This window comes from Pinus tabuliformis, chromosome 5_1 (genome assembly GCF_031772625.1).
Source record: "Pinus tabuliformis cultivar Carrire ecotype Pingquan chromosome 5_1, CPIR1, whole genome shotgun sequence".
In the NCBI taxonomy this organism is placed as follows: Eukaryota; Viridiplantae; Streptophyta; class Pinopsida; order Pinales; family Pinaceae; genus Pinus; species Pinus tabuliformis.
Window position 1 is genome coordinate 344,621,543 of NC_142305.1, and position 72,089 is coordinate 344,693,631.

Here is a 72,089-nt window from a genome sequence, read left to right on the forward strand (position 1 = left end):
CCCATGCAGTCTGGGACTCATGGGAAGTACCTCTCATCTGATCAATGAGCAGGGAAATGAAGTTAGGGACCATAGTAATAGCGATGGACGCATCATTGTATCTACCGTACTCCCTACGCTAGGATGTCCTCCATTGATCTGGGATCAATGATACTGGTCTGGGACTAGTGGTAGGAGTTGTACATACTATGACGCTGACTTCGGGTTGGCTGAGACTGGTCTGGGACCAATGGTACATACTCCGATACTGACTTCGTGTCAGTGCAGTACTGGTCTGGGACCAGTAAGAGCCGTACATACTATGACGCTGACTTCAGGTCGGTTGAGACTGGTCTGGGACCAGTGGTACACACTCTGAAGCTAACTTCGGGTTAGTGGAGAATGATATGACTCATTCTCGATCAATTCTTCTTCTTCATAGTTCAGCAGAGTAGAGCAGAGCAGAGCTAGCAGAGCCAGCAGAGCTAGTAGAGCCAGCAGAGCTGAGGAGAGCTAGCAGAGCTAGCAGAGCCAGCAGAGCTGAGCAGAGCCAACAGAGCTGAGCAGAGCCAACAAAGATGAGCAGAGCAGTGCAGGGCACTGATGGCAGAGATAGTACAGTCGGACATATGGATCAGCAGATGGAGTTCCCCCTAGTTGAGAGGGAGTGTTAAATTGGCAACTAGGGCAAAACTCCATGTGGGTCAGCTTATTTATGGCAGCTGATAATTTTATTGGATCCCTCTCGTCGAGAGGTGTAGGATTGATCCAAAGATCATCCGATTCCGATAAGTATTTATGGAGATATGAATTTATTTTGTTTATGTAATTATTATCAAGCCGACCAGCTCTTATGTAGGCTCTAGAAGCCCAGCCGACGTGTCTATTCAACCTCTACGTTTTAGTATAAATAGAAGAGGACTTGAAGTCATTTGTGACACTCTTCATGCGATCTCTCTTCTCCACTTGTTTGGGTTTTGTGGATAGAGAGATCTAGAGGAGATTACGTTTTCCTAAGGGTTGAACTAGCCACACCCTAACTGCAGGTCAATCAGCAACCATCATCTACGCAAGTCAAGAAGGCTTCCTGAATGCATCTACAACACAAGCTTGAGACAGGGAGCCATCCTAACAGGTAGTTATGAAGAAGCTCATATACGCTCAAAGATGGAGGCTCAAGTGATGCTGTAATCCTAACGCTATGAAACCCTAGCCGCAGTAAGGAATGGAATTCATAACGCAGTCATGAATCCACTAGCAATACATGAAGGGTAGCAGCAGTGGATTCAATGCTGTAATGAAGGTCGTCGGCAAATGAATATACGCTGGGCATAAATATGTTATAATGTAAGCGCGATATATATGAGCTACAGTTCATTACATATACAGTGGCTAACAATGAGGATAATACGCTGTCCAAGAGGCCCTTATACACTGTCAAAGAGGAGCCTTAATACGATGCCTGTAGAAGCCTAAACACAGTCCTTTCACGCAGTCAAGGAGACATGTTTACACAGAGAAATAGAAGTCGCATTTTCTTTGAGCTGCAAATGGATGCGAGGTGTAGGCAGGAGATCTCGCTTGGGTATAAGATCTCAGAAGGCCTCGTTAGATGCGGTTATGATCACAACAAGGAAGGATGATAATCCCCTCCTCCTCGGTGGTGTACCTCCTAACAGAAAGCATGATCTTTGTCTCTTGGCGAGATCTCTGGAACCCTACAGGAGCAAGAACAATCTCGGCAACTCAGAGCCTCGAGTCATAGTGCTATTCCTCGTCGAGTATAACAGGATCCACACAATTATGATCTCGGTGCTCCGTCCCTATGTTACTTTGTTTCAAGGTCAACAATCTCAGTCATGTTATATTGTAGTTGTAACATGTTCTCGTCATAATTGTGATGACATCGCAAATCCTACAGGAGTACGGAGAGTACTGTAACACAGTCTCGACATAACCACAATTGACCTCGATGTAATAAGATATTAGTTACAGTCTCAGTTAAAGATCAGATGCTGCCCTAATTTCTTATCAAAGGATATCAATGATTATCACAGTCTCAGATTGATGAGAAGGAATAGTATCACAACCTCTGCATACTTCCTAAACTCTGCCACAGTCTCAGCATACTAATGGTGAAGAAGATCCACGTGATATCTTTGTATTAGTCTTTGTATTAGTCTTGGCAATAAATGATGATCTCTGAGGTGCTGCAAGGATGATGATCCAAATAGCATGATGATGGGCATGTTGATAAGGAAGCAACAGTGAGGGTCTCAATGATGATGAGATAATGGTGCAGCAATAAGGACAACCTCAGTCTCAGCGCTGGAAGTCTGGGCATAATTACATTCATAGCAAGGTCAAGATCTCAATGAAGCTGTGATGAATGATGATGAAAAATGCGACACTGTGGGCGAAGTAATCATGAGCAGCATGATGAAGATCATGGGGAGCACAGTGATGTATGAGAGCATGAGCAGCATGATGAAGATCATGGGCAGCACAGTGATGTATGAGAGCATGAGCAGCATGATGATCATGGGCAGAATGATGGTGCTACACATTAAGGTGTAGTAAATGGACGAGATGCAGCACGATGATAGGTGAAGGAGTCACCTTGAAAATCAGTTGACGCAGAATGTCTTCAACTGATTTCATCATGATATGAAATGATCTATGCTAGATCTAGATAAGTCAAAGTATTGACTTCTGTTGTAAATGTACTCTCTCTCTCTCTCCTTCTCTGCTGAACTTTGAAGATAAAAGAAGATTTGATCAAAGGGTTTCCCCACACATTGTGGGGTTTGTCCTTGGCTCGCGCCATATCTTGTGTCCTCTTACATTGGCTTGTCTTCTGCGTTTTATATTTATGTTCTATCTGCAGTTTATCGTAATGCTGATGTGATTGCTAACTATGAAAATTTTATAAATTGCTCTAGCATAGAACATACCTAATCTTAACATGGTATCAGAGCTGAGGTGAAGACAATGCCCAAGCAAGAGTGAAAGAGTAATCACCGAAGTCAGTTGGGACAAAACAGAAGGATCAATGGGTCCCTCATAATAAACCGAGGGTGAATTCAAAGCAAAGAATGTTATTAGAATGGCGTAGCGGAAGATTTTGATGGTCCATCTTAAGATCACTTCATTGGGAAGTTCGGATCTAAGGGTGGAAGGAAAGGCGGATGCCTTGTTGAAATAAGTTCGGACGTTATGCGAAGGAGTATCCGAATGGCAGAGACACATCTCTTGATGAAGATAACAATCATCCCTAGGACATCTTCAATGATCAAAAGAATGACTGGTAATGCAGGTCATCAAGGAAATGGTCGACTCTTCCACGAAAGCAAGGAACCCCTTTTATGTATCTGATTGAACTTGATGTCCATCTCGGAAATGGAAGTCAAAGGTTGCAGGGTGGCACTTATCGATGGAAAGGTACGTGTTTGAAAATAGATTTTTTAAAGATGTTTTTGAGTTCAGGGTTGTATCAAGTTGCAGGAAGTCCACTGGGGACCATGACCATTGACTCAGCACCAGAGGTCTGTGAGTCAGATGGTGACTAGGATGCCTGAATTCAAAAAGAAGCATGAAGGTACATGTCTGAAATGTACTGAAGGAAAATATAATAAGGGGACCATTCCGCTCATGCAGCAGATTCACAAGTTTGGAACAACCCGAGGAGTTTGAGAATCATGATCAAGGAATCTCATGTATACAGGTGGAAGAAAGCCCTCTATGGCTTGAAGAAAAACACATCGGGCATAGTATGAGAGGATTGATAGCTGTCTAATGCTGCTGAGATTCACTAGGAGTGAAATCGATCCAAAGTATTACTCGAAGGTTGTGGATGATAAACCTCTCGTACCGGCACCTATGTCTGACAGGTGCAGACCCTCTCATTTATAGGAGACAGAGGGAGTTGGATTCTGAATGTGGGAAGATAAGATGCAAGCTTGTGACTGCCTCGAGAATCTGAACTTTCAGAAGTTATATGGTAATGATGTCGGACCAGATTTGGGAGATGCCTCTGAGTTTCCTAAACTCATTCCCGTTGATGTTCTTGGAGAACCTCCGTCCGGACATCTGTGTTGCAATTAGCATGGTGAGCTCATATTTGGTTGAGCCTCACTAGATTGGTCCAAGAATCTTCAGGGCACAATCTCTCATGAATTGAGATACTGCCGGAAATATGAAACCACATGATTATTCGAATGATGAGTGGGCAGGTAGTATGGAGGATCACTAGAGCACTTCTCAGTGTTGTTTCTCTTTGGAATCTGCCTCGATATCCTGGATGAGCAGGAAGTAGAAGTCGGTGACTCTGAGCACCACAAGGCAGAATACATTGCTAATAGTATGGCCTTCTATGAGGCAGTCTGGTTGCATAAGCTCTTCAGTGAGTTGTTTGTACACATGATGAATACCACTGTGATTCTCTATGGAAACTAGAGGTGGGATTTGATTATTGAGGAATCTCGTATTTGACAATTGCTCCAACAGATAGACATCAATTACTGCCTTATCTGGTATATGGTAAGTAGATATGATTTACAGGACAGAGCCCTGAGGAAAGATCAAATTTGTGATTTTCCCGAACGACTTGGAGTCGTCGAGAGACCTTTGTAAAAGGGTCCTGCATGCTACATACATTGAGGTCTAGGAGCTTTGGGGGGCTTGCAGTTCTATTGGAGCAACATATGACCACAGGGTGACTCACCCTCCCCTGGCAGTGCACAATGAAACAAGATGATTCGCTCTCTTATGAAACAAGATGATTCACTCTCTTGTGGGACAAGATGATTCGCTCTCTTGTAGGACAAGATGATTCGCTCTCTTGTGTAGCAGGATGATTAGTTCTCCTGTGAGGCCTGGATTGATGTGTTCTCCATGGCGATTGTAGCAGGATTGATGTGTTCTCCTGTGAGGCCTGGATTGATGTGTTCTCCATGGCGATTGTAGCAGGATTGATGTGTTCTCCTGTGAGGCCTGGATTTATGTGTTCTCCATGGCAGCCTAGATTGATGTGTTCTCCATGGCGATTGTAGCAGGATTGATGTGTTCTCCTATGAGGACAGGATTGATTAAGTTCTCCTGTCGAGGCTTCCTACCCATGCAGTCTGGGACTCATGGGAAGTACCTCTCATCTGATCAATGAGCAGGGAAATGAAGTTAGGGACCATAGTAATACCGATGGATGCATCATTGTATCTACCGTACTCCTTACGCTAGGATGTCCTCCATTGATCTGGGATCAATGATACTGGTCTGGGACCAGTGGTATGAGTTGTACATACTATGACGCTGACTTCGGGTCGGCTGAGACTGGTCAAGGACTAGTGGTACATACTCCGAGACTGACTTCGTGTTAGCGCAGTACTGGTCTAGGACCAGTAAGAGTCGTACATACTATGACGCTGACTTCGAGTCGGTTGAGACTGGTCTGGGACCAGTGGTATGCACTCTGAAACTAACTTCAGGTTAGTGGAGAATGATATGAATCATTCTCGATCAATTCTTCTTCTTCATAGTTCAGCAGAGTAGAGCAGAGCAGAGCTAGCAGAGCCAGCAGAGTGAGCAGAGCTGAGCAGAGCCAGCAGAGCTGAGTAGAGCCAACAAAGATGAGCAGAGCAGTGCAGGGCACTGATGGCAGAGATAATACAGTCGGACATATGGATCAACAGATGGAGTTCCCCCTAGTTGAGAGGGAGTGTTAAATTGGCAACTAGTGCAAAAATCCATGTGGGTCAGCTTATTTATGGCAGCTGATAATTTTATTGGATCCCTCTCGTCGAGAGGTGTAGGATTGATCCAAAGATCATCCGATTCCGATAAATATTTATGGAGATATGAATTTATTTTGTTTATGTAATTATTATCAAGCCGACCAGCTCTTATGTAGGCTCTAGAAGCCCAGCCGACGTGTCTATTCAACCTCTACGTTTTAGTATAAATAGAAGAGGACTTGAAGTCATTTGTGACACTTTTCATGCGATCTCTCTTCTCCACTTGTTTGGGTTTTGTGGACAGATAGATCTAGAGGAGATTATGCTGTCCTAAGGGTTGATCTAGCCACAACCTAACTACAAGTCAATCAGCAACCGTCATCTATGCAAGTCAAGAAGGCTTCCTGAACGCATCTACAACACAAGCTTGAGACAGGGACCCATCCTAACACGTAGTCATGAAGAAGCTCATATACGTTCAAAGATGGAGGCTCAAATGATGCTGTAATCCTAACGCTGTGAAACCCTAGCCGCAGTAAGGAATGGAATTCATAACGCAGTCATGAATCCACTAGCAATACATGAAGGGTAGCCGCAGTGGATTTAACGCTGTAATGAAGGTCGCCGGCAAATGAATATACGATGGGCATAAATATGTAATAATGTAAAAACGATATATATGAGCTACAGTTCATTACATATACAGTGGCTAACAATGAGGATAATACGTTGTCCAAGAGGCCCTTATATGCTGTCAAAGAGGAGCCTTAATACGATGCCTGTAGAAGCCTAAACACAGTCCTTTCACGCAGTCAAGGAGACATGATTACACAGAGAAATAGAACTCACATTTTCTTTGAGCTGCAAATGGATGCGAGGTGCAGGCAGGAGATCTCGGTTGGGTATAAGATCTCAGAAGGCCTCGTTAGATGCGGTTATGATCACAGCAAGGAAGGATGATAATCCCCTCCTCCTCGGTGGTGTACCTCCTAACAGAAAGCATGATCATTGTCTCTTGGCGAGATCTCTGGAACCCTACAGGAGCAAGAACAATCTCAGCAACTCAGAGCCTCGAGTCATAGCGCTATTCCTCGACGAGTATAACAGGATCCATGCAATTATGATCTCGGTGCTCCGTCGCTATGTTACTTTGTTTCAAGGTCAACAATCTCAGTCACGTTATATTGCAGTTGTAACATGTTCTTGTCATAATTGTGATGACATCGCAAATCCTATAGGAGTACGGAGAGTACCGTAACATAGTCTCGACATAACCACAATTGTCCTCGGTGCAATAAAATATTAGTTACAGTCTCAGTTAAAGATCAGATGTTGCCCTAATTTCTTATCAAGGGATATCAATGATTATCACAGTCTCAGATTGATGAGAAGGAATAGTATCACAACCTCTGCATACTTCCTAAACTCTGCCACAGTCTCAGCATACTAATGGTGAAGAAGATCCACGTGATATCTTTGTATTAGTCTTGGCAATAAATGATGATCTCTGAGGTGCTGCAAGGATGATGATCCCAACAACATGATGATGGGCATGTTGATAAGGAAGCAACAGTGAGGGTCTCAATGATGATGAAATAATGGTGCAGCAATAAGGACAACCTCAGTTTCAGCACTGGAAGTCTGGGCATAATTACATTCATAGCAAGGTCAAGATCTCAATGAAGTTGTGATGAATGATGATGAAAAATGTGACACTATGGGTGAAGTAATCATGAGCAGCATGATGAAGATCATGGGCAGCACAGTGATGTATGAGAGCATGAGCAGCATGATGAAGATCATGGGCAGTACAGTGATGTATGAGAGCATGAGCAGCATGATGATCATGGGAAGCATGATGGTGCTACACAGTAAGGTGTAGCAAATGGACGAGATGCAGCACGATGATAGGTGAAGGAGTCGCCTTGAGAATCAGTTGAAGCAGAATGTCTTCAACTGATTTCATCATGATATGAAATGATCTATGCTAGATCTGGATAAGTCAAAGTATTGACTTCTGTTGTAAATGTACTCTCTCTCTCCCCTTCTCTGCTGAACTTTGAAGATAAAAGAATATTTGATCAAAGGGTTTCCCCACACATTGTGGGGTTTGTCCCTGGCTCGCGCCATATCTTGTGTCCTCTTGCATTGGCTTGTCTTCTGCATTTTATATTTATGTTCTATCTGCAGTTTATCGTAATGCTGATGTGATTGCTGACTATGAAAATTTTATAAATTTCTCTAGCATAGAACATACCTAATCTTAACAAATATGTAGGTTTTATCCCTGTACAGAAATTACTTGCATACGAATTATGAAACATAGAAAATAAACAATGCAAGAGCATAACACATAAAACACCTATACATAGAGATTTTCCCTTGGATCCCAAAACTGGGACTGCCAGCTTTATTTTTCATTATTTTCCTTTCAATGTTACAATACATATTTATACATGCCGAAGCATCCAATACCATGGATGGAAAACCATCACGTCCAGAAAACATGTGTGAAAATCATGCACAAAACCATAGGTGGGTCTGCCCAACCTAACATAGGGTCCAAAACCAAAATTTTCTAGGCTACTGCCTCGGACCCCATAAAGTGGGGTTACAGGTGCCCTTCAAACCCCTTGTGACCTATGTGGAAAGAATATGACACAACCCAACATTCTCCCACTTGTTGTTTTCTTTCCACAGGGGGCCACAAGAGAGCTTAGTCATTTTCCCAGCCCTGAAATGCCCATTGTCTCTCTACACCAAGAGAACTTCTTAGAGCTCACATATTTTGTCAATGCATCTACATTATTCTTTAAAGTGTCCACCTTTACCAACAACACCTTTTTGTCTTCTATAATATCATTCACAAAGTGATACTAAACATCATTGTGCTTCGTCTTTGAATGATATGCATGGTTCTTTGCTAAGAAAATTTCACTTTGGCTGTCACGGTCTATCCTTATAGCTTCCTATACTAACGCCATACTTGAACACAATCTCTACAACCAGACTAATTCCTTACTTGCATGAGTGGCTGCCATGTATTCTGCCTCTGTAGTTGATAGTGCCACTACAGATTGTTTCTTACTCATCCAACTGACTGCACCTCCAAATAGGTTAAACATATACCCACTTGTAGATCTTCTTTGATCCAGATCCCCATGAAGAAATGTTGTCTTCACATCCATTTGTTCTACCTCAAAATCAAAAGTAGCAGCAACAGATAAAAGTAATATAATAGAAGTTACCTTGGCAACAGGAGAAAAAATATCACCAAAATCAATTCCCGGCACATGGGAATAACATTTTGCTACCAACCGAGCTTTGTATTTCTCCACTTTTCCTTATGCATTTATCTTGTTTTTGAACACCCATTTGCTACCAATGGGTTTCCTTCCAGCTGGAAACTCCACCAAATCCCAAGCCTCATTTTTGTGCAAAGATGCCATTTCATCAACCATGGCCTCCTTACAAAGTTTTCCATCCTCTGAATCTACTGCTTCCTTCACAGTTCTAGGATCATCATTAGTAATAGATAAAACACAATTTGAATAGAAATCAGATGACTATACCTTTCAGGCTAACTTCTTTCTCAAACTGGTCTTCTCATAGCCGGAGTTTGTGGCTCTTCATCTTCTGATTCCTCCTTTGCTGTAGAGTCTAATTCTTCCTCCTTTAGCTCAAACTCTATCTTCTCAGGTTCGTTTCGTTGGACTTCATGTTTAATAACATCTTTCACCTCTCTGAAAACCATGTCTCAGTTGTACACAACCTTCCATGTGACTGGGTTCCAAAGCTTATAACCCTTTAAACCATCCTTATACACAATAAAGATGAACTTTTTAGATTTACAATCCAACTTGGTTCATTTCTCCTTTGGAACATGTACATATGCATCACATCCAAATACCCTCAAATGTGAAAGAGAGGGTTTCTTAGCAGTCCACACCTCTTGTGGAGTCTTATCCTTCAATGCTAATAAAGGTGACTTGTTGACTAGGTAACATGCAGTATCCACCACCTCTGACCAGAATTCCTGTCCTAACCTGGCACCACTGAACATGATTCTTGCCCTTTCCATCAACTTGTTATTCATTCTTTTTGCAACTCCATTTTGCTGAGGTGTATATGGAGTAGTATTCTGCCGTGCTATACCACACTTCTTACAGAATTCTTCAAATTCCTTACTGCAAAACTCTCAACTGTTATTTGTCCTCAGCACCTTTATCTTCTTATTTGTCTAGTTTTCCACCAGAGCTTTAAATTCTTTAAACCTGTCAAAGACTTCAGATTTCTTCTAAAGGAAATATATCCATGTATTCCTTGAGAAGTCATCTATAAATGATACATAGTACACAAAATTACCCAGTGATGGAACCTTCACAGGTCGAAACACATCACTGTGCATAAGTTCTAATATCTGTTTCGTCCTCTTACTACTAGAGGGGAAAATCATCTGATTCTGCTTCCCATATACACAATTTTCACAGAAATAAAAATCTAGAGAGCTATTACTCATATCTTCTAATATACCTTTACCATGAAGTATCCGAAGGCCCTTTTCTCCAATATGTCCAAGCCTTTGATGCCACGACATGGGCTTCTCTCTAGAAACCACTAGATTTTCTGCTCCACTTTCAAGAACCACAGAACTATTGCACCCATCAATAATAGTGCTACCTTTCAGCTTGTACAGAGTTCCAATCCGAACTCCCCACATCAATACCAGTGCTCCCCAAACCGTCTTGCAAGTATCCTTCTCAAATAATGTTTTTACACTTGCATCATCCAGCTTGCTAACAGAAATCAGATTTCTGGCTAATGCAAGAATATGTAGAACACCTGGATGCATTCTAACCCTTCCACCTCGCAACTTCATCTTTACTTTTCCATGACCAATGATTCTAGCCTTCCTGTCATCCCCCAAGAAGACATCACCACCATCATATTTCTCATACTCGCGGAACCACTCTCTATGGGGAATGAAGTGAAAGGATGAACCTAAGTCAATCAGCCATGCCTCATGATCTACATGTGTAGTTGAAGAAGCCAAGTACACATCCCCACCTTCATCTAAGGTGGTTTTCGCCTCTGCATAAGGAGCCTCATCAGATCCCTTTCCTTTGTCAAGAGCTTTAGATTTACAGTCCCTTTTGTAGTGCCCTTCCTTTCCACATTTGTAGCACACCACCTTTATAGGTTTTCCTGGAGATTTATATCTCCCTCTAGATTTAGATCTCCCGCTTGATGACTTATTTTTGTTTCTGTTATGGGTCCGCCCTCGTATAGACAAGGGATCACCATTTTGGTTCTCCATATTTTTCCATCTCATCTCCTCCATCAGCAAGGATGAGACTATTTCATCAAAATGCAAGGCAGTTGCATTGCTACCTATTGCAATAACCAGACTATCCCACGAATCTGGTAGAGAGCACAATAAACTGATGCACTTATCTTCATCTGAAATTCTAATATCAACAGATGCTAATTGACTTACCATAGTATTAAATGCATTCAAATGCTCTATCATCGAGTCTCCATCCTTCATCCTCAGGTTATACAGCTTTTTCCGCGGGAACAGTTTATTCACCAGAGACTTAGATTGGTACAAAGTCCCTAACCTGTCCCACAAAGCCATCACCGTAGCTTCCCCTGATACATTCAGCAATATTGAATCTGAGACACACAATCGTATTGTGCTCTTTGCCTTCCGATCCAACTTCTTCCATTCTTCATCAGACACTCCTGTTGGTTTAGTACTTGGATCTACCACGATCCACTGGTTTTTATCCATCAACAAATCCTCCATCTTGAGTTTCCACAACTCAAAACTCTGACCAATAAATTTCTCGATCTCTATCTTTCCATTGCTCACCATCTTCTTTCACCACCAGAATCAATCTTGCACATCTCCCACTGAACAGGGTCTACCACAGGCCCGAGTGAAAGCCCTTAGCAACAAAGGCGTCCCCTTGAAGCCAAAATAGCTCTGATACCAAATGTAGGTTTTAACCCCGTACAAAAATTACCTGCATATGAATTCTAAAACACAGAAAATAAACAATGCGAGAGCATAACACATAAAACACCTATACACAGAGATTTTCCCCTGGATACCAAAACCGTGACTACCAGCTTGATTTTTCATTATTTTACTTTCAATGTTACAATACATATTTATACATTCCGAAGCATCCAATACCATGGACCGAAAACCGTCGCGTCCAAAAAACATGTGCGAAAATCATGCACAAAACCATAGGTGGGTCCGCCCAACCTAACATAGGGTCCAAAACAAAAAGTTTCCAGGGCGTTTCCCTGGACCCCATAAAGTTGGGTTACGAGTGCTCTTCAAACCACCTGTGACCTATGTTGAAAGAATATAACACAACCCAACACATTAGATCAACCAATTCTAATTCACATTGATGAAATTTATTTGTTATCATAATGGTACTTTGATATTGTGAACTTTCTTAAAGAATTTGAATGTCCACCTGAATTCAACAAAAATCAATGTAAAACACTGAAGTTGAAGGCTGTAAAGTATTATATTGTAAATGAAAATATATATTGGGAGGATCCTCTTAACATCCATTTACTTTGCCTAATAGAAAATGAGACAGAAGTGATCATTGATGAATTTCATGCAGGAATTTGTGGAGAGCACTATTCTTGGAAGAATACAACATACGAGATCCTAAGGGTAGGGTTTTATTGGCCTACTCTATTTGCATACGTGGGAGAAATGGTTAGGAGTTGTACACAATTTCAAATGTTTGATGGAAAGCAGAGATTAACAACTCTTCCATTGGTTCCAGTCTTAGTCCAAGCACCATTCCTTCAATGGGGATTGGATTTCATTGGTGAAATTCATCCTCCATGAAGTAATCAGCATAGATGGATATTGACTGCTACAGATTACTTTACCAAATGGGTAGAAGCCATTTGAGTCATAAATGCCACTGATAGTGTTGTTATCTGGTTTATTGAAGAATATATATTGTCCAGATTTGGATGCCCCAGGAAAATAGTGATTGCATAAAATGGACAAGTATTCAACAGTTTTAAGATGATTGAGTTCTGTCATAAATATCAGATCTTTTCACATCATTCTGCTCCATAATATCCATAGGGAAATGGACTGGTAGAGTCCTCAAATAAAATTTTGGTTAAGGTTATAAAGAAAACATTGGAGGATCATAAAAGGAGTTGGAACAATCATCTCATTTATGCACATTGTGCCAACAAGATTTCACCCAAAAGATCAACAGGTAAATCCCCTTTTTAGCTTGTTTATTGAAAAGAAACTATATTTCCTACACATTTAGCTTTTCATATTATGAAATTTTTGTAAAAGTCAAATGAAGAGCCTGATGACTTCTCTTGAAGAATGAATCAAATCATCGAGATGAAGTACATTACAAACTTAAGAAATATTAGAGTAAAATGAAAATATTTTTTGATAGGAAAGTTAGGGAAAGAGATTTCATGATAGGTGATTTGGTACTAAGTTGGGATGCTAGAAGAGAAGACAAAGGGAAACATGGAAATTTTGACAACCTTCGGTTGGGATCTTTGAGAATTGTTGAGGTCAAGGGTAATAACACTTTCATTCTACATAATTTGGAGGGAGAGTATTCCTCATTCGCTGTCAATGGGAATTACTTGAAGCACTACATTTAGGATTGAGAGGTTTCCATTCACTCATCATTGTATCATACCAGAGAGTTTTATTTTACATGCAGTGTGTATTTGTTTCAACAGAGACCCCATTAGCTCGAGGAGAAGGCACATGGATATGCAAGTTCTCTGCTACCTGCAAGAGAAAGCAGTCCCTAGTTGGAGTTGATGTTGTAACATGCTTTATTTTTGATAAGTTAGTTTTTATTTTATAAAAGAGGGTATGAAAAAAAAGACAAAATCAAAATATGAAAAAATAGAAAATAAAAAAAAGAGATGAAATAAAACCCCATCAAAAGAAAATAAAAAATTTGTATAATTGTGCTTGTTTAAATGCCACTTGAAATAAACTACATTTGTAAATAAATAAAGGTTTTGTGTGCAGCTTGTTTTAATAAAACAACCTTTCCTTTTGATTTGGATCAAATTGTTTAATCTTGATCAAATCATTTAAATTTATGTTTTAGATTAGTGAATAATTTCACCAAAATGTTTAAACTTGGTTGAACATTAGAATATATGATAGAATAGGATAAATAAATGGCCTAATATGGTCAAAATTTGGCCAAGTTGTATTAGATTAGGATTAATTAGTGAAATAGTTAAATAAGGATTACTAGTCTAAATGCACCCAGTGCTAGTCTAAATTAGCACTTAATTACCTTTAAAATGATGATTAATCGTTTGTAAATAAACATTTTACGTTTTTTTTCAAAGTCATATACGACAAAAGGTTATTTTTCAGCAAGTGATAAAGTTCATATAAAAGCCAATGACAATCTGCCTCCCTGCCCAGATCAACGGCAGGGAAGCCACTTTGCACCCCCTCGCCATGATATAGGATAACGGCAGGGGGGTGTGAAAATTTGTTTTTCCCACATGGGTCCCTGCTAACATGTAATCACCTATGCGATTCACAACCCCTCACTCCTTACTGCTTACCGCGACCCCCCCTGAAATCAGCCTATTTATCTTCTTGCTCTTCTCAATACCGTGCCAATGGTAACATCTCCCACGCCTTCTGCCTCCAACCGCTCCATGCCACATGCCCATTGGCACCTATCCATTGCCACCAATTGGTTGCTTCTCGTTTTTGACCTCCCTCCATTAAATTCCTAATTAGCCAATCAGTAACAACTTTCTAGTAAAGGTAGCCTTATCCTAATGATAAATATCCCTTCACCCCGTACACCTACTTTCTTCAATTTCTCTTTCACGGTTTTCTTCATTGTTCCAATTTTCATAGATTCATGCCATTGCCGAGGCTACAAATAGTACACGTAATCTAAAGATATCTCTGGAACTTTCTTTTGTTATCCTATATTACAGTTCTATTATTGTGGCTCCTAAGAAGAAAGATAAGCCATCTTCCAGTTCTTCTATAGTGCAGGAAACCCCAAAGGTATTTGATGTCTTAGACTTGTACCACATCATGTTAGCTGACCAATATTTTAAGATTCCAGACACAGAATGTGAATTCGACATGTTCAAATTTCATAATTGGCTTAAACATACCTACATTGACTTTGAAGATGAAATAAACATACGGGAATCCCTTATGCTTTTGTATATGTTTGCTCAGACCTATTCCTTTCCCGATCCAGTCATGTGGTGCCAAGCTAAGTATAAACCCTTGCAAAGAAACGTGGTATCTTAGAATGGAGAGATTTGGATATATATCACCCCAGAAATCATCAACAAAATTCTTCTGATCCTTAAAAACAATTTTGTTAGCTTTTTCTCCACTACATTATGATTGGAACTATATCATAATCACACCTTCCCTCAAAGATCTCTAATTTTTGAGATCTTTATCCCTGAAGATGATGATATCCCTAAAAATAATCCTCCTTATCCAAAATCCATGTTCCTGGAGAGAGCGAAACACATAATTTCCCTAATTTCTTGCTTGCTAGGCTACCAATCAGTTCATATGGGTAGATGAAGCTATCTTAGGTTATCTATCAATTTTTTCTAAAGAAAACAAGCCTACCTTCATGTATAATTACAGTTAATTCTTGGCTGAAGCTAGGCATGAGAAATTGATGAATATAACTACTGAAGGAGTGTTTAAATACTCCTCTGTGCTAGTACATATTTTTATTTTTCAATAGGGAGATAGGTTACCTATTTTTCTACCAAGTAGGATGATCAGCAAGGGAATCAAGTAGTCACACAGTGGACCTTATTGATTAGGAAGAACTCAACTAAGTTCATATTTTCATACTTAATTGATTGTTTCATTCACCGAGTTACATAGCTTCCTAGCAGTCATAATGAACCAAGGATCATTACAAAAATCAAAAGGATCCTGCATCTCAGTGATCAAGTTAGAACAAGAGTATGGTATCTTTATCAGAACTACATGTAGATAAAAGTATATGGTTGTGAATTGGATCCACATAAATTGCCCAAATATGTTCAACTGAGAATTTTCTCTCTCGAATATATTAGGAAAATGATGAAAATGGATGAGCTTCAGTTTATTTAAGGGAAGAGGAGATCTCAATTCAAGATAAAGGCACAGGTAGGATCATTCATTTGTAATACTATATCAACAGGTTTAGAAGTAGATGCCATACTAAAATAGATGGGTTTTCAAGCAAGCTTCACCTGGTCTTCTGATCCATTCAGTATTATCTCAGACTTAAAGGTGGAACTCAAAACCACACCTTACAATGACACACCAAGACTAGAGATTGAGAAGTTCAGGAATCAAGAATAGTGGGAAGAGAATACACTTCAAGAAATAGAAGAACATGTTTTACCTCATTCTACTCTTCAGACTCCTACTTCTAAAACCAAGCATAACAAGAGGCCCAGAGAAGGATCTTCATCATTAGCAACTGGAGAAAAGGAATTCATTCACTATCAGAAGAAATTAAGGATTGGCTTTAAAGGTGCTACTACTACTCAAGGTTATAAGGAGGCTATAATCATTAATTTGGATGATTCATAGGTTTCCATAGAGATAGAAGAACCTGTAATCACTACTCCATATTCTTCTTCTTCTTCACATAATTTGTTAGAGATCACTCAAGATGTAGGAGCAAGTGAAACAGAGGATCCAAATGTATTCACTAATTTCTTTGAAATTAAGCAGATGAATGAAGCTTTAAACGAAAATGTCTATGCACATTTTTGGAAGCAGACTTCTACTTCACATCACAGGTTGTTGAAAATTTTTGAAAACGAATGGGGTAGAATGAAAATGGCTTTTCTATAGGCCCAAGTGCCTTTTCCCAAGGATTCTTCTGATTACAAGAAGATTGTATTTTCTTTTGATGCTAATTAGATACACCCAATTGATCAAATTGACATGCATAGGTAGTCTGGTGAGATTCTTTTCTCTACCATGACCAATACTGCTATGGCATTGTCAAAAATCAAAATTTCTCTATCAGATGTGTAGTCACAATTGAAGATTGAAAATATATCATATTTAGCAAAGGATAATAGGGTGAAGTCATTAGAAGACTTAGTGAATAAAATTAGATATGAACCTTCTAATGTTAAAGCTGTAGAAGATATTATCAAAAAGAAAAGTACAGATGTTATAGACATATTTGGGCACCTCAACCCCAAAACTTATATGTCGATAAAGTAGGGATAATCAACCCCTAAGGGAGTTGTTTCATACCCTGAAAGAGCTTAGTTATCTGATTACATCATTCCCCAAACGTTCCACCTAAGAAACCATCTAGAAATGGCCTAAACTGAACCATACTGACTGCTACATTGGGCAGGTGCGATTCATAGTGAGTGGTACACTACTCAAGTGTGATGCATACTGATTAGGTCTTTTGTAGGGTGCGATGGGCAAGGATGGACAAATGTCCGAGACAATTTGCTAAGTGGATGCTCATGGAATCTTCTAGAAACTTCTCCTATGACACTTGCCTCTCTGAATTCACCAAGGGATGAGTAAGAGATCCAAGAAATCTCCAAGTGGAACCAATTGTAACAAGTGGATTGACACTAATAAAAAACCTAGAGATGACTCACACCCTTGCGCACATCTATAAATGGATCCCTCATCTAAGAGATCCAAAGTCTGGAATGTTGTGAATTGCAAGGAAGTGCTGATAGTTTGTAATTGAGGAAAGAGCATTGTATTGTTGGTGTGATCTTGCTATTTCATGAGGTGAAAAGGCTTGATACTGGTAGGATGATGCTGGATCGGACAACTGGGTTGTAATTCTCCCTTCTATTTAATAAAGTTCTTCAAGTTTTCTTCCATATGATTGTGCAATTGTGAATGTTATCATTTGTGAATGCTATTATATGTTCATTATATATCTGATTTTATAATGTGTATGTTGTAATAGATCAAGATGCTTTGACGGTTCTTTGTTACTATGTTTCTACAGGTACTCTCCAAGTGGGATAAGTATGGGGAGGAGTTGCAAGCTCTTTCAAGGGGGAGAGAGATCAAGCAAAGGATTAAGCGAAAGTTCCAGGTTGATCCCATTATCTTTCTCTTATCCATTACACAATGGAAGAAATCGTTGAATTGCTTTAAACTGTTGTTTCTACGGTAGCTGCCAAACCTAGAGGGTTAGTCACTCAAAAAGACACTAGTTTTCCCAGAAACAAATTGGTGACTCCACTAGGGATCGATTAGATGTTTTTTTGTTGTTATTTTTTGTTTTATAAACTATAGACAGAGCCTAAAGTCATCCAGGTAGCCTTCGAACGGCTCTTGCTCTGCAATTTCATAATAGATGAATGTTGTTTCAGTCAATCTCTGGTTTATTTTATGAATTACACATTTGACTTACAAGCATTCTAGATGCCCTTTTGGTAGCTCAATAATCTCTGAAGACATTCCTCTATACTTTGCTCTTTACTGTCCATCATAGCTTAGCTTAACTCACTGAAAACAGCTGCACATTTGAGCCAAAACCCACTTCAGTTGCGCTCCCTAGCCCATCGCACCTCCCGTGTGTATAAAGTGTGATGCATCCCTATTTCTGTGAAGCCCAGGTGCGATGCTTGACTAAACCTCTTTCCATTCTAGAAATTGGGGGTTTTTGAACTTGTTTTCAGTTTTGTTTAGTTGTTTTGCTGCTTATGAATAGTGCCTCCTTACTGAAGCCTGCTTGCATCACATAGATTAGCTTCCATTGATTAGGATTAGTGAATGGTTTTGTATTTGTTCATCATTTACAATCCTTTGTCGAATTTTTTTTTAAATCTATTTCTCGCTTTGATGCAAAAAGTGTCATAACTGTCATTTGTGTAGAAAAGAGGAGTGTCGTGGATTCTTCCTTCCCTGAAAAGTCGATTGAACTTTTCGTCATGTATTTGGTTTGATTTGTTGATATTCAAAGTTTTGAAAGCATTGTTTTTATTCAAGATTGAAAAATGTTGTTTAGTCTTCCTTTCTCTTTTGAAGAAGAAATTGTCAAAATGTCGCTTTGAAAGAAATATTTTAGATCTTTGCTGCAATTAGTTTTCATTTTTTGCATTTTTCACATTAATAAGAACGAAAATGAATACATGCATTTGCATTTGCATTTAGTTGTTGTGCGAAAAATGATTTAGGAAAATGCACTAGTGTGTGCTCTTTGCTCTTTGTTTGAAATAATTGTAATCTTCTTTCCCTAGTAGCTAGGATTTTCATTGCTCAAAATAAACAAAGATTGTTTATCACTGTAGATTGCATTTTATGAATTTCAAATCATCATCATGCGGTGAACCATTGAAAGCCAAACTTTAAACAAGATCAACTTCAAAATAAATTTCAATGAACTTAACAACGCTTTGGAACTTAACGCAACATATCTAGAGGTCTAAGCTAGAGACGTGTTCCAGCATCATAAAAACTAGTAACTATCATTTTGATTGAAGGTTGGGTGATTCCTCCTCCTTGATACAACAAGTGCTAGCATGGACTTGTGCTCCACGTACCGTCATGTATATATTGGGAGACCACAATAGACTTAAGTCCTTTATCCATAGGAAGCTGAGTCTGCCACCTTATTGGTTGCAATGCACTGAACACAGCATTGAGGAAGATTGACTGCCATACATAAGTCCTTGGTAATTTCTCTTTAATTTATCACCAAGGTGTATATTGCAGTTTTGTGATTGGTTTGGTAATCCATCTATCTAGATTTCCAGAGTAGTCACTTTCGTTCCTTTTTGACTCTTTAAAAGAAAAGGTCCATCTGAGCACTTGTCACTTTAGGCTCATTAAAAATAGAAGGGGACTAGAGTCATCTTTAGCTTTTTCTTAACTCTTAAAAACTAAAAAAGAAAAGTTGTGTCAAAGCATATTTAAAATTAATTGAATTCGGAATAACATCCCTGTTCCTTAGTTGATCTTAGGTTGAGATATATGGATTCCACCAATCAAGGAATCACTTTTGAAGGGAATCCCAGTACTTTTACTTCTTGGGGAAATATTGGTGCTCCTCATATGGCCACATTGTCCCTCCAAGGAATTACCATTGGCCTGCGAGTATGGCTGTTCTCAATCTCTGTGGTTCAAAATGCCACGATTCCTCCGCGATTGAATCAACCTCCTGCTGATACTAAAGTTGACCCTTCGCCTTCTTCTTCATTTGTTTCTCCCTACCCTTCCTCCTCTTCTCTTGGTGAAAGTAGTGATGCTAGTAACCAGGTGGCCGAGAAGAAGAAGAAAGGGAAGGAGAAGAAGAAGAAACTTATTCAGTAAGGGGGCAACCAAGCAACCATTGCTTTAAATACATCACCTGGTGGAAATCCACAAATTAAAGATCCTAAACCCAAATTTCCTTACATAATTTGTAGAGGAGACCATTTTCATCGAGATTGTCCCTCCTTTCCACGGATCTTGAGAGAATGGTCTCCCCGTTCACATCATCCAGTGTCATCAACCTCTGGTGATCATGTTGGTAACACTCCTTCAATTAGTGATAGCAAAGTTCATGGATAGAAGGGGAAGGTCAAATTTCCATGTAGGTTCTGTGAAGGTAATCATTCCCTTCACCGTTGTCCTTTTCTGGATGAAGCCAAAAGAGTGTTGGATAACCATCCTGCTTCACCGCAAAGACTTCCATCTGGTTACCAGAAAATCTCCCCAAGTCCTTTACTAGTTGAAAAACTGACTGACTTAAATCACCCGTCGGTCGAAACCACTCTCTCTGAAAGTGAATCTTCTGAGTCTATACCCGACCAAAGTCAACAGGTCAGGGTGACAGTTAACCTAGTTTTACCTTCAGAAATTCGTACCCTTCTCAAAGAGAGTGAGAACAATACCTTTCAAATTCTTTTTGTTACTTCAGAGTCCGATGAACTTGGGGCCAATCCATCTGTTCCTTCACAACAGGAGGAAAATCCTCCAGTTATCGTAACTCAAGAGTTGAATTCACCCATTTATTTGGCACCCCCTCCAAGTAGTCTAGTCGCTTCCTTTGATTGGAATCGACTAGCAAGATCCCATATTCCTTATCATGTACCTTTCTTGATCATAGTACAAGTTCATAAAATGATCATGTCTGGCACTATTCTAGATGAATGGGCATCAGTGAGTATCCTTTCCTCAACTGCTTGGAAAGTTCTTGGTTGGCCATTTCTTATGCCTGTTACACAACATCTGTTAGGCTTAACAAAGGAACCAGTCAACTGTTAGGGATCCTTCCTATGTTACCGATCACTTTGGGAAGGAAAACTGTTCATCTGAATGTGATGGTAGTCCCAGGACCATTAGATTACAATCTACTCCTTGGACATGAATATGTTTATAACATGGAGGCTATTGTTTCAACACTCTTCTGAGTGATGTGTTTCCCGCATGAAGGAAAAGTTGTCACCATTGACTAGCTTTCATTTCCTGGTTCAAGCATAGCTCCAAGTCAATCATCATTCCTAAATGGTCCTTTTACATCAGTTGTATCTCTTGAACCTTCATTCCATCCATCTGTCTGCAAAGAGTAGTCTGGTGAATGTAACGAAGCTTAGGGGGCATGCGCCCTTGTCTATTTTGCAGATGAACCTAGTTGAAAATATAAGTTTCCCTGTAGGTTATGTGATTGTTATAGCACACCATTCACCTTTGTCTATTGTGCGGATGAAGCCAAGGAAGTGTTTTTTCTTTTGGACGAAACCATCCTGCTAACCTTAGTAGTTTCCATATGGTTATTAGAGACTCTCCTTTTCATCATGCTGGGGTCATGCACCCTTGTCTATTCTGTGGACAAACCTAGTTGAAAAGATAAGTTTCCCTATAGGTTATGTGATTGGTCTGACACACCATTCACCTTTGTCTATTCTGCGGATGAAGCCAAGGAAGTGTTTCATCTTCTGGATGAAACCATCCTGCCTAACCTCAGTAGTTCCCATATGGTTGCTGGAGACTCTCCTTTTCATCATGCCGGGGATATGCAAACCTTTTTCTATTTCCATTTTCTAGCTTTTTATCTTTGTCATTTCTAGCTTTTTAGTTTTTTCGTTTCTATCTTTTTAGTTTTGTTGTTTCTAGCTTTTAGTTTTGTCATTTCTAGCTTGTGTAAAAATGAAACTAAAAAAAAAAAAATCCGAGCATAGTTCCCCCATGGTTCAAGCTCGTCAAAAAATGAACCCACCTTTGGGTAATTAACCTTTTGTGATTGCCATTATATTAGCCTTTTGAGCCTTGGTTGTGTACCTTTCATCACCTCCATTATTTTGGCCGATCATACGCTTCCACTTGGTTGTTTACCCTTTTTGAGAAAAAATTGTGATGAGTGGTCTTGTTAGCCAACCTCTTCACAGAAATCACCATGTTTTGATAAGTTCCAAGCTTACCCGGAACTAGTTGTTGTTATCACTCAGGTTGTCCTTAAGCTCTTGAAAGGATACAACCGAGGTAACCACAAACCAATCTTTGGATTGCAGGTTCTAGCCCACCTGCAATTAGAGAGGGCTCTTTCTTTCTGATTTAGCTTTGTTGATGATGATTTTAGGCTAGATATTGGGTTCAGGGGTTTGTTTAGGTTTGGTGGGAAGGATGATGCTTTCAAGTGGAGAGGCAATGCATAGCATAACAAGTTTCAAACCATTGGGCATGGAGTCATGGAGTAAGACTGCTGGTGCGTTTTCTTGGTCACAGGAAGAAGGAGGAGCAAGGTAGCTGCTCATGAACAACATTTAAGCTTGAAAGGATGGAATGAATGCTAAGGAAAGAGAGGCAACAAAGAATCTCTCAAACAAGTTAGCAGAAGGAAGATGTATGAACTCTATCTGGGAGCAGCTAAGAATTCCTAGATAACAGTCATTCATATATGAAATAGATCAAACATGAGCCATAACAGAATTCATATTTATGTCTAGATCAAGAGGAAAACATAAAGAAACCACAGAACCTGGGCATAGAGTGCAGCTAAGAAAATTCTAAACCAATCCTTTGTTCTGTGATTTGAGCATATATGAAATTGAAATAACAGAGGTAAGGAAAACTTATTGATTCATATAGCAGCACAAGAATTCCACATTCAATTCTTCAGACCATTAGACACAGAGCAGACAGTCATTTCTCCAAGCCTGTAAGCAGTCTTTGATTATAGAAAAAGTATCAGACATACAGTGCGAGTCTCTCTTGAAAAACATTAGCCGACCAACCCTTTTAACAATGCAGAGGGTGGTATATATACAAAAATTGGATACAAAAATATCTAGATGAGAAGTTAATAGCTCATAACTTCTTTACCAACTCCTAAGGAGCGGTTGATGAGAAAGTAAATGCTGAAATAAAGACAAATGTAACAGCTGCCCTTTCTGTCAGTGAATATTGACTTTTGAGTACAATTGAGTCGGCTGGGGCTGTGCTTTCAAAAATCCACGCTCTTAGGCCTGCCATCTCAGCGCTTTGCTTTGTAACTGATCCAACCTATCCTGCGCATTCCTTAATTGCTCTGTCCGGTGCTCTCGTGCCTTATCTTGCGTTTGCTGCTGACCGGTAGCTGACCGAGATTTTGAAATAACCAAAAAGGGGCGAAAACTGAAATTACCTGGGCAAAACGGCCAGCATTGCCTGCCACCAATCCTCGGGAGGTAACTGATGCTTTTGTATTTTGACAAGTGTCTCATCAGCCTCTGTGTACTTGTAATAGTTGGGCGGCATTTCAAACAGGTGATTAATTTCATGCTCCATGTAAAATAAGCTTTCCAGCCTGTCATAGAGAGTTTGTCCTGAAGGCGGCCCTGCCTCTGCTGTAGAACTTGATGCGGCAGTAAGCTGATTTGTGACATAATTATTAAGCTTGGATGCATATTGGTCACGTGTCAATAACTTTCTAGCGCTGGTCAATAGGCTGGGCAGTCCTCTAGTCTACAGTGCTGCAAGTTTTATTTCAAAATTATCCACATCCTTTTGTATTTCTCGACACCTTGCTTCCAGAGTTTGCACCAAGCTTCTCAATGTGGGCACTCTCTTTACTGTCAATATAGCATCTGTTCTATTCATGATATGCAGTGCTGCCAGTTCTTCCTTAGTCTGATGATTCAGAAAATTGATCATTCTGTTGGCCTGCTCAGGCATGTTTCCCAATGCTGCTTTGGCTCTCTGAACTTCAAACTGAGAAAGGCCAATTAATTCTACCTGTTCATACATTGCTTGAATTGACCTCCATTGGCCCATGATTGACTGGTTAATTTTGGCCCACATAATTCTTTTTATTTCAGCCAGGGTCTTGTCCAAAGACAACTCTTTTTCCAAAGTTTTAACTTTGTCCTTCAGGGCCTTAATTTCCCTTGTCTGCTCAGCCACTGTCATTTTGGACTTATCATATCTTTCTTCCAGTTTGGCTAGCTTTTATTTGGCCTCTTTTATTTCTGTTGCCTGACGTTTTAGCTCATTGACAGCTCTTGCCAATTCATCCATGTTCATGCTTGTTTCAGGTGCTGCTGTTGTTGCCGTTGTAGCATCTGTAGCTATTGTGGTTGCCAGAATAATGGGAGGGGTCACCGTTGCTTGTGCAGGTGGAATAGCAGCAACAGTTGGGACTATTTGAGGTAGCTGGGAGGTCGACTCTCCCTGCTTTCCTTGTAGTGCTCTCTCCAACTCCCCTTCCAAATCAATTACTCTTTGGTTCAATTTCATCATCAAATCCAATTGATCCTCAGCTTCTTTCTCTTTCTGCAGTTCTCCTGTTTGAGGGTGCTCAGTAGGAAGCAATCTCAATCTCTTTTTCAATGCAGCAATATCATCATCCTTCTTCTTCATAAGGGCCCTCACACCCTTAGGATCCTTAGGATCATGTCCTAAGTCCACAATAATGTCCTCCAATGTTTTGATTCTGTTGTCTTTGGCTGTGGAGGACAGTCTTTCGAAATCCAGCTGAGTGTTGGTATTCTTCAGTGATTCTTTCAACTCATGGGCCAATGTGGCCTTCTCTGCAAGGGAAGCATAGACCATTACCCCTGTTTGCTTATGTAGCTCTATTTGATCCATGGGGTGAATGTCCTTGGCTAGGACCTCTAACCTTGTCTTAACAAAATCTACAGCTGACTGCGGCTGCTGAACCTTGGGCTTGAAGTGGCTGAGAATCATCTTTTCTTGTTTGATGTCAAATGCTGCCATCAATCTTTCCTGCTTGGCAGGTGTTGCTTTAAGAAATTGATCATATAGTTGCACTCTAAGTAGCTCATTTTGAGCTTTGATTTCTTTGAAGCTGGCTTTGACGCTAGCTGGTCTCTTGCTTTGTTGTGTGGAGGAAGACACCTCCATGCCGTGCTGTCTGTCTTGCTCTTGCTGTAAAGAGCTTGTAGGTGTATGCTGGCTTACTTCCCTTCTCGGGCTTTCTATGACCTCTTCACTGACCTCCTCCTCGATTGGAGGTTCAACTCTTTGCCTCTTAGATTCAGGCTGCTGTGTAGACCCACTAGCAGGTGTGGAGTCTTCTCGGTCTCGCTTTCTGCCTCTTTCTTCATTTACAGGAGTTTGCAGAGGTGGCACTTGTAGTTTTTCTATTTGTTGAGGAGGGGCTTGCCCTTGAGTTTCTTCCATTGAAGTGACAGGCTGTTCTGTGACCATTTCTTGCTCTGTCTCCATTGGCTCTTTTCCTTTAGCTGTACCTGTTGCTAATGTAGATGCTCCTTGGGCAGCTTGTGCAGCTGCAGCTGTGGATGTGCCCTCTTCAACTTGGTATGGCAGTTTGAGAGTTACCTGGCCAGCAGAATCCAAGTCAAGATTTTTTTCAAGATATTTAGCAGTTTGCTCCAAAATTTCCTCGTGAGTGAATTCTTCAACTAAAGTGCCTTGTGCCCATGCATCTTGATTAGAATATTTTTCGATGTGTGGGTTTTTGCAGTGGTCATAGGGTGTCAATCTGTATTTGACCCTTCTGGCATTAATAAAGCCTAGCGGGTCATAAGGGACCCACCAGAAAGTTCTTTTCAACTTGAGTTGATCTTTGAGTATCAGGTCAGCATCTTGCCAACCTTCCTTCTTGTTCATGATGAAGGGCCCTAGGTGGTCTTTGAACTTCAGTTGAGCCTTCTTCTTGGTGCTGTGAAAATGAGTCAAATCTGAATTTATAAGCTGCCTGTAATATTCCAAGGCAAAGAGCCTCATTGGCACATATCTTGGGAGCCTGTAAGGACAAAGCTCACAGCCATAGATTCTAATCACAGTGTGGTTCTGATATAGGTACCAATCACCTACTTTGTAGCTCTTAGATAGCTGCAATAACTTCTGCATCTCATAAGTTAGTCTGGGAGGGGGAGCTTTCATTAAGAGGTAGGAGACTGGATACACGAACTGGTCAATGAACTCACAGTACGAGTAAGGAGAATACTGGACTTGGTGGAATATTGATGACCAGAAAACTACATATCTCCTTTCTCCCTTTGAATCCAGTTTCTTGATGGGACACTGGAAAATTTCAGACTGATAATACATGAGCAGATGATAGATGTATGAGGAATATTTGAAAACTCCTTGCCTATCTAGCTTAATGAGCTGGTCATGGATTTTATTTGCTATGAACTTGGCATAATTATATTTGACAGCAGGAGGCTATCCTTGGCTAAATGAAGACAACAGAACCAATACTGTCTCATCCACATGCTCACTGGTCGTGAAACCCAACACATAAGACATCATGTCTATAAGTAACTTGCCCACCTCATTGAAATGGTCGTATAGGAATGGAGGTGGCTCCTTAGGTTGGCAATCTGCCCTCATAAATATCTTAGCAATTTTCTCAATCTTGGGGCCAGGGAGCCAGGAGGCCTCTTCCAGCAAGTTGTTCATGGAGAAGGGCAACAATATCTGAGTTTGTTTGAAATTCAACATCTGGTTGATGGAGTCAGGTGTGATATGAAAAAGTATGCTCCCAGATGGAGACTTAACAGCCCTCTGACTTGGCTCATAATTTGCAGCACACAGGTGAATAATCTCAGGAAAAATATTGACAGAAGGGAGGAAATAATGTGGCAGATTGGACTCCCATATGCCATACATGTCAGATTTGTTTATGAAACTGTTTCTCAGCTGGCAGTAGGTCTGTAAATGATTTCTGTTTCCAACTAGGTCTTGAATAAGATAGTCTGTATCAGCCAAGGCCATTGACTCAAGTTCTTTGCTTGGTGGATTTATGGGAGTGATGTTCAGAGCTGATGGAGTGGCCATTATGCAACTTTTGAATGCTTGAGCTGAAAAGAAAATCAGGGCAACAGCTGGCTAAACAAACTTATCTGTGAGGACTAGCAGAGGAACCCGGGACTGAACTCAAAATGTAATAAAAGCTTGATTGCTTGGCACTTATCTTATGAGAGACCAACTTTGCGGAGTTCTGGGTCAACTTCGCTTCCCTTAGTGAATTCTCTGGAGTTAAAGACTGTGAGGAACAATGCAAAGGGGCAGAGGACAATTACAGTTTCAGTGGACTGATTTAAGCAGTGGAATAAGGTAAAACAAGGCGATGCTGAGGTACTGCGAGATTTTTCCTGGGGGCCGAGTTCTAAACGGAACTTGCCAGTGCAATTATAAATGGGCACAAGGTTTATGAGGCTTTTCCTGAAGTAAAGAGTTTCCAGTGGGTTTTAATGGAGTTTTATGCGCGGCAGAGCTGCCAATTGGGGAAATTTGCAGGTTTGCAGTATGTGCAGTGGATGAAATGAAGAACAGGAGCGAAAAAGGGGAAGATATGACAAATACCTGGTTCAACAGTGCCGAGAGTGGACAAGTTGGTGCGAAGGTAGGCTATGAAGCCGAATTTGCAGGCCGCGGCAGCTCAGTTGCTCGATTTCAGGCTATTGGGAATGAGGAAATGAATAGAACAACGAACCGGAGCCTCCAAATGAACCAATAGAAATGAACTACAACGATCGTTTGCGCGCTCTTTCTAAGCAAAAATTGACATTTGGGTGCTTTTGGTGCTTTTTCAGGATGACGTCAGCGTGACGTCATTGGTGGGTCCCAGGTACAGATGGATGACAGGGCGGTGACATGGCAATGACACGGTGGCAGGGCGTGGGCAGCAAAAGGATGAGGTGCCGGCAACGTGGCACAGCAGCGGAGGCAAGGAGGGTGATGCGTGGTGGAACGTGGCGCTGATGTCATGCAGGCGAGGGCGGTAAGCAGTTTCATGACGCACCGCTTTAGTACCTGGGTGGTTTGGGAGGAGGGGGCTCCACCACACCCGGGAGGATGACGCATGGCGGGAGTACGATGGGAAAACCATCGAACTCCCGGACGCTAACCCTCGGCGTTTTGGCATGTGAAAAGACCCGCCCACCGTAGATCTTGGGCGGGCTAGATCTAACGACCGACGGGATGGGTAAGTCGGTGGAAGGTTAGGGCGGGAACCCGCCCACTATTTTATTTAATTATTCATGTGGCGAGGGGGGGGGAATTTAATAAAGACAGGTTTTTATGGGTTATACGCCAGTGGCAAAAACTTCGGAAACATGAGTTTTTTGGGTTAGGCTTAAGCGGGGGAATGAGAGTTTAATGTTTTTTTTTTCCAAAGAAAAAAACGGTAACCTTTTATTTGAAAAAATGAAAAGTTACACTAGCAGATGCATTTAAGCATTCCATAAGATGCCCATATGGGCTCGAGTGCATTAGCACCCCATGCAACGTTAACAGAACTAACGTGCATAAAAAGAATAAGAAAAGAGAAGAGAAAGAAGAGAGAGAAAAAGGCAGACAAAAACTGAATTCCGGCAGTGAGTAAAAACTCACGCTTCAAGTTTTTCTCCCCTTTTTCTTTTCGACCTTACGCCACTCTCCTTGAGTGGGTTCGATCGTAGCTATGACTAACTGTGTTTCTGCATTTGGTGGTACTGTATCCTTGTCTGAATCTGAAGTATCTGAGTGGTGATGCCGTTTGATCCCTCCCATGTTTTGATCCTTGTTTGCCTGATTTTGATGGAGCTTTGTGGTCTTGTTTTCTATTGCAGTTTCCTTCTGTGTCTCCATTTCTTGGGCTACCCCTACATTCTCTGTGTGGGTGTCATCCTCTTCTGCTTCTGATTCTTCATCATCTGAGTCAGGGGGAGGAAATTGCCATCCTTTCCTCTATTTCCCTTTCTGCTTCTTTTTGCTGTTTGCTTTTTTTGCTTCTGGGCATGTGCTTTGCAGGTGTCCTGTCTGTCTGCAGAGCCTACATCTGAAGGTAGTATTTTCATAGTCTAGTGCTTGCAGCCAGTTTTGTTGTTTATAGATCAGCCTTATGTTGTCTGGCAGCCCTTTGCTTAAATCTGCTTCTACACAAATGCGTGCAAAAGTGTAAATCCTTTCATCAGTCCTCTCCAGATGTGTTTTGATGTAAATGAGAGTTTAATGTTTAATGAAGCATTTTAAACATTAATTTTGGGAAATGACTGCGAAGGGGAATAAATGGCTATCAGTTCAACCAGGGGTTAACTGATCCCAAGGGACAAACGAGGAAAGGTTAAATATAAGTCCCAGATGGACTTAATATTTCCCCAGTTTTTAGAACACATGGCTATAGTGCCAAGGGAAGGGGATATTACTATTTTTGGGATTTTTCTATAATTTTGATAGTAAATGGGGATGGGGAACAGTTACGGAGCTATATAGTAGAATCATGAGTTAATATGATCTGGTAGAGTGGAAATGAAAGGGACCAATGATAAGTCTATGAAGTGGTGTTAGACATAGAGATTGTGTAGAAGATGAAAGCATGACTTTTACACAAGAAATATGGCTTCTTTTCATGAAGAAAGTCAAAACTTTGACTTAATGTTTCACAAAAATGAAATGGATTCAGGACTTGTTGGGTAGATCCCAAGGTCCTTTAGGGGTGTTAGTAAGAAACTTTGAGGGGGAGTGAGGGGAAATTAGACATGCTTCTAGAACTCTGGCATTAAAACACTGTGTTGGTACCTCTGCCACTGATGAGATGAGCTTTCTTTGCCAAGGCCAACACTGAAGATGATCTTGCTTCTGCAACCCCAAGCTACCTACCCAACCTAATACACCTAGCATCTTTTGTTACTTCAGGAAAGGTGCACTTAGACTTGCAAACCCTGATTGCTTTTTTCTTTTTTAACTGCTCTCCTATCTAAAAACTACCCTTATTGCTTCCAAGGACCCAGATTAAACAGTTGGGCTCCTTTATTCTCTACCTAGCTACTAACCTGCCAAGCTTAAACTATTTGGATAGATTTTCTTTCTCTATCTTCTAAGACAAGCAATTTAAACCTAAGGAAGCCAAGCTTAGGTTGTTTGGCTTTCCTTTAGCTAAGAAATTTTTCAAAAATGGAACTTTTGCAGCAGGAAAAGATGAACATTTTTGGCACTTCCACTGTCAATCATGAAATATGAAACCTGTTGCAACAGGAGGCTAACCGTTGCTACCCTAAACACCACTCGTTCCTCAAAATCAAGTCTCCTTTAAACCCTTTTCAGACTTGTTAAATATGAAAACATTGTTGATCAATTGACCTTTCCAGCTTGTTAAAGTGATTGGAAGTGTCATCCCTCTTGTATATTTTAATCTTTTTCGGACCTGAGGGATTATCTCATGAAGAAGTTCGAGTGCTTGTCTTTTTCAGCTCGTTAAAGTGATTGGAAAATTCATCCCTTTTGTATTATTTTAATCTTTTTTGGAGCTAAGGGATTATTCTATGAAAAATAAATTCTGCAGTTTCCTTTTCGTCCCTTTTCAAACTCTCTAAACATGAAAAAGACTGAGCTATCCTTGTCATTAAACTTGTTAAAACAATAGCGACAAACTTGTCCATTCTAGACGAGACTGAGTTTCAATGTCGCTTGACTCGTTAAAACATAGCGATAGGTTTGCTCGAAGTTAAAATTATAGAACAAGCATATGTTATCTTCCTCAAGCTTGACAAAAATAAAGAGGTACTGGTCAGCAATGACTGGGGAAAAAGGGAAGAAAACTTGAAGAATTTATTGTAGCAGGTCGCTTTTGAACATGACACTTTCACTTCATCACCATGATTGAGTTGGGTTGGGTTATTCCGTTCACCGGTCATCTCACCATTGGTCTTCCTTACCATCCATCTTTTGGGGTTAACGCTACCAATTCATCTCAGTGTCACCGACATGTTCAAGAGAAGTCATTCAGTCAAGAAACCACCACCCAGTTAATGTCTCATCCATTGCAATACCTTCAACCTTCATTTTTTATGACAGCCATTCCTAAAACTTGCGTCATCAGATCGTTTTCACCTCCAAAAAATCATTTGCTTAATTTTGTGTCATAGATGTGGGATACATCAAGGCCGTCCTATGAAGAGTCACTTCTTGTTGACATCAGCTCATTATCCAAGAAGTTGACTTAGAAACAACCCTTTCAGTGCTTTGAAGCTTGCATGCCTCAATGGAAAGTTTCTCACTTCCGGTGACATGTTGGCATCAATGGCCTTCGACTGAAATATTTTTTGTGGTGTTCGACATTAGATAATATATTCACACCACATGAATTGTGCTATAGTACCTTGAGGGTCATTATCACTATCGATGATTCCTCTCACGTCTGTTAACAACTCACATTGTTGGCTGGTAATCAGGTGATGTCTTTCCATGTTCGACTTCAGAACATCTCTTCACATGGATTGGCTTGTACATTGGGTGAAGATTGAACGAGTTTGAAGACCCCAGATCTAGTTTCATCCATTTGGGTTGTGATATATTTAGGGATATATAAACATCAAATGTACAAAGATGCTACACAGATAGTCATCCGAACCAATGATGATGACTCTACATTTGAAGAATCACCAGTCTGCATCTATCGATGACTATCTGATCTATGTACATGAAATGAATTTATAAGGTTGAGCATGGGAATGCCCACCTCAGCTAGATCATGAAAAATTATATGATAATGCATTGTATTGTAACTTATGAAGGTCACCTTCCAGTTTCAAAACCTCAGATCCTCATGATAAAGAATTTCACCCGACATCAAGATTTATGACTTCATGCTTTAGGAGGCAACTGTTATAGAAATATTTGGGAACCTCAACCCCAAAGCTTATATGTCAATAAACTAGGGCTCATCACCCCCTAAAAGAGTTGTTTCATACCCTAAAAGAGCTTAGTCATCTGATTACATCATTCCCCAAAAGTTCCACCTGAAAAACAATCCAGAAATGGCCTAAACTGAACCATAATGACTGCTACACTGACCAAGTGTGATGCATACTGAGTGGTACACTGCTCAGGTGCAATGCATACTGATTAGGCCTTCTATAGGGTGCAATGGGCGAGGATGGATAAATGTCCGAGATAGTTTGCTAAGTGGATGTTCATGGAATCTTCTAGAAACTTCTCCTATGACACTTGCCTCTCTGAATTTGCCCAGGGATGAGTAAGAGATCCAAGAAATCTCCAAGTGGAACCAATTGTAACAAGTGGAATGACACTAATCAAAACCCCAAAGATGACTCACACCCTTGCACAAATCTATAAATGGATCCCTCATCTAAGAGATCCAAAGGCTGGAATGTTGTGAATTGCAAGGAAATGTTGATAGTTTGTAATTGGGGAAAGAATATTGTATTTCTAGTGTTATCTTGCTATTTCATGAGGTGAAAAGGGCTTGATACTGGGAGGATGATGCTGGATCAGACAACTAGGTTGTAATTCTTCGTTCTATTTAATAAAGTTCTTCAAGGTTTCTTCCATATGATTATGCAATTGTGAATGTTATCATTTGTGAATGATATTATATGTTCATTATATATTTGATTCTATAATGTGTATGTTGTAATAGATCAAGATGATTTGACGGTTCTTTGTTACTGTGTTTCTAGAGGTACTCTCCAAGCGGGATAAGTACAGGGAGGAGTTTCAAGCTCTGTCAATGGGGAGAGAGATCAAGAAAAGGATTAAGCAGATGTTCCAGGTTGGTCCCATTATCTTTCTCTTATCCATTATACATAGAAGAAATATTTGAATTGCTTTAAACTATTGTTTCTAGGGTAGCTGCCAAACCTAGAGGGCTAGTCGCTCGAAAAGACACTAGTTTTCCCAGAAACAATAGATATTGCAACATTGAGGAAGCAGCTTAAAATTCCTTCTACAGAGGGCCGTCAAACCAAGGAGATAGCAAAAAGTGAACGACACAATGAAGAAATGCTCAAAGACAATCATTGAGTAGAATGTGCAGATAAAGACTATGGAGGAACAAATTTAGAAATTTCTTAAGGAAAGAGAGAAATTTACTCAATTAGCTATAGCTCCCATCATAGCTATTCCTATTATAGTTCCTAGAACAATAGGGAAATATATATCAACCACAGTAGAATCTACATCAACTTTAGGGGATTTTACCAATCTCTTACAGGAGCTGACTCACAAGAAACAAGAAAATGAAAGGATCCATAAGAAATTTAACAATCTGGAAGCTCAAAAGGTAAAGAATGACACTTTGTATGTTGAAGAATTGCAAAAAAAACACAGGTTGAATAGAAGAATAGAAGAGTTCCAGAGTGAGTCATTAATGGCTCAAACCTTGGCCCAAGCCAAGGAAATCATTTGGGAATATATTAGTCAGGCCATAACCGATGTATGGCCCTCCATTCAGATCATTTTTAGCAAGAGGAACTTATAAATAAATGTTCGGTAGATATTCATGAGGTGAAGAAACTTCATAAAGACAAACCAAGTGAGGCTACAAACATGATCAAAGTTCTTAATTCAAAAACCAAGGCTGAATTGGAGCAGATTGAGATTCTAGATAGAACATAAATTATTTTGGAGATCAAGAATGTTTTTCAGAAAAAGAACCTTATGACTCAATTAGAGACTAAGTGTCAAACCTTGAATATTTCTATCCAAAGGTTTTATTTTAAGTTTAATTTACTCAATCAGAGAGGACTGCTAGGATTAGTGGCCCCAAATGACATGTTGATCAGTTTGGAAGAATATTGCCAAAATGTTTATACCTTAACAACTGATAAAGCAAGTTTTGTAGACATAAAGGGTCATATTACAGGAAAACAAATGCTAGAAGCTTTAGATTTTGACTTGACTATTAAGCATGATATTAAACACATTTTTTTAGATAAGCCCACTTTTGAGAAGTAACCGAGGTTGATGAGGTTTACAGGAAATTGGTAAATCTTGCTATACCAAGTGAAGACAGATGGGATCACTTGTGTGAGGTTATTGGGTAAATTTCATCGACAACTGATAGAAAGCTGGGCAATACTTTTTGAGGACCACATCATCAACAAATTCCTAAACAATAGTGCCAGAACTTAGCAATTTTTAAATTCCTATAGTTTTATACTATTTTTGTATTTCTGTTTTGAAAATATCTAGAACAAATTTTGTATAAATAACTCCTCCTTCGAGTTATTAAGGGTTGAACCCTTGGATGAGCTTCGAGAACATAATTGTAACCAAGATGGATATTTTCCAAGTTAGTGAATGCATTTTGAATTTTCCATCTATAGTTTGTCTCCTAGTAAGTTTTTCATATGTGTTTATTTCATTATGTCTTTCTTCATATATTTAAGTACTTATGCATAGATTTGGGTAAGATCATACAGAGTACCAGTCAGTCTTAAATCCCCTGTGAGGTTATCAACAATAACTAGGGACTAGTTTATAAGACTATCTATTATTATAAGCTCCTCTATATCAATTATTTTTCACACAAATCTGAATTCATTTAAATATATTTTGTTCTACAAAAAACATTGTTTGCCTGTATTCTTTTCTTATAACAAATAAAATATTCTGTCTAAATATTTAGAAAGTTATATTTCATTAAGATTATGTTATTCACTCACTTTAAAATGAATTGACAATAACTAGACAAATAAAAACCCTTTCATTCAACTTAGTAAATATTAAGGGTTAAATGCATGTTTTCAATAATTCATAACATTGGTCATCCAAAAATCTTAAAAACAAACAAAACATTTTAGATTCTCTACCATGTTTAACTAACCTAGAGGCATATCAGAGGACAACATAACCAATGCATATAACTCTACTGATGAAGTAAATAGCTCCAGTCTAGTCTTTTTTATTAATATGGTTTCAAAAGTACAAAAGTGCAAGCTTCCAAAGCCTTCTTCACAAAACCTTAAAAGTAAAAAAGTGAAAGCTTTTAAGGACTTTATTTATAAAATTGGGGACCCTTTCTTCATAGACATGAAAGGGTCTATATAATAAAAATAGAGTACAAAAATAGATATTACATGAAAGTTCTGAGGAGGCTTAAACAACTCTCCTTAAAATAAGTGACAGAAATACAAAAATAACAATTGTTGCAATGACAAGCTCAAGCATGTAATGGTGTCTACACTTTCAGTAATTGTCTGAGCTTGTAAATATCCATCATCAGCTTGACTTCAGGAGGCTGACCCATCCTCATGTGTAGCTGTCTTGTATACACTATATATGAAAGAGTAGGAAGCATGTGTATGGATGAGTCAGCAAGGCAGCGTAGCATTGGCCACTGACTGTGTGGTTTCACTAGATATCTCCAATATACTTCCCAGTGGAGTTTGGTCAATTGTTTAATTTCCTCTTCCCTAGCTTTTGAATTTTCTTGCCATTGTGTTTCTAGGACTCTGATGTCAGGGAGACTCCCATGTGGGCATTCCTGTATCAAGTTAGCATTGTGAAAATTATCATTGATGGTTTGAATGATATTATTTGTAGCATCGTCTACTCTGGAAATTGCTCTTTCTACCTGCTTCAGTCGAATGTCCTAATCAGTAAGGAGGATTTTCTTGTGTGATTCCTCTATCCTAGGAAGATTTGTTTCTCTACCCTCTAGTGTATCCTCCCATGTTATGTATCCCAAGATCTTATCATCAATATCATTAAAAGTCACCCTCAGATGAGATGCTTGATTCATTAGTGAATCACTAGTCTTGCATATTGCATTGATGATAGAAAACTTTTGACATAATGTTTCTTGCTTAATTGATAAGAAAGAGTTGAGCTCTAACTATTCCTTTATAAAATCCCCAACCTTAGGATTATCCTTCAACTGATCGAGTGAAAACTGTAGTTTTTAATTTGGATATCCTTAGCACGTGTTTCTGCCTGATACTAGAGCTTTAATTGGTGAAAGCTTTGTTGTAATTGGGACATTTGACTCTTCATTTGATAATCAATATTTTGCTCTCTTCTTCCAACTTCTGCTCTAGCTGCTGGATTTTCTCTTCTTTCTCTCTTACCAGTTGTCTGACTTCAACTGCCTTGTCAATAGTAGAAAAAGCATAAGCACCTAAAAATTGTGTTAATTTTGTCAATTTATCTGAAGGATCCATGGGGGTATCCTTCCATACTACATCCATAGGTTCATTGTCAGGAATTATTTGTTAATTTAGGTTGTCATTGATGTCAATATAATAGCGTTTATGATGGCAAATTCTTTGATACATGATTGCCCATTGATGCCCATTGATAATAATGCTCATAGTGATGAAAGTTTGATATATGATGATATGATGAGATGGAGGACCCAAGTCAATTGAACAACAAATTATGGGTCAGCTAAGAAAAAATTGAACAACAATTTAATAGAAATTGAACAGCAATTGAACAACAATTTAATAGCAAATGATGCAGGAGGTCATTTGAACAGCAAGTGAACAACAAATGACGCAGGAGGTCAATTGAACAACAATTGAACAACAAATGACGCAGGAGGTCAATTGAACAACAATTGAACAACAAATGACGTAGGAGGTCAATTAAACATCAATTGAATAACAAATGACATAGGAGGTCAATTGAACAGCAAATGACGTAGTAGATGCAGTAGAGCACCGACGATAACAAAGGAGTAAAGAAGAAATCTATCGAAAGAGCAGGCGTAGGAAAGTACAGACTTCCTTGATCTTGGTTGAAGTCTCGCACTCAATCCTATTCATCGATCTCATAGTCAACCCTTATATCAGGTCAACTATGAGGGTCAAAGTAGTTTTTAATCGATGTGCTAGTTGAAGTCCCACAAACCCTCGATTACGATAAGGCTATGGACCTGAGGGATTTCTTAACAACTGTTTATTGAAATACCGCAACATCGCAAGCCTCTCTAAAACCTTGCCACATTGAAATCCACCGATTGCGATATGTATGCAGACCCACTGCACCATTATAATATGTCCTAAAGGAATATCGCATCTGTCGCATATCGCAAGTCTTGAAGAAATGTAACAATGGTAAACTACGATTGCGATAAGACTTGTGGACCTGACAAATTGCTAATTGCGATGGAGCTATGGACCCAACAAATCTATTGAAAAAATTTTAGTATTATATCACGTCCATTTCATCAGCAGTATGAATATCGGTCATGTTACAATGGTGATGTTAAGAGTTGTGATTGCAGGACCTCCGAAAGTTGTGATTGGCGATTAATGATGTGGATGTGGGACCTCATTGGGTATCGTCTCTCCTATGAAATCATTCGTAAATAATGAGTCTATTATATGAATATTAAAAAAAAGGACCCCCTCTGATATAATTTTAATATGCGACATCAATTGTAATTTGACCTCTCTTCTAAATGAACGTGTCTTTTGAGTATTGGTGAACTCAAAGAGACTGAGGAAGCCGAAGATCGGGAATCCGAAGGTCGAGCAAGTGAGAAAGGAAGCCAAATTTCGAGTGAATCAATGATCAAGAAGTTGAAAGGTCAAGAAGCCAGAGGTCTAGCAGATGATAAAGGTTCAAAATAAGTTGAAGATCAGGTGAAAAAGTAGTTAGCTGTAGGTCCAGCAAGACAGAAGGAATCCAAAGGTCTAATAGGACAAAAGGAAGCTAAAGGTCTAGTAGGACAGAAGGAAACCAAAGGTCCAGTAGGATAGAAGGAAGCTGAAGGTCCAGCAGGACAGAAGGAAGCCGAAGGTCATAGTAGGAAGAAGGAAGCCATAAGGGCCAGTGGAAGACGAAGATCTATTTGACCTCAAACCAACCAAGTAAGATTTCATCAGTCATCAGTTGAAGGGAGAAATAGACCTCACCAGTGTTGAAGTATTTGTGAGTTTGTTCCTTGGAAGTAAGATACCGCAGCAGTCACTCCTGAAGCATTTACCATGACAGTGAGAACAAAGGCTTGAAACATAGAGTTGTTTTTCTGCAAAGCTTAGTGAAACTCATTGTAGACACATTGAATTTGTGTGAAGACTATTGTATATCATGATGGCTATTTGAAATCATCATGAGGTAACTTTGCAGACTCTGTGTGGGAAATATGAAGAGTTGTGAAGACTACTTCATATAAAGACAGGTTGTCATTGATGATGTAGCATGGAGACTACAATGAAGCTGTAGATTGACATAATTTAGTGAAGAAGATTTTGGGAGAAGAGAATTACTATCAAACATATCTAGACAAAATATAGCAGTGAGTTGGAGCCCAGAGGGTTGGTTCCTTGAATGGTGCCTTGACAAGATAGGGTTGGAGCCCTTGGGGTTGGTGCCTCATAATTGAAAGGATTGGTGTCCTTGGAGTTGGTGCTCCTAAACACAAGCTTGGTGCCTTGAGAAGATAGGGTTGGTGCCCTAGATGTTGGAGCCTCACAAAATACCAAGTTGGTGCTTGGCAATAGATTGGAGCCTTATATATTTTGTATTTGATTTATTGTAAAGATTATATTAATAAAAGCATTTATTCCTTTGGTTCATTTTATGTTCTAAATATAAATGAGTTAACTGGTAAAAATAACAATTGAAAAGGAATATTGATTCATCCCCCCTCTCAATATTTCCAACAATTGGTATCAAAGCTAGTACCTTCACTAAAAGCCTAACATCTTGAAGGTTGATCATTAGAAAAAAATGGTGAAGGTAAGGAAGAAAGTCTCCAATCCTCCTAAAGATGTGTCTCCCTCTACCACTGAAATAGAAGTCAATCAATTTGTGGAGGCTCCATGGTTCAATGGAAAATTTGATATATGGGAAGCAAGAATGAGGAATTTCCTAAAGACTCAAGGCATTGAAGTATGGGAATTAGTAATTACTGATAACATGATGAATAGAGAATCCAAGGAGTACAATGCAAAAGCAATGAAGGAAATCTTGAATGGGCTACCAAATTCTATAAAGAACAATTTAGGAAAATGTTTGTTAGCAAAGGTTATATGGGACAAACTTCATGACCTTCACTAAGAAGGAGCATTGACCATGACCACCAGTCATGAAGATGATGGAAATGAAGAAGGAAATCCAGAACCCATTGTAGAAGCTAAAAATGAGATTGATGACATCAAGGCTGAAGAAGACCTAGAAAATGAAGAGAATGAAAAATACTTTGTAGAAGATCTCCTCACTAAACTTATGGCTACCATGGAAGAAATTATCAATTTGAAAAAGGAAAACAAGGAATTTTATAGGAAAGCACTAGCTGGTTACCAAGACCAAACAAGGAAGAAAGTTGACCTTGTCAAGCTTCAAGTACAAGAAAGGGATGAAGAGCTTGCCAAGCTTAAGAAGGAATTTCATCAAAGCAAAAGAAAGAATCATGAACAAGTCATATCCATGACAAATAAATTGGATAAAGCAAAGAAATGGGAATATGCGTTGTCAAGTCAACTTTAACAAAGGCACAAGAGCTTGAGCAAACTTGAACAAGAGATTGGTCACTACAAGGTAGAGGTTTCCTCTCTCAAATCTCAACTACAGGAAGTAAGAAAGTTAGCAAAATGAGCTGAGAAGACAATGGAAGCATTGGCAATCATAGAAGGACATGTTGATGAAGCAGAAAAGGAGAGAAACACCATGATATGTCAACTGAAAGAAAAGGATGGAGAAATCTTCAAATTAAAATCTAACATCAACCTTCTCAATGCTGATACATGTAAAGCTACAAGGATCCAGGAAGAAATGGAGAGTAGTCTAGAATAGGAAAATGAAGAAATATTCTAAATGAAGTTAGATATCATCTCCCTTAAATTAGAAACAAATGAACCAATACGTATTAAGGAAGATATTGAGAAAGAACTTTCTAAGAAGAATAATGATTACGAAAAATTGGAAGAAGAGATTGTCTCCCTGAGTCAGGAAAATGCTTGAAGGGATGGAAAAAACCTTGAAGAGATCTCAAGCCTTGGATGATATCCTCAGCCATCAAATATTTCCATTTGATAAATCAGGTCTCAGGTATGCTGGTGAATCCTCAAGAGAGAATGATAATGCTTCGAACAACAAGGAAATGAGGAAGTCATAAAGAAACGTTGATGCTACCAGTTTTAGAAAAGGTAAAGATAAGAGTCAAGGCGATAATGAAGGAAGTCCTATTCCAAGAAGAAATGAAAATGTGGTTGAGGACGCGAGAAGCAATAATTATCATCAAAGGATCTCAAGGTAGAAAGGCTTCAGAAGTACATCAAGGAAATATCCATCTTCCAAGTACCAAAGTTTATTTCTTGGTTATTGTTATTCTTATACAAACTTTGGACACATGGAAAAATATTTTAGGGCTTATAATGATCCCCGTAAATCTCTGAGAAGTAATTTCACACGAAGAAGTCATGAATTCTTCTTCATGAACAACATAGAATGCTTCAAGTGTCATAAAATTGGTCATATGGCACGAAATTGTAACTTGATTTGGACACCTTCTCAAGCTAGAACCATGCTAGAAAAGAAAGTTACACAAGTATGCAGAAGAAAGTGAATACAATATGAAAATCTCCTGAACCCTCCAGACAACAACACATGTTGTTGACTTGACGAAGATATTCTTGATATTTCTAGTGTTTGATGATGGAATTCTACCAAAACGAGACCATGCATATAGTTAGGGGGAGCTTGTGATTCTTGATCATTATTGCAGAAGATATTCATGAAAGGGTCCTTATGAAATCCTTGTTAAGCTACATTAACAATCATCCTTTGATAAAGATCATTTCTTAGAAGCACTACATTGAAGAACATGATCTTGTAACCATTATTTGGACTGTTGTTGAAGATGTTGGATACTGTAAATCGTGATTTCCAATAGTGATCTCCAAATTTTTTTGAATCTTGTTGAAATAGGATAAGATTTATTTGACTTGTGGACCTGTTGTACTAAAATAATCCGAATATCAAAATGCAATTATGAAATGCGGTGACCTAAGAATAAAGGTGAAGTGTGATGTTTTGAGCATAAAAGTTTGTGGACCTGTGTGTACAGTGCCAATTTCTCACAATAACCATATCGGCATAAGTCGCATGACTACAGTAATAGGGTTATTATAGTGCAAAGAATTTCCAGTGATAAGGCTACTCTAGGACATGACATTGTTTTGAATATTTATATATACAAATACCCTTGGTTTAGTACCTGCCAAAATAAAAGTCGACCTGAGAAAATTCTCTATAAAACATTGGCTTCATCATCATTGTTACAACAATTAGAAAGGGTGATTTGTAGCAACATTAAGGTACATTTTGCAACTTGTAATTCTTGTAACCACAGTGAATTAGTCTTGGTTGAATATCTCATTTATGAACCCTAATGGTTGGATCAATGTATGAATAAAGTTTTTGTAGCAGCCCATAGTCAATGTATTGTATTATTCCAAAGAAAAAAATAAGAATTTTGGGTCTTCATGTAATCCACAATTCAGAAGTAGATTGAAGTTTGGACTTGTACAAACCCTTATGATCGTTGGCTCAGTTTGGAAGTGAGGATTCACTATCAACAAGTTGAAGTTGTTGATCTTTGCTATCACAGCTTTGTAGCAAGGATTACATATCATTTTGGCATATCATTGCACAATAATAAGGGATTCCTTCAATCACCGTCACTGCAGATACTTTTACAAGAACAAAAGGAAAAGATGGCTCATCAAAAGGACTATAGAAAGGAGAATGTTGTGTAGTCGAATATAGCTCAGTAACTTAAGGAGAAGCATAGAGATACAAAGGAATCCTGATTTGAAGAAAGATAGCAAGAATGACAATTTCAGTGGCATCTTCTCCTAATTTAGACTATAAAGACTGCTTAATTCTGACTGTGAAGACAACAAAATTTGGATTGTAGAAGCATAAAAACATGGACTTGAAAATTTGGTGTATGGCTATTTGGATCCTATTTGGAAGCATTGAAATGGAGCATCTTTAAGCATTGTTGAAAGAATTATGAAGAAGTTCTAATACATGAAGAGGGGATAATGTTCTATTTGATGATGAGGCAGCAATCCTTTTATCTTGAGTAAAAAGAAGAGAACCACGATAGGGGGAGTAACATACCCATAAAAATATACTATTCATAAAGAACATGAGCAATTCGAAAAGGGGAGTCCTTGTGCACTTCTTTACCATTGATGTCAAAGGGGGGGAGAAGAATAATATTGCCATCAATGACAAATGGGGAGATTTTTAATCTAGATTTTCATTGATGTCAATATAGCAGTGTTTATGATGGAAAATTCTTTGATAACATGATTTCCCATTGATGCCCATTGATCATAATTCTCATAGTGATGAAAGTTTGATATATGATGATATGATGAGATGAAGGACCCAAGTCAATTGAATAGCAAATGATGCGTCAATTTAATAGAAATTGAAGAACAAATGACATAGGAGGTCAATTGAACAACAATTGAACAATAAACGATGTAGGAGTTCAATTGAACAACAATTGAACAGAAAATGATGCAGGAGGTCAATTCAATAGAAATTGAACATCAAACGATGCAGGAGGTCAATTGAACAACAATTTAACAACAAATGACGTAGGAGGTCAATTGAACAACAAATAACGCAGTAGATCCAGTAGACAAACAATGATAAGAGAGGAGTAAAGAAGAAAGCTATCGGAAGAGTGGGGGTAGGAAAGTACAGACTTCCTTGATTGTGGCTAAAGTCCCACACTCAATCCTAGCCATCGATCTCATAGTCAACCCTTAGATCATGGTCAACTGTGGGGGTTAAGGCTATTTTTAATCCATGTGCCAGTCGAAGTCCCGTAAGCTGTCGATTGCGATAAGGCTATGGACCCAGCGGATTTATTAACAACTGTTTATTGAAATACTGCCACATCGTAAGCCTCTTTAAAGCCTTGGCACATTGAAATTTTCCAATTGCGATATGTATGCGGACACACTACACCGTTATGGTATGTCCTAAAGAAATATCGCATCTGGTGCATATCGCAAGTCTTGAAGAAATGTAATGATGGTAAAAATTGCGATAAGACTTGTGGACTTGACAGACCATCGATTGTGATGGAGCTATGGACCCGATGGATCTATTGACGACTGTTTAATATTATATCGCGTCCATTTCATCGACAATATGAATATCGACCAAATTACATTAGCGATGTTAAGAGTTGTGATAGCAGGACCTCCGAAAGTTGCGATTGCGATTGATGACATGGATGTGGGACCTCATTGGGTACAGTCTCTCCTATGAAATCCTCTGTAAATAATGACTCTATTGTATGAATATTAAAAAAAAGGGGGCCCCTTTGATATAATTTTAATATGTAATGTCTATTGTAATTTGGCCTCTCTTCCATGTGAACTCGCAGAGACAGAGGAAGTCAAAGATCGGGAAGCTGATGGTTGAGTGAGTGAAAAAGGAAGCCAAAGGTCAAGCGAACGAAATATTGAGAAGTCGAAAGGTCAAGAAGCCAAAGGTCTAGCAAAAGATAAATGTACAAAAGAAGTTGAAGATTGAGTAAAAAAGTAGTTAGTTGTAGGTCCAGCAGGATAGAAGGAAGCCGAAGGTGTAACAGGACAAAAGGAAGCGAAAGGTCCAGTAGGACAGGAGAAAGTCGAAGGTCACAACGGGAAGAAGGAAGTTGAAAGGGCTAACGGAAGGCAAAGATTTGTTTGACCTCGAACCAGCCATGTAAGATTTCATCAATCATCAGTTGAAGGGAACAATAGAAAAAACTAGTGTTGAAGTATTTTTGAGTTTGTTCCTTGGAAGTAAGATACCACAATAGTCACTCCTAAAGCATTTACTGTGACATTGAGAATACAGGCTTGATACAGAGAGTTGTTTTTGTGCAGTGCTTAATGCAGTTCATTGTAGACACATTGAAGTTGTGCGAAGAATTTTGTAGATCATCATGGCTAGTTGAAATCATCATGAGGTAATTTTGTAGACTCTATGTGGGAAATATGAAGAGTTGAGAAGACTCCTTCATATGAAGATAGGTTGTCATTGATGATGTAGCATGGAGACTACAGCGAAGCTGTAGATTGACATAATTCAGTGAAGAAGATTTTCGGAGTAGAGAATTACTATCAAACATATCTAGACAAAATATAATAGTGGGTTGGAGCCCAAAGAGTTGGTTCCCTGATGGTTGGAGCCTCAAACAAACAAGGTTGGTGCCTTGACAAGATAGAGTTGGAGCCCTTGGGGTTGGTGCCTCAGAATTGAAAGGATTGGTGTCCTTGGAGTTGGTGCTCCTAAACACAATGTTGGTGCCCTAGACGTTGGAGCCTCACAAAATATGGAGTTGGTGTTTGGCAACAGATTGGAGCCTTGTATATATTGTATCTAATTTATTGTAATGATTACATTAATAAAAGCATTTATTCCTATTGTTCATTTTCTGTTCTAAATATAAATGATTTAACTGGTAAAAATAACAATTCAAAAGGAATACTAATTCACCCCCCCCCCCCTCCCGGTCAGTATTTCCAACATTATTCTGATGATTGTTCTATTCTCCTCCTTTCCATCTATTTTTTTACCACAAACCGATGCTTGGGACTGTAAAAGACATCAATAGGAGGGACTTCTTCCACGCTGAGAATGATTTCAGATGAAGGGAAGGTTGAGATGATCTCAACTTACTCTATAGTGATAGATTTGTTAGTAGTCCTTCTAGTAAGATAACTTTGTCCAGTGTTTTTAGGTCTGTTGAATTTTCTTTCCATTTCAACATATTTTTCCCCTTGATGTCCTCTCAACTACTAGTCAAATTGTTTCCATGCCTCATCGAGTTGATTCTTGGAATGAGAGTCATTTGTATGTAATTCTGTGGATACATATTCCACTTCTATCTCCTTGGAAGCTTTTTCTAATTTCTTTTCATTATCCTTTTTTGGAATATTCTTTGAGTTGTGCTTTGAGCCTCATTTTGAATCATGCTCTGAATTATTCTCTGAGAATTGTGTTGATTTCTATCCTCAATTCTTCTCGGAACTTTGTTCTGATATTTTTCTCAGAATTATGCTTGGAAGCTTGATTCGATCCCTTTTCCAAATCTTGGTTTGAGCCCTACTCCTCTTGAACAATTGGCTAAGGAATCTTTAATCGATCCAAAGGGACATTTTGTAGTCTTTTCCTCATGTACTAGTGGAATTGAGCTAGTCTTCGTGGATTCAGTTTCAAAGTAGCCAAATGTATCACTTATGAAAAAAAATTAGTAGACTCAAACAAGTCGTCATAATCATCATCCTCAATGCTGAACTGTCTAATTTTGACTTCAACAGTGAAGTTCTGTGCAACTTTAATAGGGTCAAACTGCCTGCCAGGAATGGTGGCAAGCTTTAAACATGTAATATGATCGATTTCAAGCACATCATGCTTGAAATCATGTAATGAATAAAAACTTGATTGGAGGGGAAAGGAAGGCTGGAGAGACTTCTTAGATTATTTTAGGGTCTTGGTTAGCCCACCCCCCATAGTTTGGTAGGTAATCTCCTTAGAAAGCAATTTATTTGGGATATACAATGGGAGAACATGGGGAGGTGCTAGGCTTCCATGGACTCCGACATAAGTAAAAATTTCTTCTATAAACCACTTAACTATTGGTATAAAATCAATTTTGGCCTCATCAGACAATCTTGAGGCCATTTTGTCAAAAACGGCTTGGTTGATGGGTAGCATAATTCCTTGTCAAATCTTATAGAAATGTGTGTGGAAATTGGATTCCCACAGGATTTTATGGTATATATGGATGGGTGTGGGATCTTTAATGGTCCATTTCCACCCCATGGTTTGGAAATGGGTGGCGAAATAGACTGCATCCATTATATAGGTACTCATGAAAAATGGTGAGACTACTCTAGTAGAGACATGCTAGTGTTATCTAAACTCCAGGATTCAGGAAGAAATATTATTAGAAGCGATAGTGCCCCCATCCATTATAAAATATACACATCGTATCTGCGATATAAGAATAAGGAGTAGCGAGAGACGATATCAAATACATACCTAATTTCTCATGCTTGTGATTGTTCGAGTTGGACATCCATTGTTTAATTGGGTCTGATGGGAAATCATTTTAACTTGAAAATTTCTAGAGAAAGGCTTTATCATATACATTCGGTGGGTCTAGTACATGATACATTCTCTTGAAGCCTTGTGTTGTGAAGGATCCTATAACTGTTTTCCTTTAAGTCTGGAATGTCGGTCCCTAATGTTAATATTTTCAATTATCCATTTTACCATATTGGCATAAGGAAAAATCTTGGGTTTAGTAGAAATTCTATGAAGAAAAGAGATTGTAGCTTTACAGTGGGAGGATTCAGAAGAGGTAGTAGCATCTGTTGTTGCTACTATTTGAACTATCTTAGGACCCTCACTCTCTAGAAACTGGAACATGGTTTCCCATGAGGAAGTTCCGCTATCAATTGTGCATGTCATATCTGAGAATAGTGGGGGAATTTCCATTACATCAGAAGTAGAAGATTGTGAAGCCTCCATGTTTTTCTTTCATTTCTTCAACTTAGTCATCTTGTTACACAGTTCTTTCTCGAGCTAAACTTGCGAATTGAGAACAATGAGAACAAAGAGAAATCAGGAGCAATATTTGTGAAATGAGGAAACATATAACATAAAAGGCTTGAAATGATAGGAGGGAACATTTAAATCTGAATTAATATGTACAAGCCATAAAATCATCTTGGGCTTTGAAATCATAAATGCCATTAGAATTCTTAAATAACTGAAATCATGGCTCTGCATGGATATTTATTATCCATTAATATATCGCATTGCAGAAACCCTTTGTAACAGTAAATCAAACGTATTTCCATGTACTCTATCAATATACGGTAACGATATCACTATATTGGTTCGTTGGGTATGAGAGATGTATGGTGCCATAATCACAATATCACCTTCGGAGGTTTTCAAGAGTAGAAGAGAATGGATATGGCCAAAATCTTTGTGCGATTGCAAAATCACAAGATATGTCATGGTGTTATAGTGGTCCTAATGGATTATCAATAAGAGAAACTTTTGAGAAATACGTTTATTCAGTATTATGATTTTCTTTAAGCGTGTATTTTTAAGAAATGACTTATCGCAATCGGGAGGAAGCAGACGTGAAACAAGTGGGGAGCATTTTGATAATATGTGATTTAACTAGACATGATATGTTTATATACCGTGTTCATTGTTTTATCAGGTCTGGTTTGTTTAGCACATTTCACAATGGGAAATTTCCTCTATCTTCTCATATATCACTTTCGTTACAATATGGCGATGCGAGAAAGTTCCATCGTGAAGTGATTTTGACAATACTTAATCCTTTTAAGGACTAAGTATGCTAGGTTCTCGAGGGCTATCTTTATCGCATCACATGTTTTGAAAGGCTAAAAACAAAGTGTTGTTTCTTTGAGACTTTAGGATATGTGATATCGTCGGGATTTTCTTTAAGGCAAGATTTATTCAAGTTGTTTGGGGCTGATTGGATTTGTTTATTCAAAAATCAATTTTTTTCTTTCAAAAAACCCTAATATATGCTATTTTCCTATGTTTACATATTTGTATGGTCTCGTAACTGCTGCAAACTTTTTACGTTGCATTCGATGCAAGAACTTTATTTTTTATCAAATAGGGTAACAAATCATATTTAATTCAGCTTAACATGTAATCCAAGAAATACTTTTTTTATTAATTCTTACGTGTAGAACACATTTGTAACATATTTGTATAATCTCGCCGCCACCACCAACTTCTTATATAGCATTTGATGCAAGAAATATTTTTTTCTTCAACCAAAAGGACTTTTGAGTCATACATAACCTGGCACGAGATTGGACAATAAGATTTCAATCGAAAAAATGTGTCGAGAGCACTTTTCAGTGATATATAGTTTTGCCCGAAATTAGACAACAAAACCTATGGAAACCAAACCCCTCTCTAACCATTAAACCACATTCTAAAACTATATACTATTAATAATCTCAATAATTTTTGAAAGCAATAAAAATGATAACAAAATAATATTGGCAGCTTAAATACCGTGTCAAATAATGTAGTTTCATGGTTTAGTATATTTATTTTAAACAATTTTGATTAAAATTTTATGGAGATCGGTTAGGATTGTAGGTTTGAGTTTATAATATACCATTTTAGGAGCTTTTAGAATCCAAACTAATTTATATCTTATAAATTGTAATTTAAATAATGAAAATATCTGATTACATTGATAGGGGTATCTATTTAGTAATTATAGGGCTGGCATAATTTTTAATTTTTATCTAATAGATGGACAAAATTTACTCCTAAGCTAATATTATTCGTGTCATATCAATATGTAGGGATGTTATTCGATTGAGCTCAACATCTTGCACATTACAGTTATCTACTTTTACGCTATTTTGAAATAGTGCTGGAAGATCTTTTATTTTTTATTTAACGAATGGACAACATCTACTCATATAAATATAGATGGATGAGATTTGATCTACATCGACATATTTCACTTTAATTTTTAATTTAATCATTTTAATTAAATTATTAAAATGACATTCCTCTCCATTTCAATACACCATTACCAACGCTCTACTTGAGCCCAGGCGATGGATGGTTCGATGTGCAACCATTCAATTTGATGTATGATTTTCATGAGGAGTATACTCTTCAACTTTAACATCTTCAAAAGTTGAAGTTGATAGCTCTTAAAATCTCTATCTAGTGTTGATCCTTTTTGTTGGAGAGCTGCAGGAGCTACAGGCGATGCGTAGGCTATTGGAGGAGATTTGGCATTGATTTTAAAATAATTTTAACTTAATATGGGAAACCGAGGTAGGCATACAAATCAATGTATTCCTTTCCTTGGAAACATCTAAGAGTAAAAAAGTTGGAAACATTTTAAAAAACTCAGAAAGAAAGAAATATGGACTAAATGTGTTTTCTTTATCTAATAATGTATTTGATTTTTATGCAATATATTTTGTAATTACAAAACTAAAAATAAGGAGAATGTTTGGATTGTTAATAAAATGCTTATTACTCCCTTGTAATAAAGGATGATATTTCTAGAGAGTTGTTTCATTATCCTCTTTTCTCTGTTATGTGATTCTCTGAATTAGTTTCCTAGAATTGTAGGTAGATCAATTGGTATTAGAGAATAAGATCTTGGAAGCCATCCACCTCTTCGAAGAAATTTTTTTTTGAGGCTCATAGATTTCAATCCATTCGGTGGATGAAAATCATGCCTCCCCATCAAGAGCCCTCAACTGCATACTCACCATCCCATAATTTAGCCATGGCTCTTCAAGAGCTAACTAAGTTGCAACAAAGGAGCCCTCCAGAGCAATTGTAGCTCGATACACACTTTAAGATGCCCAAAGTAGCAGGCCAAATGAATGGTGAGGTTGTCGATTCTTCGATCTGTAGTCTCTTCTACTATTTTAGAACATGTCCAACTATGGAAGAGGAAATGAAACTTCAAATCACTAGTCTACAATTGGAAGGCCTGGCACAAACATGGTGGGATACTCATTTGGAGAATATGTCCTTGGTTGTCGAACTTGGAGAACCAACAGAGAACAGATCGACACCTATCACATCTTGGGATAACTTTTGCTAGGCCTTAAGAGAATGCTTCTATCCCCCAGGATATCTCCAAAATCTCCTTGCCAAATGGTTACAACTTTGACAGCTACCAAATAAATTAGTGCAAGCTTACATTGACGTCTTCTAGGAGTTGGGAATTCAACTCCATATCTCTGATCGAGAAGATTTTCTAATTATCAAATTTAATTCTACTTTGATAATGATTTTTTACCGAGAAGCTGATTTTTTTTATAGTACTTCATTGGACAGGGCATTTATTCAGGCCTTTGCTGCAGAATGCAAAGTGTGTCCTTGAATCTGATTTCCTCAAGCTAAAAATGGTCCATCTCCCTCTGGTTCTTCTAATACAGCCTCAGCCTCATCCCCCACATCTCACAATACCCCTTGGTGTAGATTTCATAAGACCAACTCACATTCTTTTGCAAATTGTAAAGTACTGAAAAATCTATGCCCTAAAAGGACTCTTATTACAAAATTCAAGAAACCAAATTCCACTACCCCTCTTGTAATTGTTTCTTTTGACAATCCTACGGAAGTGGATCCGTCTCTCATCCTCATGATTGCTAATGTAGCAAACACCTCTAGTGCACCTCTATTTACCCATAATGGTCAAATTATACATGATTTGGCCACTCTTATTGTCGATAATGGCAGTCAAAATAATCTTGTGGCACAAGACTTGGTTCAACATCTATTCCTTCCCACCACTACACACCCACGCCCTTGTCAGCTTAGTTGGGTCGAAAATGACGGTCCTAGTGATGTGATGTAACCTTTTCTATTGGCCCTTTTTGTGAGACTGTGGTATGTGATGTTTCTCCTCTCGATTGTACCGATTTGTTACTGGGCATTCCATACCAAGAAGCTCGACAAGTTGTTTATCATGCTAAATATTGCTAATACCACCTGCAGCACGATGGTTGCACCTATGTGCACACATCCTTAGCTAGCACATCAACCCAACCTTCTACTAGAAAAGATCCCATTACGAGAGCCAATTTAAACCAATGTTTTTCTTTGTGCTCGGTTTTCCCAGTAAAACCTGATAACCTCACCGATATTGTCCATCATGTAATGGCTTCTCTACTCCAAGAATTTGTAGATGCCTTCACCCAACCAATAGGGTTTCCTCTAGCATGCTCTATTGAACACAAACTTGATCTTATTCTAGGTTCTTCCTTACCCAATACCCCATCTTATCTCCTCATTCCTCAAGAGGCCACTCTTGAGTCACGAAATGGGTATGTAGTTACTATTAATCTCATCATCCTTTTCCTTTATTCAGATCTTTTCTATATTGTAATGCGTTAATATATTGAGGAATTATGGTAAGAAATGAAGGAATTATATTCAGTTATGATTTAGCTAACTTTTACCTTTCTTTATGCAGGAAAACAACAAAAGGGACAATTGTTGTTCCCTAACAAAGGAACAAAAAAACCAACAGGAAAAGGAAGGAATGTGGTAGTTGTGGACAAGGCTAAAGGCGAATCAGGAGGATCAACATGAGAAAGGAAAGGAAGTTTGAAGTTAGAAATTGGTTGCGAATCCCTCAGGATTAGGAGATCCTAAGGGATCACATTTACCATTTATTTTTTACCATTTCTGATTATAAAAGGAGACAATTGTAAGAAGAAAGGGGGGAATCTCTGTTATGATTGAAATTGTAATTTTAATTACAGACTCTCGCTATTGAGAGAACACAGTTATATTGTATTGCTACTTACATTCAATGATTAATACATAATTAAAGTTGTTGTTCCCTTGCATTATCTGAAGTAGCCTTACAGTGTTCGCTGGCGGCTAAGGGCCCGACCTTTGGTGGATTTAACTACTTTCTTTGTGTCATACATTTTAAATTCTTACAAGTGTGATTGGTTTGATAATTTTCCTACTTTCTATGATTTTATCTCCTTTGCTATTTATTTCCTGTATTGACAGTATATCTCTATTTTATATGATTTAGAGCATTGTCATTTGATTATTTTTTTCTTCATTACAGATTAAGCTACTTAGATAAGTATTCGGATTGATTTAATCAACTATAAAGAGTTTGATTATCACTATTGTACTCTTAGATTGATATCATTGCTACTAGGATTATTTAACGAAGATTGAGTTTGATTTAGATTAAAATCAGTTCAGAAGAGAAGAGTTATTGTTATTGTACTTTCAACTGATGTTGTTGTTACTCGAATGTTAGCCTCTCTCATAAAACAATAATAAACCCAAAAATAAATAAATTAATTAAATATTCCAAGTTAGGAATTTGTGCCTAACTCTTGGGTTTTTCCTCTAAGATAGGAGTTAGTTTAGGTAACTCCTATATTGGTGTGTATCTGGTGAGAAATTATCTCAACCAGAGGAGAAATTATCTCAACCAAAAGTGTCTAAGATAGCACGCACTATCTTGAAAACATTGTCTCTCATCTATTTATTTGTAACACTATATTCAATTATTTTAATGAAAATGAAATGAGAGAGAATACATGAGGAAGCATGAGGCTTCAACGTTTTCTGCCAATATTTTGTGTCTGGTTTTTATGTGTGTTTTTTTGTAATCTGTTTGAGTTAATTTCATTTTCAATATGTGGTATCAAAGCTATGTTAGACCTATGTGAGGCTGCGTCGACGCTGCATCCAAACCCGCAAGCCTGCAAGTTATTTGTAAGGCGGTTTTTGTAGCGTGAGCGTGAACCTGTAACAAAAAGGCCAAAACTGTCGAGGGGTGAGAAGACGAATGCATCTGAGACGATCTCAGCATATCTATGTCATTGGGTCATGTTGGTAACGTGGATTACATATTTGATTTGTGCATATTACAGTTTTGGTTTATCGAAGAGAAATGTAACCTGCATTTGTATTTTGGGCAATCGAAATTTGCAAGGAGCGCAGAGCTCTATGGAGGACTTGTGCATAGAACAATATTCAGCGTATGCATAAGACCTATAGCATGACTTATGGAGGTAATTGACAACTACCAGAGCGTTGAAGAAGAGTTGCTGTGGAAATTACAGTTTTTAGATGTAGAGGGTCGTCATTGCCAAAGCTTTCGAAGAGGATGACATGATTTATGATTGAAGACAAATAAATTCCACACGGCCTGTGTCTGCACCAGTTGGTGATGAAGCTCCAGTTGAGTGGCCTGGCAATGTGACTAGTGGATTTTGACTGTGACAGTTCAAGCTCCAAGGATCTATTGTTTAAGATTGTTAATCGATCGAAGAAGGGATTTTGCCCCAAGGCCCGTAGAGATTGGTCGATCGATGGAATAAATAAGTGGTGCTTTGGCTCATTGCAATTTTGTGTTTAATTTTCAATTGCTTCCATGTTTTTTTGTGCAATTGCATCACTGTGGCCCTCGGCTGCATCAATTAGTATCAGACTAGCTTGCTCCATGTGAGAGCAGATAACTTTAATTGTTCCGCAGAGTTGTTGAATGAGAAGAGTTGACTGATTAATGGAGAGCTATTGCTAATGGAGGATTTGTGCTGCAATCGAATAGATTTTATGTGAGAGACATAAAGCTAACTGGTGATAAGTTTGGGTTTCTGCCTTTTCTGCAGTTCATCTCCATTCTAATTTTGTCCTCCATTTGGTTCTCTTCCTTGCCAAGGATTCTAGCAGTCATGTCATAGCCGAAGCATTCACAGTGAAGGCACCTGCGTTCATAAACAAGCGTAAAGCCACCTCTGGAAGCAACTTGCGTAAGGAAGGCCTGCGCTAGACTTCCAACGTACAAGAAATTGGAGGACTAGCATACAACAACATATACGTTGTGTTTCTTTCACAATCACCATACAACAATGTGACCAGCTGCGTGACAAGCTATCTAACCAGAACCTTCGTGGAGAACTTGCTTGAAATCACTGTTATTGAGTTTTGAGCCTGCGTTGGTTGCCTATTATGCCGGCGTCCCAAGAATTACTTCTTCGTGGTTGCATTACTTCCAAAGGTACAACACATGTCACTGAAGGAAAGCGTGGAGTTGTTTTAATTATCCGCATAGCCCCTGCAAGTAACGTTGAGTTTCATTAAAGCGTTGATGGATTGATTCAAACCATGCCATTGAAGTGAATGCCCTCCAACTATTCTAGCTTTCACATCCGTGTAGATCAAATTTTCAAAGTCAAAACATTTTAAAGCACTCTTAATGGAGTAATATTTTTAAAGGTTTTATGCTTGGGAAAATGTGCATTTCCAAAACGTGAGTTTATAACCTTTTACTTGTATTTTTCTTAAGCCTTATGCATAAAAACGAATGAGTGGTGTAGTGTGAAGTGGAGATTTTATTACGTTTGAGTGGGCATAAGTTAGTTAAAGTGTGTTTTTGGAGAGATAAGGAGTGGAAAATATTTTTTAAATTTTTGTAATGAGGTATGCCGTTTAAAGTGCAATTTTTTTTTGGAGTGCTTTTGGGAGATATAAGGAGTGACATAAGAAAGAAGATAAGTGGATTTTTTTGAGAGAAATTCTTTTTTGTAATTCAAAGTAATATTTTACTTTGAGAGAGATTTTGAGAGTGAGTGAGTGCAGGTAGTTTTTTGAAGATATTTTTTTCTTTCAAAAAGTTCTAGAACTCCGATTCCATGAAGATGTTCTGAAGCTGAGCAATTATGTACTCCAAAGTTTAATAAAGATATCATTTTTGTGGTGATTGTATCCTAGATCTGCCCGAAATTGAATAAGGGGATTTTAGGTACACAAAGAGTGTGTTGATGATGGGGCATGCTTCATGTTGTTGCTTTTTTATTTGTGTCTAGTTTTGACACATAAATGATCTCATTTAACACACATAAAGTTCAATGCAAGCAAGCACAACACCTGTAACGAAATAGATGCAAGGAAGGATAATTAAGCTCAACACATGAATTTGTGTCACTACAACAAATAATCAAAGTTTTCAACATTAGCACTCTACCTCAACAAACAATTTCACTCAATACAATCAAGTTCATGAATCTACAAACTCCAGCATTTCAAAGGAAAGTCTACATCACTACATTCAAGTTAATGAATTTGTAAACTTCAATGTTTTAGAGCACAATCTACATCAACATTATTGAACTTGTAATCAAACTCAAATTACATTGAATTGTAAGGGTGCATTCTCGGTTGAAACTGACAACCAAGTCTTGAATTGAGTCAAATTGAATTCATTGTAGTGAGTCATTAAAATCATTAAGTGTCTTTTGGGTGCATTTTCAACAATGTTCGACACCCTTCCTTTAAGCAAAATCAAGTGAATGCACGAATTTTAACTCTAACCCAAACAAGCAACAAATTCACATCTCCTGCAAGCGAGCGTGAGTATTCATTCAAGCAATTTGTGTCAAAATAGTACAAAGTTCAAACCTTCAAGCGAGCCAGAGTGAAGTTCATTACAACAACCATCAGAGTAGCCAAACCAGCAAGTTGAGATTGACATCAAGCGAGCGTGGCTATTCCTTCAAGTGAGCATAAAGTCATCAAGTAAGGCAAGTGAGCATGCATGCAAACACGATCGTCATCATGCGAGTGTGAATTCCAGAGTTTAAGAAAGAACATTCTACAACTCTAGCAAGTGTTCCCAGCAAGTGTAATAAGCAAAAATTCAAGTGAGCATGCCATTCAAATCCCATAATAGGAGAGCCTGATTTCAAGTGAACAAGTTCAGATGGTGCAACATATACAACTATTAAACATTCTTCACAATTTGATCATCTCTAGTGATGAAGACATGGTGCACATCAGTAAAGAAACTCTTGCTGATCTTTCACGGCATCTACAACAAACACATGAAATAATTGAGTTCCTTCAATTAGAGTTGCAACTAAAAAGAGATGAGCTGCAACATAAGAGTGCTTCTTCCAAGTCATTCAACCATACATATGAAGATAAATATGTTGATTCCAAATCACTCATCCAAACAACTTCAAGTGTCGAAGTTGTTCATGATCAAATTCAAATTTCTTCCAAACCCATCATCAAGCCTTGGGAAGAAATTCAAAATAACAAGAATCGACGAGGCTTAGGATATGTCTCTGATGACACCAACTCAGATATCCCAGATTATTCCAAGCCAATTAAGTTTGTGAGTGCAAGATTTATTGAACAACTCACCTCAGTAGATTTTGAGAAAGTTGCAGACAAACAGAATTGCACGCAACCTGAAGTTGATGTCGAACCGAGATGTTCTCATTGTTAAAGAACCAGTCATATGGAAGATCAGTGTTTTGATCTCCATCCTTGTTGCCATTGTGGCAAGCCTAATCATTTCTAAAAAAAATGTCGCACCGAACAAAAATCAGCCAGATTGAAGATACATTATGAATGGATCGATCCTTGGGAATGGTCATCCATAGTCAAACGGTTATCTCAGTTCTACAACAGACTAAAATCACACATAGTGCAGCCAACAGTGCACCGATGATGGTACTCTCATGCAATTGAACGAGGGAGTACAACAGTGAAACTCTCCTACACCTGGGGGGGGAGTCTAGATATATTTTTGAGAAGATTGTATCTCCTTTCACCTAAAAAAGGGGGGAAATGTTAATGAAATTGACAAGTGGTTGTCAGACTGGAAGTCTCAACAACATCAACGAAGTAGCCAATTGGCATCTTCATCAGCCAGTGGGCATTTTTCATCAGCAGTGAGCATCAGTAAATTCGCCAGTGGGCGATCGACAACAAAAGGAGCAGTGAGTAGCTTTCATCATAGCAAAAGCAACATTGAGTTGTTTTTCGACATCTTCAACCAGTGGGCGCTCATCATTAGCAAATACGCCAGTGGGCGTTCATCAAACTATGTCAGCAGACACTAGATGTTGTTTTCAAGCAAATGACAGTTGGATCCTTTTGCGGCTTGGCACATGATGGAGTTGTCAATCATCCTTTTGAGATGAATCAGTCATGCAGCTGACTCAGTCTCCTCATATTGTAGTTTCTTCAGCATCCAGATTTGGAAGTTTTTTCAGGCAATATTTTTGAGTATCAAAATGAGAACTTGGAATATGGTTCCTCGTTCTTATTTTGGATTTATCATTGAAGGGGGAAATCTTAGCCTCTCTCATAAAACAATAATAAATTCAAAAATAAATAAATTAATTAAATATTCCAAGTTAGGAATTTGTGCCTAACTCTTGGGTTGTTCCTCTAAGATAGGAGTTAGTTTAGGTAACTCCTATATTGGTGTGTGTCTGGTGAGAAATTATCTCAGCCAAAGGAGAAGTTATCTCAACCAAAAGTGTCTAAGATAGCACACACTATATTGAAAACACTCTCTCTCATCTATTTATTTCTAACACTATATTCAATTATTTTAATGAAAATGAAATGAGAGAGAATACATGAGGAAGCATAAGGCTTTAGCGTTTTCCACCAATATTTTGTGTCTGGTTTTTATGTGTGTTTTTCTATAATCTGTTTGAGTTAATTTCATTTTCAATATCGAATTGCTATAAGATTTGATTTCATTACAGGATTGAGTTTTCTTTAATAATAGCAATTGGAATTTGTTAGATGCATTCGATTACTCTTGTATTAAAAGATATATATATTGCAATTTAGGAAACATTACTCTTTGAATTTAGAGCAGCCACATACTGTGACACTCTTGAAATAAGAGGACTTGCCCAAATTTATGATTAATGTGGGATAATTAGGAGTTTTAAAAGGCACCATTTATCAGCCAACATTTTGGCACTGTTGCCGGGGAGAGTGTAGCCAATTTAAAAAGAGTGATGTATCCCTGATAATTGTTGTTGAGGAAGAATTGGGTATTGAAAACGGAAGGTAAGAACCTACGTAACGAGCAAGTAAAGTTCTTGCTCATCCTCCAGCTTTTCATTACATTTACAGGAAACTAAAGTAGGTGTTTGATGATTGTTTGTTGAGAGAGAACTGGGTATTAAAAATGAAAGATAAGAACCTACGTATGGAGCAAGTAAAATGCCTACTCCCCCGCCCACTTTCCAGCAAAGTTGTTAGGAACTTAGGGTAGAGATAAACATTTGAATTTTTTGCATGAATGACTAAGAAGAAATACCCGAAAAAAATCCAATTCCACTACCCAAACCTGAAAAATCTAAGGGACTAGTGACCCTTGGACGATCAACTTTCATAGAGGAAATCTTAAATAAAGATAAATCTCAGCCATCAGTAGGTCCCCAAACCATTACTCCAGACAACCTACTGTCTCCCATCGGGCCACAGGTTCACCATCTGTAGCCTACGTTGAGGTCCAAAGTAAAAAGAAGGAATTGAGAAGCGTTTTCAAGAAATTGAAAATTCACACCGAATTCCCTCACAAGAAGGGAATTCTTATAATATTTGTGAAGGAGGAGGAGAAAATGGGGAAATAAGGGAACCAAGATCCCCTCAGGTAGTAATTGAGAAAAGGACACCCAATATCCTAGAACGAGGGAGTGTTGTTAAGATCATTTCCACCCCTTCTAGAAATCCTAGGGATAACTCTCTAGTTCCAGAAATCTCGAAAGGGTATTGGCATATATCTGATCAAATGGCCAACAATCCACAAGCACCCCAAACCTCTACATTATAGTATCTCATCGTTGACACAGCTGTCAACGCATGCATGAAAGCTATCCCTCTACAAAATATTCCCACCTTTCATGGACTCCCATTAGAGGATCCAGGTGCATTTCTGTTTGAATTTGATGTATTATGTCGGGGTTATGATTACACCACCGACCCCTAGAAACTGAAGTTGTTTCCATCTATGTTAAAAGGAGAAGCCCTGCATTGGTTTATGGGACTAGGTGGGGGCACCATAAACGATTGGGATAAAATGAAAACCGCTTTCCTTAAAAAATATCAGGACTATTGCAGATCTAGGGAACTAAAAGATGAAATATTCTAAATGGTAGCAAGACCTAGTGAAACGTTGGAAGAGTATGTGGACCGTCTTCAATATAGCCTCTAAAGGTCTCCCTACAAAACTCTGCCTTTACCTGATAATGTGCTAAAAACTACGCTGATTAAGGGAATGAAAGATCAATGGATAGAGACATTAAATATTATGGGTAAAGGTGATATATATCAAGAAGACTATGCTAACATTATTAATTTGTGTATCAGGTGCTCAAGAGGCAGTACAAGATTGAAAACAACAGAACGTGATATGACAACCAGGGACAACAAAATCTCTGGCGAAATCATTACTCGTGCAAAAATTAGCAACCTACTCGAGGATTTCAAAACATATATCATGGGAACTTTGAAGACACAATTAGACATCATGCAAGCCAAGCAGAAGCAAGTTGAAGCTGAACAGAACCTGGTGATATTTTTCCCTCGATGCAGGAAGAAGCATAGTGATAAAGAATGCCTGCTGGATATGGTATAGACCTATGCCATATGCACTAAAGATCATGCCACAGAAAGCTGCCCATCTCTCCTAGGGTTAAAAGTAGTCTTTAAGGAGGGAGAGGAAGAAGCACAACCAATTTGCCTGCTAAATCAGCATCGCCAATGGCAAGAACGACAAATAGGTATGCCCATTGACCCATCTTCTTTCTTTCAGCCCTCACAATATAATGCTCAACAATACATAAGATCTATGTGGTAGAGCCAGCCACCTTTTCCTAATTGGTCACAACAACCATTCTCTATGCCACCTTGGACCAATCAATCAATCAAAACAATAGTTGACGAAACTCCCCTTACTTCCCACCATTTTGGCAGAACAATACATATCCATCCCAATGGCCCCCCTCCGCTTCACAGAACCATAACTGGTAGTCATGCACGAAAAGACCTACAAACCAGCCAGCAGGAACAATCCCCCTGTCTCAACCTACACTACCAGCACCTTACACATTGCAGCAGAACCTTCAACCAAATCTACGACCATAGCTCCCAGCCTAGCCCAACCAAAATACCAACAATAAACCCATCCAATTTGTATAAATTATTGAAGTACTGGAGCCAAAAATCAAGTTAAGGGAGTGTAATGAACTCAAGTTAAGGTCTGGATAGATAATTGAGTTAGAAGGGGATAAAAACATACAAATAGAAGATCCGTTACCTGTAGAACAAACATCCCAAATGGAGAACATGGTTAAATAGAAAAGCCATGATCAAACTATTACCTCTTATCCACCATTCCTAGAGAGATTAATTATACCTTGTCCAATAGAATATCTCGATTTTGATCTTCTGGGAGAATAAAAAAATCTTTCTATAAAAATATCCCTCCTCTAGGCTATTCGAGACATTTCAATTTATGCAAAAACTATTAAGGAATTGTGTACTAAAAATCCTGAGAGGAAAATGAAAACAACCCCAACTGTCCACATAGTCGGAACTTTTTCTAATTTATTATTAGGCAAAGAAACACTGGTGAAATATGAGGAGCCAGGAAACCCTATAGTCATAGTAAAAATAAATGGATGTTCCTTCCCTAATGCATTAGTTGATTTAGGAGCAACCATTAATATTCTCACAACAACAACCTGTCAAAAACTTAGCATTACACCCTTGGATCTACCTACGACCCTATTGGAACAAGATGACCGATCAGTTGTCAAACCAGAAGGGACATTACAGGATGTAATGGTGTCTGTAGATTCTTGGGAATACCCAATAGATTTCCTGATTATTAATCCTAAAAACCAGCTAGATGGACATCACCTAATTCTAGGAAGACCTTGGCTAGCAACCGTAGATGCTTACATAAGCTGTCGAACAGGCAGCATGACTATAGCAAGAGGAAGTAATGTGAAGAATATAGCTTTATATCCTCCAGCTCAGCCAAGCTTAACAATTATAAAAACTAGAAAATAACGTGTATCATATTTAACTGAAAACATTCGATCACCGCTAACCATAGAAGATGCCCTCAAATTTAAGGATCAAATAGAAGATGACATCATTAACATTCACATTAACCAACTAGATACCATGTCCAACCTAAAATGTCATATGATCAAAGCAACCATGGATAACGAAATTGAAGAAGATCCCTTAAAATATATTAATGATAGACAATACAAACAACTACTATTTATAACAGCAAAACCATTGAAATTGAGCCAGGGAAAGTCCTAAACATCAACAAAAACCTAACTGATGACTAGGAGCAGAGGCTTGTACAACTCCTTAGAAAATATAAAGAGGCTTTCACTTGGGATTACACAGATATGAAAGGGATTGATCCCCAATTGTGCATGCACCACATCTATACAGAGAAAGATGTGAGGCCCATTCGACAACCTCAACGAAGGTTAAACCCTCACCTTAAAGATGTTGTTAAAGATGAACTGCAAAACTGTTAGATGTAAGTTTCATCTATCCTATATCTGATAGCAAATGGGTTTCTCGATTTGTTATTGTGCCTAAAAGGAATGGTAAGTGGCATATATTTGTCGATTATAGAGATCTTAATAAAGCAACCAGGTCTTGAACACATTTGCAGCTAAAAAATTCTTCTTGTTCCTAGATGGCTTTAGCAGCTACAACCAAATCGAAATTGCCCCTGAAGACCATGATAAGACTACCTTCACCTACCCCTGGGGGACATTTTCTTACAAGGCCTTACATTTTGGACTGTGCAATGCACCTGCCATATTCCGGAGGGCTATACTCAGTATTTTTTAGACTTGATAAACGAGGGGCTCGAGGTATACATGGATGACTTTACACCCTATGGAGATGACTTTGAGCCAGCATTACAAATGGTAGAGAAATTCCTATAAAGATGCATTGCTACCAGGGTCTGTTTAATCCCTGAGAAATGCCACATGATAATGACTGAGGGCCTCATCCTGGGTCACTATATTTTAGCAGCTAGAATCTAAGTAGATCCAACAAAAATTTAGATAATCCTCTTAAATCCTACCCCCTGCACACAAACTGAGGAACATAGCTTTTTGGGGTTGTCTGGATACTATAGAAGATTTATAAAGAATTTCTCCCAAATTGTTGCACCATTATATGCATTAACTGGAAATATTGATTTCATATCAACTGACAAATATAACATTGCTTTTGAAGGTTTAAAATACCTGGTATCAACAGCCCCAGTATTACGGGGCCCAAACTGGGATTTTCCATTTCAGATCTCTTCCGATGCATCAGATACGACCATTGTAGCAGTTCGCGGCTAGGAGGAACAGAAGAAGCCTTATGCAATATACTACATCAACAAAAATCTATCTCCTGCTGAGTTGAATTACATTGTGACCGAAAAAGAATTTTTGGCTGTAATCTATGCTATTAACAAATTCAGACATTATATAACGGGATACCTTGTGGCTTTGTATATTGATCGCTCTGCTATCAATATTTAGCTAATAAACTTGTTACGAATGGAAGAGTGACACGATGGTTGATCCTTTTGTAGGAGTTAAACATAACAATCAAAGATCGACTAGGAAAGGAAAACCCGGTGGCAGACTTCCTTTCACGTATACCAAAAACAGATTACTCTGCAGCAGTAAAGGACCAATTCCCTGATGAGCACTTATTTGTTGTAACCGTGAAAGCACCGTGGTACGCGGATGTTGCAAACTACCTAGCAGTCGAAAAATTACCCAAGCACCTGACACCTAGTGAAAGAAAATAAATAGTACAACACAACACTCGGTTCTCCTGGACCGAAGGATACCTATTTCACACAAGAGCCAATATTCATATCCAAAGGTGTGTCATGGAAGATGAAATCTTTGAAATCGTAAAAGCTTGCCACATTGGACCTTGTGGTGGGCATTTTGCAGACCGCAGGACTAGTCACAAAGTCTTATAGATGGTGTTAGGTCCCTTTAATACTAGTGATGCCCCCATCAATATTGTAGTTGTATCCCTTATTAATATTTTTGTGCCCCTATTGTGCCCATATTGTTATTACTGTGCCCCATAGAATCCCTCTATTGTTATTTTTATGCCTTTATATTATTATTGTTAGGTCGGCTTGGTTATATTGTGACCCCTTAGATTCCTATATATAGAAAGGAGGTTTTGTCATTTGAATCATCCAAGAATTGTTCTTTTGTGTAATGTAAAGGAGGTTTCCCCCTTGAAGAGGCTGAATTATAAGGCGTTCAACTATATTTTATATCTTTTTGTGAGCTTGTTTCATAACATTTGGTATCAGAGCTTTGGATTCTAGGGTTTTGCTACTCCAAATAGGTCATCGTGGAATTTTCACTATAACTTTTTTTCTGTGATGTTTTAGAAGAGAAAAAAAACCATTTGAGATGAAATCACACTAAACCTCAGGTCTGAATTTCATAACATTTCGCTCTATAGTTGCGAAGATATGATTAGAGGAAGTTGGTCTTTTTGCAGACTCCTGAATTACATTCCAAACAGGTGACCTGGTGAAAATCGTCATAACTTTCTCTCTGTGCATCGGATTGAAATTTTGTAAGAAGGTACAAAAAGAGGATGGATTGTAGTTTCTTGTAGATATTTTTCAGAACCAAAGTTCGAAACAGTGACACGTGGCACTACATACAAGTTCTCTCTTTTGGAAAGGTCTATAATCAGGTCATCTTGGGAGATTGTGCATAAATCTTCCTTGGAAAATCCAATTTGGATCACACTGGTGGCATTGTAAAGACAACAAAGAGAGCTACTACAGATCGCAATTTTAGAACTGGATGATATGAAATTACAGAGATACATCGGATTCAATATCAAGCTCCTACAAAGTGAAAAAAGACGTGTAGTTTTTTTTAAATTTTTGCATAAGCTTGGTTTGAAAAATTAGTTTGAAGGAATTCAAAGGGCATAGTAAAGAATTATTATTTGTAATTGATGCCCTGAGGAAAGAAAATGCAAACACCTACTAAGCAGCCTGAAAGCTCTAGCATGAATCATGAAGAAGAGGAAGAAATGCAACATGATATATCAAAATTATGAGACCAAGTACAACAAGTGTCACTTGCACAAAATGTAATAGAATCTAAGATGGATGGTTTAAAGAAAGATGTAGAAGCTAATATGGATGGTTTAAAGAAAGGTGTAGAAGCTAAGATGGATTATTTAAAGAAAGGCGTAGAAGCTAAGATGGATAGCATGGAAGCTAAGATGAATGGCATGGATGCTAAGATGAATGGCATGGATGCTAAAATGGATGGCATGGATGATAAGATGGAAGAATTAAAGATAAATTTGAATAATTTGGTACAAGAAATGGTCACTAATGGAGAAAGGGTAGTAAAGGAAACTCATTATGAAAACAAAATAAATGTTAATCATGATTCCATAGACTCTAATGTTGGATCAAAGACCCACCATATTCCAAAAATCGATATGAGGAAGTTTGATGGCAAGGATCCCTCAACATGGATATTATAGATGGAGCAATTTTTCGATCTCAATAATGTGCAAAACACATAAAAGGTATGTATTGCAACTTTATATTTGGAACCAAATTAGTTTGTATGGTATCAATGGCTTTGCTCTTGTAAACAAATTATCACTTGGGCAACTTTTACGAAAGAATTGAAAACACATTATGAGGATACAAAAAGAAACAATTTTTTTAGCCAATTGATAATTCTCAAACAAAAGGATTCAATAATGGAGCACATTGAGGAGTTCCAAAAATTGAACATCAGGGTAAAAAATATTCTAGAGGAGCATAGGATTAATGTGTTCATAGGGACTTTAAAGGATAATATCCAACATGATGTTCACCTTTGGGAACCTGATTCATTAGAGAAGGCATTCAGGTTAGCAAGAAAAATGGAAAGAAAAATGATGGCAACTAGGAAGCATACCATTCACAACTATAAAGATGGAAGTATTGTTGCCCCTAGCCTTCCACAACCTATAAGGTTGACACCACAACAATTGGAAGAAAAAAGAGCGAAAGGGTTTTGTTATAGTTGTGATAGCAAATACACTAAAGGTCATAAGTGTGCTGAGAATAAATTGTTCTATACATATTGTGAAGAGGAAGAAGAAAAGGAGCAAGAAAGGTTAAAAGAAGAGGATATACTCCAAGAACAAAGCCTAGATAAAGAAGAAATGAATCCCACAATATCTTGTAATGCATTGGCTGGAATTATGACTCATCAAACCATCAAGATAGAAGGACAAATCAAGAAGAAAAAGTTAATAGTGTTGATTGATTCAAGAAGTACCCACAATTTTATTCATTGTAAGATAGTAAAAGAATTGAATTGCTTCCTATATCCAACACTAGAGTGTCAAGTGATGGTTGCAAATGGAGGAACGATAAATTGCTCTAGAAAGTGCCATAATATCAAGCTATCCATGGGAGAATATGTATTGAAAATCTCAACGCTTTCCATTCCAATGAGAGGTGCTGATGTTGTACTAAGAGTCCAATGGCTACAATCCTTGTGTACAATAGCTTTTAAATTTCAAGAAATTTTCATGAAATTTTATGCGGAAGGAAAGGAAGTTGAATTAAGGGGTATTGCAGGGAAACTGGGAAAGATAATAAGCTCGAACGATATGACAAAGCCTCTAAAAAAGGAACAACGAGGTGTAATTTCACAACTATGTTCGCTAGAAGTTTCCACATCGAAATCATCTATTTCTCCAGATCTGTAAAAAGTCTTGGACAATCATTCCAAGGTATTTGAGACTCCCAAAGGTCTTGCACCTATTCATGATCATGATCATGCTATTCATTTGATTCTAGGAAGTGTTCCTCTAAACATTAGGCCGTATATATATCCCTATGCCCAAAAGAGTGAAATTGAACGTATGGTTGCAGAAATGCTTGAGGCTAGTATAATTGAACCTAGCCAAAGTTCTTTCTCTGCTCCAGTAGTATTGGTGCACAATTAGGATGGATCATGGCACATGTGTACGGATTATAGGGAGCTCAACAAGCTCACTATTAAAAATAAGTTTCCCATTCCTATCATTGATGAATTATTGGATGAATTGCATGGATCAATTTACTTCACCAAGTTAGATCTTCGTTCAGGATATCATCAAATCAGAATGACTCAAGACATTCTAAAAATAGCATTTACAACTCATGAGGGTCACTATGAGTTTTTGGTCATGCCTTTTGGTCTTACCAATGCACCTTCTACATTTCAAGGTTTGATCAATTCCATTTTCAAACCCTTCCTTAGAAAATTTGTGTTAGTATTTTTTGATGATATACTAATCTACAACAAGTCTTGGAAGGATCATGTTGAACACATTGACAGGGTGCTACAACTATTCGAGGAGAAGCAATTATATGCAAAAAGATCCAAATGTTTCTTTGGAGAACAAGAGGTGGAATATCTTGGTCATATTGCATCTCATGAAGGAGTTAAGGTAGACCCTAGCAAAGTTAAAGCCATTAAGGAATGGGAAATCCCCACATCCATAAAGCATTTGCAAGGATTTCTCGGGTTGGCAGGGTAGTATCTCAAGTTTGTTAAAAATTATGTTATGAAACCAGCTCAAGAAAAGATAGAAAAGATAGATCCACGCCTTATAATTCAGCCTATTCGAGAGGGAAACCTTCTTTACATTACATAAATGAACAATTCTTGGATGATTCAAATGACAAAACCTCATTTCTGTATATAGGAGTCTAAGGAGTCACAATATAATCTAGCCAACCTAACAATAATAATATAAAGCCACAAAAATAACAATAGAGGGATTCTATGGGGCACAGTAATGACAATATGGGGGCAATAGGGGCACAACAATATTAATAAGGGGTATAACTACAATAGTAATGGGGTAATCCTAGTATTATAGGGACCCAACATGGCCCTCTCCTTCAAAAAAGTGTTGTACTCAACGCTTGAGTAGTTATGGATACTTCTGCATAAAATTCTCATCCTCCCATGTGGAATCTTCAGCGGATAAGTTCTTCCACTTGATAAGATACTCTGAAATTGAACGATTTCCTAGTTGTCGAGTTCTTGTTTCTGTGACTGCTTCCGATTCCAATATAATTTTTCCTTCCTCATCAAGTTCTGGCAATATTGTTTGAACTGGGAGCTTGTTGCCTATAACCTTCTTTAAACATGAAGCATGGAAAACTGTGTTCAATCGAGAAGCTGCAGGAAGCTCCAATTTGTATGCCATAGTACCAATCTTTTGCAACACCTTGTATGGACCATAATACTTTGGTGATAATTTATTATCCTTCTTAGCTTGCTTGAGGGACATTTGCTTATATGGTTGTAGCCATAGGAATACACAATCACCTACACCAAAATTTCTTTCACTATGATGTTGATCTGCTTGTTGTTTCATTCTATTCTGTGCCAACATGAGGTTATCCTTTAAGAGTTGGAGGACTTGTTGTTGATGTTCGATGTGATGTTCCACTGCGTGAACCTTAGAATTTTCTCTTAAATATGATGTGATGGATGGTGGTTGATACCCATAAAGTGCCATAAATGGGGTCATTTTTGTTGCTGTATGGAAGGAAGTATTATACCACCATCTAGCCAGAGGCAACCATTTGACCCATTGTGTCTGTTTATTAGATACAAAGAAACGAAGATATCCTTCCAAACATTTGTTTACTATCTCAATTTTCCCATTAGATTGAGGATGATAAGATGAGCTATGAGCTGATTGAGTACCAAGACAAGAAAATGATTCTGTCCAAAAATTTCCAGTGAAAATGGGATCTCTGTCACTTACAATAATCTTTGGGTTTCCATGTAGCTTTTGAATTGTTTCCATAAATGCAGTAGAAACTGTATTGGCTTTAAATGGATGTGATAATGCACAAAAGTGTGCATACTTGGTAAGTCTTTCAACTACCACCATGATGACACTCTTTCCCTCAGACTTGGGTAAACCTATGATAAAATCCATTGAAACCTCCTCCCAACGTTGGCTTGGAATGGATAAAGGTTGTAATAGACCCGGTGTCTTAATTGTTTCAACTTTATTTTGTTGGAAAACCAAACATTCAGCCACAAACTTTTGAATATCTCATTTAAGGCCATCCCAGAAAAATTCCTTCTTAACCCTGTGGTAAGTTTTAAAAATCCTGAGTTCCCTCCTAAGGGAGAAGTGTGCAGTTCCATAAGAATCTTTTGTTTTAGCTAGGAATTCTTACAGAGGTATAAGCGATCTTTGTACCGTAACGAATCATTTTGCCAGCTAAATGTACTAGACGTACTGGAATCTTGTTGTAACTTTCGAATAAGTGCCCACACTTCTTCGTCATTCTTCCATTCCTCCCTTGCTTCGTTTATCCAATCTAGTTGGATAATAGAAATGGCGCACAAAAATGCTTCAACATCCTCATCCTTTCTTGAGAGTGCATCTGCCACCACAATTTGCTTCCGTTTTTTATAGATGATTTCAAATTCATAACCCAACATCTTTGTGACCCACTTTTGTTGCTCTTCAGAGGATAATCTTTGTTGTAAAAGGTATTTAAGGCTATCATGATCCATTTTTACCTTAAAGTGTCTACCCATTAGGTAGGGTCACCATTTCTTAAGTGCATGGAGTGTTGCCAACATTTCCTTCTCATAAATAGCTTTTCTTAAAAACTTTCCCTTGATTGGACGATTTTCAAAAGCAATGGGTCTTTCATCTTGCATTAGAACAGCACCAATTCCATTTCTTGAAGCATCACATTCGACAATAAAGGTTTTTGTGAAGTCTGGTGTAGCTAAGACCGGTGCTTGGCACATTGCCTCTTTAAGATGTTCAAAGGCCTTTGTTGCTTCCGGAGTCCATGAAAATGCATCTTTCTTCAATAATGTTGTTAGAGGTGCTACTATTCTCCCATAATTCTTAACAAACTTGTGATAATACCCTGTCAACCCGAGAAATCCTCACAGATGCTTTATGGATGTGGGGATTTTCCATTCCTTAATGGCTTTAATTTTGCTAGGCTCTACCTTAACTACTTCATGAGATACAATATGACCCAAATATTCCACCTCCTGGACTCCAAAGAAACATTTGGATCTTTTTGCATATAATTGTTTCTCCTTCAATAGTTGTAGCACCTTGTTAACATGTTCAACATGATCCTTCCAAGACTTGCTGTAGATTAGTATATCATCAAAAAATACTAACACAAATTTTCTAAGGAATAGTTTGAAAATTGAATTCATCAAACCTTGAAATGTTGAAGGTGCATTGGTAAGGCCAAAAGGCATGACCAAAAATTCATAATGACCCTCATGAGTTCTAAATGTTGTTTTCGGAATGTCTTCAGTCTTCATTCTGATTTGATGATATCCTGAACGAAGATCCAACTTGGTGAAGTAAATTGATCCATGCAATTCATCCAGTAATTCATCAATGAGAGGAATGGGGAACTTATCTTTAATAGTGAGCTTGTTGAGCTCCCTATAATCGGGACACATGCACCATGATCCATCCTTCTTGTGCACCAATACTACTGGAGCAGAGAAAGAACTTTGACTCAGTTGAATTATACTAGCCTCTAGCATTTCTTCAACCATACGTTCAATTTCACTCCTTTGGACATAGGGATATCTGTACGGCCTGATGTTTGGAGGAACACTTCCTGGAATCATATGAATAGCATGATCATGATAACGCATACGTGGGAGAACTTTGGGAGTCTCAAATACCTTGGAATGATTGTCCAGGACTTTTTGGAGATCTGGAGAAATAGATGATTCCGATGTGGAAACATCTAGCGAGCATAATTGTGCAATTACACCTCTTTGCTCCTTTTTTAGAAGCTTTGTGATACTATTAGAGCTTATTACCTTTCCTGGTTTCCCTGCAGTACCCCTTAATTCAACTTCCTTTCCTTCCGTAGAAAATTTGATGAAATTTTTTTGAAAATTAAAAGCTATTGTACCCAAGGATTGTAGCCATTGGACTCCTAGTACAACATCAACACCTCCCATTAGAATGGAAAGCATTGGGCTAGTCAATACATATTCTCCCATGGATAGCTTGATATTTTTTCACTTTCCAGAGCAATTTATTGTTCCTCCATTTGCAATCATCACTTGACACTATGGTGCTGGATATAGGAAGCAATTCAATTCTTTTGCTACCTTACAATGAATAAAATTGTGGGTGCTTCCTGAATCAATCAACACTATTACCTTTTTCTTCTTGATTTGTCCTTCTATCTTGATGGTTTGAGGAGTGGTAATTCCTACCAATGCATTACAAGATATGGTCAGATTTATTTGTTCTTCATCTACGCTTTGTTCCTGGAGTATATCCTCTTCTTTTGACCTTTCTTGCTCCTTTTCTTCTTCCTCTTCACAATCTATGTAGAATAATTTCTTCTCAGCACACTTATGACCTTTAGTGTATTTGCTATCACAACTGTAACAAAGCCCTTTTGCTCTTTTTTCTTCCAATTTTTGTGGTATCAACCTTATAGGTTGTGGAAGACTAGGGGCAAAAACACTTCCGTCTTTATAGTTGTGAGTGGTATGCTTCCTGGTTGCCATAATTTTGCTTTCCATTTTTCTTGCTAACCTGAATGCCTTCTCTAATGAATCAAGTTCCCAAAGGTGAACATCATGTTGGATATTATCCTTTAAAGACCCTATGAACACATCAATCCTATGCTCCTCTGGAATATCTTTTACCCTTATGTTCAATTTTTGGAACTCCTCAATGTGCTCCATTATTGAACCCTTTTGTTTGAGACTTATCAATTGGCTAAAAAAAGTGTTGCTTTTTGTATCCTCATAATGTGCTATCAATTCTTCCATAAAAATTTCCCAAGTGATAAATGGTTTACGAGAGCAAAGCCATTGATACCATACAAACTGATTTGGTTCCAAATATAAAGTTTCCATACGTACCTTTTGTGTGTTTTGCACATTATTGAGATCGAAGAATTGCTCCATCTATAATATCCATGTGGCAGGATCCTTTCCATCAAACTTCCTCATATCGATTTTTGGAATATGGTGAGTCTTCAATCCAACAATAACGTCTATGGAATCATGATTAACATTTCTTTTTTTCTCATCATGAGCTTCCTTTAGTACCATTTCACCCTTAGGGACCATTTCTTGTAGCAACTTATTGATATTTATCTTCAATTCGTCCATGTCTGTCTTCAAATCTATCTTCAAATCATCCATCTTAGCTTCCCCTTCAATCATCTTAGCTTCTACGCATTTCTTTAAACCATCCATCTTAGCTTCTACACCTTTCTTTAAACCATCCATATTTGCTTCTACATCTTTCTTTAAACCATCCATCTTAGATTCTGTTCCTTTTTGTGCAAGGGACAGTTGTTGCACTTGGTCTTGTAATTTTGATATATTATGTTGCATTTCTTCCTCTTCTTCATGAGTCATGCTAGAGCTTTCAGGTTCCTTACTAGGTGTTTGCATTTTCTTTCCTCGGGGCATCAGTTACAGATAATAATTCTCTACTATGCCTTTTGAATTCCTTCAAAATAAATTTTCAAACCAAGCTTAAGCAAAAATTTAAGAAAATCTACACACCTTTTTTCACTTTGTAGGAGCTCGATATTGCCTCTGATGTATCTCTATACTTTCCAATCATCTAGTTCTAAATTTGTGAGTTGTAGTAACCCTCTGTGTCCTCTTACCAATGCCACAAGTCTGACCCAAATTGAATTCTCCAAGGAAGAGTTATGTGAAATCTCCAACAGTGACTTGCTTATAGACTAGTTCAGTAGAGCGAACTTGTACGACGTGCCACGAGTCACTGTTTCAACTTTTGGCTCTAAAACATGCATACAACAATCTACAGTCTGTCCTCTTTCTGTACCTTCTTACGAAATTTCAATCCGATCCACAGAGAGAAAGTTAAGACGATTTTCCCTAGGTCACCTGTTTTGAATGTAATTCAGGAGTCTGCAAAAAGACCAACTTCCTCAGATCATATCTTCGCAAATATCACGCAAAAAGCTCTAAAATTCAGACCCAACGTTCAGCATGATTTCTTCTCAAATGGGTTTTTTTGTGACTTCTAAAACATCACAGAAAAAAGTTATAGTGAAAATTCCACGATGACCTGTTTGGAGCAGCGAAACCCTAGAATCCAAAGCTCTGATACAAAATGTTATGAAACCAGCTCAAGAAAAGATAGAAAAGATAGATCAACGCCTTAGAATTCAGCCTCTTCGAGGGGGAAACCTCCTTTACATTACATAAATGAACAATTCTTGGATGATTGAAATGACAAAACCTCCTTTCTATATATAAGAGTCTAAGGAGTCACAATATAATCCAGCTGACCTAACAATAATAATATAAAGCCACAAAAATAACAATAGAGGGATTCTATGGGGCATAGTAATAACAATATGGGGGCAATAGGGGCACAACAATATTAATAAGGGGTATATCTACAATAGTAATGGGGTAATCCTAGTATTATAGGGACCCAACAATTGGGAAAGTAGCAGCACCTCTAACAACATTGTTGAAGAAAGATGCATTTTCATGGACTCCAGAAGGAACAAAGGCCTTCAAATATCTTAAAGAGGCAATGTGCCAAGCACTGGTCTTAGCTACACCAAACTTCACAAAAACCTTTATTATGGAATGTGATTCTTCCGGAAATGGAATTGGTGCTATTTTAATGCAAGATGAAAGACCCATTGCTTTCGAAAGTCATCCAATCAAGGGAAAGTATTTACACAA